This window comes from Pieris brassicae, chromosome 10 (genome assembly GCF_905147105.1).
Source record: "Pieris brassicae chromosome 10, ilPieBrab1.1, whole genome shotgun sequence".
In the NCBI taxonomy this organism is placed as follows: domain Eukaryota; kingdom Metazoa; phylum Arthropoda; class Insecta; order Lepidoptera; family Pieridae; genus Pieris; species Pieris brassicae.
The window spans coordinates 1,747,752-1,819,840 of NC_059674.1; the positions used below are offsets into that span (position 1 = coordinate 1,747,752).

General features: G+C 33.2%; 2 protein-coding genes and 1 long non-coding RNA gene across 7 annotated transcripts; 1 reads left to right on the forward strand and 2 right to left on the reverse strand.

Annotated features, from left to right (window-relative positions):
- The first annotated feature begins 15,760 nt into the window (after positions 1-15,760).
- LOC123715851 (RNA-binding protein FUS-like) lies at positions 15,761-31,506 on the forward strand. 5 transcript variants are annotated; one of them, XM_045671203.1, is made up of 6 exons: positions 15,761-15,926; positions 16,291-16,383; positions 16,672-16,723; positions 18,569-18,617; positions 18,904-19,216; positions 31,445-31,506. In XM_045671203.1, exons 1-6 carry the CDS (start codon positions 15,851-15,853, stop codon positions 31,504-31,506), a joined length of 645 nt encoding a protein of 214 aa, XP_045527159.1. In that variant the 5' UTR covers positions 15,761-15,850. The 5 variants fall into 5 exon arrangements, with proteins under 5 accessions (XP_045527159.1, XP_045527158.1, XP_045527156.1 ...); XM_045671202.1 differs by lacking the exon at positions 31,445-31,506 and adding an exon at positions 29,781-30,024; XM_045671200.1 differs by lacking the exon at positions 31,445-31,506 and having other exon boundaries at positions 15,762-15,926; positions 18,904-19,545.
- On the reverse strand, positions 19,757-21,556 carry LOC123715852 (growth-blocking peptide, long form-like). Its single transcript, XM_045671205.1, has one exon. It carries the CDS (start codon positions 20,387-20,389, stop codon positions 19,910-19,912), a length of 480 nt encoding a protein of 159 aa, XP_045527161.1. The 5' UTR covers positions 20,390-21,556; the 3' UTR covers positions 19,757-19,909.
- Positions 30,021-37,968, reverse strand: LOC123715853. Its single transcript, XR_006754489.1, has 5 exons — positions 37,858-37,968; positions 36,555-36,588; positions 34,586-34,687; positions 31,413-31,508; positions 30,021-30,311 (listed from the first exon to the last, which is right to left on the reverse strand). It is a non-coding gene; the product is annotated as an uncharacterized LOC123715853 (long non-coding RNA).
- Between the last annotated feature and the right edge of the window lie 34,121 nt (positions 37,969-72,089).

Below are 72,089 nucleotides of genomic sequence, written 5' to 3' on the forward strand. Positions count from 1 at the left end.
CCGTTCTTTTAAACCTTTTTATGCCTTTATTTAATTACTTGCAATACCCAGTGGTTACTCGAATATTTTTGTTCTAATAAAACTTTTATTTTACTTAGTTTTTTATTACATCCTTTCAGATTATTAGATACGCACATTCATATTCTAAACTATATACAGAATTAACTTTATAAAGAATTTTTAAATTCGTAACATAATTTTTGTACATTGTACAACATTACATTAGTAAACTTATAAATACTCAGGTACTAAAATTCTTCGTTAAAATAGGTAATAAAAGTATTTTCCAGGAATCTTTAGTTGTTAAAAATAACAAACAAAAATTCAAAATGCAAAACTTTTTTCTATAATATTATAAAATAGAATTGTATTTGCAGATTTTTATGTAGTATATTAGAACTTCCCTATACATAACAATTGACGTAATTCCATGTTTTGTAGTTCCGACTCAATATACAATTGTCATAAAAACATTATTTTTGTAGATATTGTTCTGTAATGCTGTACAACAATGTTTTGTTCTATGATCAAGATTCTATAGCGCACGCGATGATAGATTTTTATTTAATGGATAGTTTTTATATTATTGCATTTTTATTAGGAATCTTTTTTTGCAAATGTTGTTTTTGTGTGAAAAATTTAGAAACATACATACAAAAACACACATGGTTCCTTTTTACAAGATTGGATTATATTTTGTAAATTGAGTGTTAAAAAAGGCAGTTATATTGCAAGTTACGTCTCCAAAAATTTTATTTCAAATAACATTTACCGAATAGACGATATAGCTTCAAGGTATCAATACATGGATGATCTAATATTCATAATCATTAGACAGTACGTCTAGTAAGCAGAAGCAGAACTCGTAATTAGATGGCAAATGTTCCCAAGGCCCGCTTACGGACCGCATGCATTATGCAGGAATCGAAATTGAATGTGCAGTTAGTTGCGTGGATTAATCCTCTCTATGCATCAAGTATTCATTGTTTCTAGTACAAGTGAGTAGGTAACTGAGTGAACATTGTTGTTATAAATTTCGTTTAAAACTTGTCGGTTAAGAGTGAAGTATTGCCAGTTCTCACCCGGTCTACGCCCTTGATTGAACTGCTAGTAAAGAAAAATTTAGAACATTTTTGAAATGAAACTTCTTTATCGGCGTTTTAAAAAAAATTGCCGTCACATTTTTCCGTTACGCGTCACATTTTTCTGTTACGCGCCATCTTGTTCTTGTCGATAACAATAAAAATGATAGTTATAATTCTATAAAAATTAATGAAATTCTATAATAATCTTAGTAGTAATGAGGTAAAATGAAATAATTGCAATATTTGTATTCATGTCTATTGTTAATCAAAGCCTAATTGAACTTTATTAAACCAATGACTGTAAAGTTGCATATAGTAGATCATTTTTCGAAAAATAAGGTCATAAAGAAGTTTCACTTCTTACGTGTGTACACTAGTACAGACACACATTTTTTATATCGACGCAGCGCAGTTACCAATATTTTATTATGAATAAATTTTGAAATAGTTATTACATGGAATCCGCCAATTGCCGTGTCACATAAGATATACGGATAAAACATATGCTTTGATAAAAACATTCAACACACATAGATCAAATGGAAAAAAAACTACATAATTTTTATGCAGATTGCGAGGAACAATATCCTTAGTATAATAGATGTACTGTACTCAGTCGCAAATTGTTAGGCAGTTTGTGCGTACGCTTGTTGACGCGTTGTCAATGGTACTAAAATTAGTCTCTAAAATGAAATTGTTTTATGTAATTAAAAAAAATATTATTATTAATCAAAATTATCATTAAGTTTGAATTGGTCTTAGCGAGTCATAAATCAATTTATATAAACGACCTTCCAAAAACCATAGAAGGACCTGGTCCATGTGTTTTATTCGCTGATGATATTTCGATTATAGCCCCCTGTCATGATATCACTAACATACACTCTACACTCAATAATATTCTAACAAAAACTATAACCTGGATGAATGCACACAATCTTGAAATCAATTTTGAAAAAACCAAAACAATAGCATTCCACCCCCGTCAAAAAAAGCCACTTTCTCTAAATTTCTCTTTTAACAACCACACAATAGAACAAGTTAACGAATTTTCATTACTAGATATAACAATAGACACAAACATAAACTGGAAATCACACATACAAAAAATAAAATCAAAACTATAAAAATTTTTATATGCTTTCCGGGAAATTAAAAAGACTACGGACCTGAAAACCGCTCTAACTTCCTACTACGCCTATGCGCATGCATGGCCAAACTACGGTGTAATAATGTGGGGAAATAGCACCGACGCACCAGCACTATTCACAACTCAAAAAAAGTTAATTCGGATCATAGTTAACATAGAACAAACAGACAGCTGCAAACCACATTTCATAAAACTAAACATTATCACTCTACCCTCATTATACATATTGGAAATCTGTAAATTTGCCCATACACACAAAGAATTTTACACCACACGCGAAGACATACAGACAAGATATACACTTCGACACAAAAAACGCCTAAACCTACCATCATCCCGATTACAAATACATGCATCAAGCCCACTAGTCATGTCAATCAAAATTTATAATAAACTACCGGAGACACTAAGAAATAAAAAAAAGATACATATATTTACAAACAAACTAAAAAAACTTCTTATACGTAAATGTTATTATAGCGTTAATGAGTACCTAGAAGATAAAAATATAGCTTAATTTCATGATTATTAATCCCTAAATATACAAAATTCAATAAATAAAAAAATGTTATTCTATGTAATTGGTTAGTACACACTCCAGGCTAGTGCCTGGAGTGTGAAGTTTTATGTGCTATTTTTTATTGTGTTGCTATTAGCTATGTTATATAGGTTTCGTAATGCCTTCTTTTGCTGTGCCCTAACAGGGTCCATAATATTGTACCTAGTTTTAAGCCTCATAAATATCTTTTGTAACGTCATGGAATGCAAATAAATACATGAATTGATGAACGACCTTCCGAGTTCCTTTATTTCTTAAAAGAGTTCATAATGAGAAGGTTTTCAAAAATAAATGAAGGTCGCCAAAACCTTCACCATTTTCAGGTCTGGGCCTCAGATTTCTGTATGTGTTTCATGATCATTAGTCAATCTAAAGGGCCAGTAGGTGTAAGTGATCAATCTCTTCTGTCTTACACACGTGATATTTTGGGTCGAAGGCCTTCGGTTTCCTATGATGTTTTCCTTCAACGTTCGAGCGAATGTTAGTGACATTGCGAACTCACGACCTCATAAATGAGAGTCTCACGTGACTAGGCGAACACTGCTCGCCTCTACTCAAAATTCAAACTTTTAATGACACATTTCCTAATATTCTTCAGTAACAATAACGGAACGTTGTTCATTTATATCGTTAGCAAAATTGCTTTATAAGGAAAACGGCGAGAGTCAATAACATGCAAATATCCCTTATGTTAGTCTAAGCACTTTTAAAGCAACTTCTTGACGAAGAAAATTTAAGCTTTGACAACGTTTAAAATGAAATTTCCTGTATCCTTAAATATTCAAATTATTTCCAATAATACCGTTTGCTTTGGATGTAACAAACTAAAGCAGATTGTATGAACTAGTCGGAACTACTAATGGTTGAAAAACTCGTGTGTTTAACCTAATCTCTCTGTTTAGTTTCTTCTTCTGGTGCTGGTAAGTTTATCGGCGGATGTGATACCGGTCTACTCCCGTACGTTCCGCAACTTAGACTTCTTCCTTTTATACGCGTCTCTTGCCTTGAATTTTGCCCATCATTGGCTACAGCAGGTCGTATCGATGATGACGCAAAACGTGTCCAAGATATGCATATCATGTTCTGTATTATTTTTACAGCTTAAGTACACAGTTAACAGCTACCCTTAGCGTTACGTAGAGATGTGGGGTATCTGTCCATCTTCTATATAATAAATAAATTAATTTATATAATACCTTATATAAATTTATTTATTAACACATTCCATATTTTTATTTTATTCAGACAAGGCGAATCGAATGCAAAAGAAATATTTACTTAATTACTAAAATAAAAAATCACGAAACACATAAAAATTATGCTAGCCGAATTGAATTTCAATTCTGCAAATGCCTTACTACATATTTTGGCTTACTTTAGACATAGAGGTTCCAAAAACTATTATACACAGATTGCAACGCAGCGCACGCTTCTAACAACACAACCACATTCTGAAACACAGTTATACGCACACACACCCATTCACATACCCATACTCATGTATACGTCATATCTTATATGACTTATGTTTGATTAGATGCACCACTAATACTACTTCTTATTAATAAAATGGTTTTAAACATGCACCATGTACCACGGAATAATTGTAATCTAATTACCCATTCAGCACCTAAGCAGCCGGTGTGAGGACTAGCGTTAGATCAATTATGTCACAACCATATTTCTGTCATGAATTTAAAATTATGTAAATAATTATTAGTTTATAATAATAATACATAGCTTGAATCCCTTTAAAAAGTGTTTTCTTAACGTGTAAAAGCTATGTTAACAAAAGACAATACTAAATTATTATTGTTCAATACGTCTTAGTTCCTTTTGGAGTCGGTTTTGTTTTTAAGCAGCGAGCATTTATCGTGCTTTGTTTCATGTTATTCACATCAACACTAACTATGCAAAAAACTCAGTTTTGTATCGAGCAGCCTGGACATACAACGACCAATATTTAAGCCTCGTATAAACTATCGCGGAATATGGTTCAAATAAGTGTTGTTAGCCATAGTCATTTTATATGATGATTTGCTATTTTATAAGAGTACCGAGAGTTTCTTACGCCGCCTTTTTATCATCCTCTGTCTTCTTTGCCGATGAATAGGGATGTCGATTCGTTTTATTTTATTTTATTAAAGTATTCCTACAGCTACTCATTAAACAATATTCAAACACATATAAACAAACAATACACATTCAAACATAAAGCACAGTTTTACCTATTTATACAAAAATATAACAAAGTATAAATTCATACTAAATTCTAAATTATACGTTCTAAGTTCTATTAATTATAATAATTAATATGAATGAAGAATAACAAACCCATTATTAATAAAAGATACCAGAGTTTTTTAAATAGTTTTTAAGCCTTTTTAGTCACTTTGAATATATCTATTCGGTAGTAATTTGTGTTATAATCTAAAGGTATACGATACATGGCTGAGTTACGTAAATAGTTTTTATTAGACCGAGGAATTTGGAATAATTGGGTTTGCCTTGTATTGTATGATGAAGTGGTGTGAAATAGTAAAGTTAATGACGTGGAATAAGTGATACCTGAATCTTAGAATCTTTATAATAAACATATTTTAACTGTCGCGAACAAGCGTGTCATTTATCTCGAGGGAATGAGAATTGAGAATAATGGTAGAAAAGTAAGGCTTAGCTGATAGAATGGACGACTCGGATTATTGCGCATCCACGCTGGAGATTACATCTCGGGCTACATTTAAGTGTGAGTTATGATCGCCTTGCTCAATCTCGTCTATGAGAAAATAGTATTTCTGCACACTCTTGGACTAGTAATGTTGATATGAATTTAAAAATATCCCGTAGATGTTATCGGAGAATTTACTGTAAGTCGATTATGTTGATTAGAAATAGTTCGAAACCACGGCGACTATTTCTGAGTGTAACTTTTTAGTTTTAATAATAATTTGTTGGTTTGGTGTAATAATTTATTTTAATGCATTGATTTTAACATTTAAAGCAGTAGATATTTTAAAATAGTCCAATTATAGCATAAAAAAACAACATTTTCAACTTAATAATAATGTTATTATCAAAATCAAAAAATATTTAAATATTTAAAACTAAAATAATGTAAAGACTATATGGAACCAGCTGCCCACTGAATTATTTCTGAACCAATTCGTCTTGGGGCCTTTCAAGAAGATCCTAAAGAGTTGGCAACGCATTTGCGTGCCTTCTAACGGCTTGTATATGTATCACTTAACACCAAGTGAGGCTACTACCCATTTGATTCCTGTTCCATAAAAAAATGTTACGATCGACGGTGTCGACATCGACTCAAAATATTGCCTTCATAAGTAAATTAACGTGTAGAGAAATGTAAACGCACTAGACAATCAAAATTTATTCTAAATTTAAAAGTCCATAAATCCTTTTTCTACACTGGCCGATAAAAAACAAAATCAAAATGTACAGATTACAACTAAAATATGACATTTGATTTCCCCTGCAACTCGTTAGTAGAGTTTAATGCGCCGCCCGTAGCGTTGCTCATTTTATTATGCTAACGGGCTGTTGTAATATTTCGTGTAGCGACACCGGTGCATGGTGACATGCTGCATATTAAAACAAAGGCGACACGTTGATATATGTCAAATTGTTTTGATGCACTTTTAATTGTTAAAATATTCATGCAATTATTATATGGCCGAGTCTCTATGGTACAAAAGCGTTAAACAATGACAAAACAAGAAACGAAAAACCATAAATAATATGTAATTTATTTGCAAGAAAGTGGTACATTGAGATAGATTAATTATAAAAATCAGCCATATAAAAAAATGCCTATTTTCAAAAATGCCAAGTGTCATATTTCATTAAATAAGAAATTAATAAGAACTTCAACACAATGTGTTAGAAAGTTAAGCTATATAATGGTTGTCACACTTATGGTTCAAATACTCGCCCAGTCTACCAAGGAACCTTGCCTTTATAAGACGTTTCAAATCTCAATTTGGTTTCGCCTGGAATCGAATTCAAGCCTTTCCAAGGTCGATCAAAATCAAAAACGTTCGATTTTAACACGGTTTTTACTTTTTACGAATATTGAAAAATCATTCCCGAAAATACATATTCCTTGAATAAAATAAGAAACAAAATAACTTAAAAATACAGTACATAATATTATTTTCACCCTAAACGAGCGATCGTTGATAGAATCGTCAATAGGGATTGAGAAAAAACAATTCGAAGGGATCACGATGCAACATTTGAAAAACAATATCTTCGATGTCTCAGTCTATCGCCCCGGAGTCAATGGAGGGCTTTGCAAAAGTGTCACGTAATATGTAAATCGTTTAGGTCGCGTTGTGTCCCGACTGTCAAAAGAAACGTCAGATACATCTTGGAACGATTTTGACAATGTACTAAAACGATCGAACGATAATGAAGTTTTTGTTTTTCTTTACAATAAAGAAAGTAACTTAAAAGTATAAACAATAAAATCTTAAGCTTAGGGTTTCAAATTTAAAATTATTAAATCTATTAGTTCAAGTTTCTCAATAATGATACGTAAAGAAAACTTTGAGGTTAGACATAAAATCGTGATTTTTACTCAAACCTTTATTTAACTTTAAAGCAATTCAGAATGAATTGTGTGGAAGCCATCATACAAAGAAATCTCCTAACACAGCCCCGGATTTCCGTCGGGCGTTCGATGACACAATGCTGTTCCTATAGTGGTCCAATTTTCATCTATAAATTCGCGAGATATTGCAGTAACACCTGTGTTAATTCAGCCCTCACCTTCCTTGATAAAGAGTTCGACTTTTTTTAACCAGCTACAAACAACTCTTTAATGTGTGAATAAAATAATACGTGTGCATGTACTGGTGTACACACGTAAGAAGTGAAACTTCTTTATGACCTTATTTTTCGAAAAATGATCTAATATAATGCAACTTCACTTAAATTGTTTAAATAAAGTTCAATTAGGCTTTGATTAACAATAGACATGAATACAAATAATACAATTATTTCATTTTACCTTATTACTACTAAGATTACAGAATTTCATTAATTGTAATAGAATTGTTACTATCATTGTTATCGTTATTATATATTTTTGTTATTAATGGATCCGAATCTCTTGGAATCAACCGTGGTAGGGACAAGAAAAAGATGGTGATTAACGGAAAATGTGACGCGTAACCGAAAAATGTGACGGTATTTTTTTCCAACGCCGATAAAGAAGTTGTCTTCAATAAAATAAATCAGTAGCATTACAAGCTTTTTAGGTCTGGGCTTTATTTCTGTATCAGTTTCATGATTATTTATCAATCAAATAGACAGCCTTCTAACACACGATGTTGACAGAAAGTCCGTTGGTGCACAGGCGGGGATTGATCCAACGACCTCAGGGATGAGAGTCGCACGCTGAAGCCACAAGGCCAACACTGCTCAGTATACATAAAAACTACAAGAAATACATTTAGACAGGACGTCGTTTAACGCATGTTGTATTTAATTATTTAACCTTTGATATTAACATCATAACATTATGGGCGCTTTAACATAATTGTAGTAATTACTGCTTCGTTCGAGATGCCTTTGTAGATTACATTACAAATTTCAATATATATTTACGCAAATGTGTGATTAAACAAATAATTTGCCAAAAGTGAAAATCCCTGTAAATCACGAAAGTAGTCAAAGTCAAAGTCAAAAATCATTTATTAATATAGGTAACACAATGTACACTTATGAACGTCAATAAAAAAGAAGTATACTAGCGATTGGTTGAGAATTCTCAAATCAAGGGCGTAGAACGGAAGAGAAGAACTGGCAATAAACTCTCCGCCACTCTTTTCAATCGCCAAGTTATTTTTTACGTCCCCGGATAACACGGGTATATTTAAAAAAGTGTGGTCGTTATTACGGGCCGGCGCGCCTCAGTGCTCCAGCTCTTCACTGCGCACCGCAGGCCACTCCGAGACACTAACACAGAAAATCGTCCTTAAGTGATACCACCCTGCCCATGGACACTTACATTCCCAGAGGGCTTGCAAGCGCGTTGCCTGCTTAATGTTTTTTTTTATGGCATACTAATGTCATAGCCTACTTTGTAAATAAACGATTTATTACAAAACAAAAGACTTCATAATCTATCAAAAGTTATTTATCGTGATTCCGCACTCGCTGACCACGATCTCTATAAAGTACTGTAAACTTCGATATTATAAATAATAATATGAAAGTTATTTTGAATTATAAAGACCCAGCCTTTCACATTTTAGCTTAAATCCTAAAAACAATCCACCAGATTTCAAAAGCCTTATTTATGGGAATCCCTCAACGTTGCGTTTGACACCTGAGTTATCAAAATCGCTCCTTGTACCACGGTGCCGATTATGACCACCCCAGGGCGTGGACATAATCGAATTATAAAATTCTTGTAACATTTAAAATTCGAATTAATTCGATTATTCGACAATTTTATTACGTTTTCTATATAACTGGGCAGGAGGCTCATCTGGTATTAAGTGATACCGGCCCACCCATGGACACATTTCCCGAGGGCTCGCTAGTGCGTTTAAGCTTATTGTTATTACGTGGTCTAATACTAAACATTTTTTGTTATATATAGAACCACCATGTTTGTTATATTTTAACGAGCAGGGGACTCATCTGATGTTAAGTGATACCGCGAGTGCGTTGCCGGCCTTTGAGCGCCTTATTAAAGCTTATTCTGTGAGCATAAGAATAAGCTTTAATAAGTTCCTATTTCAAATAGTACAATGGTCTATTGTCCCTTGCATATTTGATTTTAAAGCTTTAAGGCTTGATTTAATTAACAAGAATTCCAAACAATTCACAAGTGAACAATATCTTGTGAAAACTTGAAGAGCGACTTTGTTAAATTCAGTTCAAACTAAACTCAATTCAAATTGGCCAAGAAAAAGTCGAAAGCTAAAGCGAGTGTATTACGGAGCTCTCGAATGCATTTTCAGTACTTTTGCTTAAAACTTGTAAATATTAAGCGAAAACTCTAGCCAATTAAGCAACGGACCTATTCGGAGTTTGGAGAGACTTGTTTGTTCCGAGAATAGAACAGCTTTCTGATTAAATGGGGAAATATCTCGTATGATGTCTTGAGTTATATTTTTGTCCTATTACCCAGATGATAAATCTATTTATTTATTTACGCTTATACAAGGAATACATAAAAAAAGGTTTTATAAGTTATAAGGCAACGAGCTGCCTTAACAAGTGATTTCTTCCAGGCAACCCTAGTATGGAACAATAAAAATGAAACACCTACAGAGCGTGAAAACAAGTGCATAAATAATAAACAAAAAAGAATATGAAATAAAAAGTAACACAGAAGTTACCTGATAAATAAAATAAAATCCTAAATAATAATACTGATATATATTATAATTATTTGCCACAGGATACAGTGTTATGAAAACGTAATAATAAGTAACTTTTTTGTCGTATGCATGTACCGGGAAATAATTGCTTGTTAAAATGCAAGAAGTGTTAATCAAAAAAAAAAACAATGGCGCTATAACCTTTTTTAGGTCTAGGCCTCAGATTTATGTATCTGTTTCATGATCACTTGTTAATCTAATAGGCAAGTAGGTGATCAGCCTGCTGTGCCTGACTCACGCCGTCGACTTTTTGGGTCTAACGCAAGTCGGTTTCCTCACGATGTTTTCCTTCACCGTTCGAGCTCATGTTAAATGCGTACATAGAAAGAAAATCCATTGGTGCACAGCCGGGGATCGAACCTACGACCTCAGGGATGAGCGCCGCACGCTGAAGTCACAAGACCAACACTGCTTAGACGTGTTAATACCTGTACATAATCTAAAATATAAATATATATAGCAGTGTTGGTTTGGTAGCTTCTGAGGTCGCGGGTTCAAACCGCGGATGTCTAACAATGGGCTATGTACGTAGTTAACACTTACTTGTATGGTAATATAAAACATCGTGAGGAAACCGACACGCCTTAGACCCAAAGTCGACTGCGAGTGTTACAAACAATCACGAAACATTCAGGAACACATGAACCTTTGTTTTTTTTAAATATACTAAAAATAAAATTAAATATGTTTATTATGGAATATAGGATATTATTCCACGTCATTAAATTTGTATCGCAGCCAACCCTACTCATCGGCAAAGAAGACGGATTATCTCATATACACTGAATTATTTTCAATACATAAGCTTGTTAGTAAATGTGATTGCACAAATCATAATATAAACCCGTGACTGCTTCTGTGTGCACGTCAGAGATCTGTGTAAGAAATGCCATTTTCTGTGTTCGTTTAATCGTTGCACAGAATGTGCGTACGCGGGTTTGAACACTCGACCTTAGGGTTGCGTACGCTTTAGCTAAGAATGCCCTGTCTATACTACGCAATAAAAGCACAATTTATCAAATAAAGTTGAATTCAGAAGGTCGCATCAAATGTATGAACGTGACCATCGATAACACTCCATAACACGGCTGTAAACAATAGCAGGATATAAAGTTAGGTTGTGGCTATGTTCCCGTGTCACGACTAACACAAATAGCTCAATTAACCGGCACCGCTGTACCGGGAACATCGCCGACAACAAATGGACGACTCCGCTTCGTGCATGTTGTATCGCATTTCTCTACGCTTCTGTTTTGTTTATGAGCTACATATTAATAGTGCTTTCAGTGCATTCAGACGTAATGGACAAAGAGAATTTATTCGCGAGAAAAATATTTCAAACTTAGAACATTAAGCTTTTACGATTTTGTTTTTTGTACTGTGTCTTTAATAAATTTGACATGAGTTAATAAGCGCATATAATTGATTCTGACATAAAGGAAAACGTGAGGAGACGTGATATGCCATGCCATGTCACCTCTAGGCCGGTACTGTCAAATGTCATCTGTCAAATTCAATCTTCAATTCAATCTCAACTATAACGTCTTGACCATCGCCGTTCAGTTGCCTGCATTTCGGTCTTCTATAGATCGGAGATATATCACTTCGGAGAATGCTCCACAACCTGATTCTCGTCCTGATTGAAAGCTCGTCTTCACGATGGAGTTTCATCCCTTCGTTGTTGACATCTCCTGACCTCCTCCTTATAAAAAACAGCAAAGGAATGGATTCTATTTTCCGTAGACAGTTTATTATGGGTTTATTTAAAACTAAATATAAAATTTAAACGAAAATCAATTTCGAGACAAAATCGAGCAACTATGGAGAGTCCTAGCTCGTTTATCAGAATGCTCAAACTGGACATCGGTGAGTTTTGTCCAGAACGTGGTCTTCGGAAAGGAGGGACAAATGGTATGATGGGATGCCTGAAGAGAAAGAGAAAAGCTTTCAATCAAGCTTATTATATAACTATCAATAATTTCGTATAATGTTTAAAGAATTTATTATTACAAAAAAATAATTTTATTAGATGAAAAACTTAATATGTATGTATGTATGTACGAAGAAGATACACGTAGCCATCAGCCGACTCAACCTCAGTCTACTAGGCTCATTCTGATATGTATATTTATGCCCTTTTGTATTGATTAAAAGCGCTATTTTTGATTTAATTGATTAAATAATTGCACACCCTCATATATATCTATACATATATTTCTTCATATAATAATAGTAACGGTTGTAATCTAGTATGTCTGTTATATAGTTAAAGAATATTTAACCTATTTATTCTAAAGAAACTGAATATACTCTTGGATAATCTTGGAAATTATTGAGGTAGACAATAATTTCTGCTTACTCAGTGAGGAGTAAATTCTGAGTGAAAAAGTAAAATTTGTTTCGTTGCTTCCCGTACAGCTCCCCCGGGCGCAACATAATTCGAGGGCTTAACAAACGGCCGAGCTAACGTGTGAGCTTCCAGAGAACATCATCAGGTTTCTTTATTATATGTATTTTTTATACAAATTTGTTTTTGGGACATCAACATATTTACGAGTATTAGGCAAATCAAATTCCAAATTCGAATTACACAAAAATTACAAAATGCACTTGTGTTACAGCGTTACTTAAAATTAATACAATAATAATAATGCGAATACAAGACTTGGGTACAGCGTGCCAACACTGTTCACATAGTTTAAAACCTATAAAATGGAGGCGTCCGTGATTCCACAGGGCTCCGTCTGCTTTTCTTCAGACTCTTGGTGCAGACATCTTGTACTTAAAGATATCCGTACGGTTGTTAGGTTCTTAGGTGTGACCTCTCATCTATTTAGTTACCTGGTCCAGTTTGCTAATTCACATATACCACACAGACACTTATGACATTTAATATATTTTACAGGTCATTGGCTGGAAAACTGTACATTAGCTATTAAACGTTTATTATCAACAAGCACTTTTCAAAATAATTACAGCAGATTAATATAGAATTCTTATTAAATCTTGGACGAAGATGTTGCAGTTATATACTGCCTGAAACTTGTTGTTAATTTAGTCCAAACTTCGATAGTTTTCCGCCTGATTTCGGATTGTTGCAAATTTAACGTGGAGTCAAAGCGAGCTGCCTCGATCGCAAAGGCACTAAATTAGATACCAGTTAGAAACTGTTCACTGACTGAGAATTATTTACTAATAAAAGTATTATTTGGAGTTGCAAAATATACTATAGGTTTTGTTGCCAATTCAATTCCCGGCTAAACAATTAAATTCATCCTGTCCTGTTTACACTCGCGCACACACACGCACACACAGACACAAACACACACCAAATTTATTTGTACGACTCCGTTTTCAATGTTTTCTTTTAGCACCTGCTTATTTTCTTCTATTGTATCTTATGACAATGACCTGATTGTACGTGTTCCGGTCCGGTGGTGGAGAGGCTGGTTATCTGTCACTCAGGTCTCCTGTTACAGAGGCCAGCCTCTCACATACACTTCCAAATGTTATCATCTTAGTTTAATCATAATAACCTTCTATGTATATGTGAGAGAAGAAATAAAGATTATTATTATTATTACTTATAAAGAATATTTATGACTAAACTAAAGAAGGTCATCTGATATGGGGCTGTTTTAGCTTTTATCTCACGAAGTGGCAGAGCATTCTCCAATACTTGGTCTACGGGAGCCAAACCTGGACGTTTACGGAAAGCGTGAAGTCAAGGCCGATTAGTGTCCAGCATTGTAGCAGATTACTAAGGATCAAAAAGATAAAAGTGACCAAATCAGACCGAAAACTAAGATCTCAGACGATCCAAACCTGGCCTTAAATAGAATTGAGCAGGCAAGAAAGAGATACTGCCAGATGTACAGACAAAGGATGTACCACCAAAGCTGGAGAGGAGCTCCAGGAAAACGGAAACGTGGGAAGACCACAAAAGCGATAGGCTGGCGAGATCATGTTTCTGGGGAGAAATAGATGAAGAAAGCCAAACCAAATGGAATGGAGGAGACATTTACCTAAAAGGGGTCCATACTGCAGAACACACGAATTAATGGAACTAAGTGTATAGTATCAAAACTAACACCAATCTGTTTTGTAATTTTTATTGTATGGCATTAAACTGGCTTCATTATTATTAAATGACGAACTTCGTCTAAGATATAAGCTAGAGTTCATTATATTAAGTAAACGACTTAAGCAATTATACGAGGAGGTGAGACTAAAGTCTGCAGCTAGGTTTCATCATTTGACGTCAAGGCAGAATACAAAATACCATCCACATTACCTCGACATCCGTCGTTCCACAACTGAGCGTTTCTTATGGAAAGTTTTGCCACGCATCACCACTATGTGGAACCGGCTGCCCACTCAAGTATTTCCGAACCAATTTGACTTCAAGAAAAGTGCGTACCATTTTTTAAAAGCCCTCATGGTAATGTGAGTGTCCATGGGCGGCGGTTTCACTTAAAATCTGGTTAGCCTTCGGCCCGTTTGCCTCCTGTTACTAAAAAAATCCCAAATTATTAATTTGTCATATAACTTTTTGTTTGTTTGATATGTTTGTAATCTGAAAAAAAGTACTTTACTTTGTCCAATGTTCAGTCACTGCATACTTTCAGATTCTATATAAACCAGTTCAAATCAGTATTTTATATTATATATAAACATACTTGTGAGTTCTATACTCCCCTAGATTAGTTTGATCCATTCTTATTCAACAATACCGCCTTTTTTTCAAAATGACACGACGATAAAGGTAGCAGCCGTGTCTAATTAAGAATTACCCTTTATCAAATTAAAAACAAAACTACCAATATCGAACTATCGTATTAAATAATATTTGTTTTTGATGTGAAACATCTATAGCCGCACGTCAAACCGATTTCCGGCGTGGTGACGCTATACGATGGTATATATATACAGTCTATATGCAGTAGTGTGTACGGAGTGGCGACGTGTGTGTGTATCTATAATATTTTTAATTTGTATTTAATGAAAATAAATGTTTATTCAATAAATAGTCATCGATATCTGGAAAAGAATCGTAATATTTTATTTTATTATTATGACATATTTAGTTCCTATCACAATATGTTCTTTTCTGCATATTACTTTTACAAAATAATGTCGATGTTTCACATCTGCCAGGCGTCCCGTGACGGCTCACGTTGTTTTTTAAATCTTAACAAATTGCTTTTCAATTCATTCAATTTCAATCAATATTAAAAAAAAACAAGTCGATGCGTTTTTATTATCTGACACTAGATGGCTCTAAGTGTCTTAAAAATGTTTAGTATTAGTATAGTTTAATGCAGATAAGCAACACAAGAGGGCGCTGTAGGTTCTCAAAGTTACGTTAAAATTTTCGTGGCAATATAAAATTTCAAACAAATAATAAAAATTAACACTAAACATTAAATATTAAAAATTCTTTATTAAAATAAACATTACAAATTACTATATATAATAAACGAAAAAAACTTTATTGTCAAGTCCTAGGTAATTTACTTACGTCTAGACATATATAAAAGACGATACAATTGTGGCCTCAGTCAACCGGTTTCAAAACGAGGAAAAAAGCTTACTTCTCCTTAGAACATTCGTAACAACGTACGTGTTTTACGAAAACAAAATGTCATTAAAAACTACATTAGTTTTATTATGTGCCAGTATTTTAATTAGTAGTGTTGTTGGAAAAAGGAAAATTGGTGAGTTATTATAATTGTTATTAAAAACTTTTTGTGCGTACCAAGGACAAAGACAAAATCGGAAACTTTAAGCGTTTTAGTCTATTCCAAATTTAAAAAAAACTTCGAATAAAATACGTTCAATTATGACTTATTACATTTTTAATCTCTCCTGAGGTTTGCAAGTCTGTACAGGCCTTTTTTCTAGAATTGTTTATTTTTAATTCAATATTGTACTATTAAAATAATTAATACTAAAAGTTTGTAAAATAAATAAATAAACTAAAACGACTGAAAGTCCTAATGCAATACTTTAAAGAAATCAAAACATTAACATAAATTTATCAACTTTATTAATTTATAATATAATTGTTTTTTTTTTTAGAATCTGCGAAACAGCCAACCGATCAAGGTAATGATGAGGTAGAAAACACAGCAAGAGAACGTAAACCCAGGCAATATTTGTCTAATTATTATGGCGAGTAGTCTTCAACATCTTATTGAACGTACTATAAGCATCAATTAATCGATTTGTCTCGCTTGACGAAATATTTGATAATATTAAGTATTTGTTCTTTATCAGCAAAATATAAAATTAGAATTCCTGTGCTGACTTCAGAGCCTTCCACGATACTGGGTCTGACACACTTATGTTTTATTCACATTTTATTATTCTTTGCTGGGTGCCTCTGGTATGGCGGTAACTAGACGATCATTAGCCAATTACAGAATTTTCTGTCGCTACATTCAATATAATTAATTTTAGGTGCTTATGGAACTCAAAATGGCTACGCCTCCCAAGGAACAAATCAGAATGTGTAAGTGTTTTTTGTTTAAAATTAATAAATATGATGATGATGTCAATTTAGGTCGTAAAAGGTCGTTAGTGAACAAATAATTCACTTTTTATGTAGGCAGTTGACACTTTCTAGTGTCTTAGTGTAAGACTAAGAGTTGGAGCTACGCCTAACTTCTGGATGCAGCTTAATTCTGAAATAATTAATTAGCTTAGTGTGTCAATTGAGTTCACACTGACTTATGTCAATTCTTAATAGAAGAATCTTAAGAATACCTACTTGACTATTACTATTTCTCTCACATGGGCACAGGAACCCAGCCTGGAAGAGATCGCTTGAAAGCGATAAGTCCACCTGTTGCATGGTGCCTGTTGCCTTTTCATTTAATAATGTCAAATGTATTATATTTCCGTATGCATCGAAGTGTTAATAAATATGGTAGTTGATTAGAGATCTACATATACATATACAATGCCAAATTACTTAATAAAGTCATACATTTGTATCAGTTAGATTTTTATGTGATTCGTAAATAAATAGAAATGTTCTAAAATATCTAGACGTTATGAGTGTATGTCAACATGAATGAACAGATGATATGGCAATACATACCAGACGTATTGGTTGTTTAATGTATTTTAATAATCCTATTTTAAATAACTGTCTCGTACAGATTTCCTGAGGCCCTTTATACTAATTGAGTTAACATTAATATAAATTTTAATTGAGAAAAATTTAATTGATCTAGTATTTGTTCCTACGTAATATACAATTACAGAAATATTAATTATACAAATTATACTGTAATGTCAGTAAACAATGACTACATTATAGATCAAAAGCCCTCATTCGCTAGTTAGATCTGCTTCGTTATACTTGTACAATGTGTAAATTTTTATATGTAAATATTTACATATTTTTTATATGTTTTATATATAAAATACACGCAAAACCACGTGTCTACTTTCGTATAAGGTAAGCGTTAGATATAGGGGATAAATACCGATCAAAAATCACATTAAATTAAACAAACTATCTTAACATTCAATGGGAAATTTTTAGTATGTTTAATGTTTTTCATTAGATACAAAGGCAGACTAAAATTTTAATAAAAACACGTCCGTGAATTTTAATGTGCAAAATGAAAGAGCAAGGCATGAGGAAAATGTATCCGTCACCTTTGTGCGTCATTATTGCAAATAATCTTAGCAGCAGATTTCAGTATTTTTAATTATTTATATAATTATATTCTCAGTATAGATTGTATTTTTATCATATCTAATGCATTTTCTACAGTATATGTTACAAGGTAAAATACATGACAATTATGGTTAACATAAATTTTAGTTGATACTAGTCATTTGTTACTTAACAATGGTAATTTTGTACCCGATGTTAATGCTTTCTTTAAAAAATTTTTTTGCGATTTTCAATCTTAAAGTCGTGAGTTTAAACTCCACAATGCACGGGAAACAAATGTACAAAGACCATGGCCTGGACGTAAAAATTATAATACACTTACATATTCATTCAATAAGTTTTTAACACAATATTACTAACAATGCGACCAACGTTAATCATAAAATTATACACATTAAACATGACTATCAGTCATTGTTGGGGGCTAGCCCATTTAGTAATTGTTAGGTATTTACTTTTGACTCTTAGTTTTTAACATGCATATTAAAATCCTCACACCAAAAGTCGCATTTCTTAGTCATAATATTTATATTATAAAATCGCCGAAATTATTCCTCGAAACAGAACACCACAGAAGCACATTTTTTACAAGTTAGAGATTGCGTAGGTAATCAGTATTTTACGTGGACTAAATATGCATTAATTAAAAAACACTTGTCGTTTCAGAGATGGCTACAAGCAAGGCGTACAGAATGGTTATGACGGCTATGGACAGGTTTGTTTTTTTTCCTTAAGTTTTTTTATCCTATCATATTCCAGTTCCAAACTTACGATTGTTTTTGAAATATTTACTTGCAAAGCTAAATTTAAAGGTTTTTTTAAATGACTATAATATTACTTATTATTAATAAAGCTGACAATTTTTTTCGGCTATAGTTTTAAGTTTATTAAAACTGCTACAAAGAGTTACGTTCTATGTTCCTTATATTGTACGTTTCCATACATTTATAATGTATATTATACAGTGATACTAACGTATTCATGATTATTTGTTTTTACAGCAAAACCGGAACCCCGGATACATATCAGGTCAAGTCAGGCCTGGCGAAACAGTCTCCATTGGCAATGGACATGGCCATACCAACGTTGTCGCTATAAACTCCGCTGGTGACACAGACTACTACGTTGGTTACACTGATGGAGGAGTGAACACCAATACGGGATACGATCAAGGATACCCCACTAAAAAAGGTCAAAGCGGAATCATTGTTAACAAAAGACCTGATGGTCAAGACGATGTCTTACTGTGGAATGCCAACGGCAACAAGCAGAGTTCAATAGGAGTTAATAAAGATGGAGCTCAGTTATATTCAGGTAATACTTATGATACCTCTTACCAAACCTACAACCAGCAATCCAATACACCAAATTATCAACAAGGGTATGGTAAGCCGGCAGGTAGAAATGCTTACCAATCATCATCATCATCCATCTATAGCCAACAAGACCAAGTCTATTTAAATTCACAGCGATACAAATAATTGGTTTGATTATAGATGTGTACCCAAATTGTGTATCTTCTTGTAAATATTTTAAAAAAATTGTTTACCCTATTAAATGTAACTAATGGAGACTGTGATGAGATTTTGCTTGATCTTAGCGTAAATATTTTTTTAATTTTGCATTAAAAGCTTTATTATAAATCTGCATTTTAATTTCCTACAAACTATATTATATTGTTAAACTAACAATCAGTTAAATATCAATATTTATCTTCATGATTTTCACCTTATTATATGTATATTATAAGCGTTTTTATTTAACACAATTTGAGAAATTGGCACTAAAATCTTTTATATATTTTATAATTGTGCTCTATTAATGCATGTTATCAGCTTTTTTTTATATTTACTGAATAAAACTAATTTTATCCTTTTATACATTTAATTAATAGTGGATAAAACAATTACGTTTACATAAGTTTCCTTTTCCAAATATACAATTAAATCATACATATTTAAACGTTGATGAAATAGCATTTTGTTAACTTCGATTAATACCTACTTATTAAAAAGTAGGCTTGCATCGTCCGTCTGAAGTTTTCTTAAAACCAGTTGCACAACCACCCGCAAAGTTCTCACGTCCATCTTTATCATCGTCCGTTGTATTACTAGCTTTAGTTGTACTAGGTACTTTATAACTCTCCGTAGGCTTGGCTTCAATTTTTTCTGTTGGGAACACGATGTCACTACTGAGTGACTCAACATTAATAGCCTCTGTTGATTTTTCTGTAGTCACGAATTCAATTTTATTTGAATCATGAGTTGTTACAACTTCACTGCTTTTTTCTGTTGTTGTAAGTTTCCCGTATGTATCTGGAATAGTGTTCTTCGAATGCTGATCATCTTTGTGATGAAGGACATTTCTTATATCTTCCCTTATGTTATTTGCTTTCTCATGGATTGTTCCAACAACATCCTTGAGCAGGCCTCCATGTGTAGAACACAGAAAAGCACCAACGCAAAGAATTAAAAAATAAATTTTCATTTTAAATTTAAATATTGCTCGTACAGTATAGCAATCTCGACTGGGTCTTATTGCTCTACTTTGACTAAGATATGTACGTAACCTTTTAACCTTATTCTTCGAACGAAAGCGATAATGCAATATGATTTCTTAGAATATAAATATCCCGATAATTTTTCTATTCAGCATCTTCAAAATTTCATCATCCAGTGTCTTTTTACGTTGTTCGTTTAGAATAAAAAGAAAATTCACTGTAAATATAGTTTATTCCATATTAATTCTTATTAATATTAATTTAAGTAATAATGCGTACTAAAAACAAATAATTCAAGCCATTTCAACATTAAACATTACTTTTCATATGAACATTTCTAGTAGTTATAATCACGATCGTTCATACCATATTGACGCATACACCTTCCATCCCTAGTGAGCTTTAAGCCCTTCAAGCCCTTTAACAGGTGGTTAACTGGGCACGTCCATCTTTTGTTGTATTTTCTGAAATTGTTGACATAGCTGCTACTTCTGGTTTAGGCGTCTCAATGCCAGTGTTCTTTTCTATTGTTACAATTGGGTCTGGATAGTCTTCTACGTTTGAAATTGCCTTATTTCTATAATTTTCTCCATAGTGATGAAAGATGTTTTTTTATGTTCTGACTTATTTCATATTTCTTTTATTGTAGGGATTTTATTATTTCGTTCAAGAATCCTTAATCAGTAATCTCTACAACAATTGTCTGAAGAAAGTTTAGAATCGGAAAGCAAGTTATGTAAACGTCATATTTTAAAATTGATATATCTTAAAATGTGTGACAGAGGTTACGTAAATATGTTATCTTTATTCTACAATGTTCCATAATTTTTGTTTTTTTCTAAGATTAAACGCTTCATTTTTTACATTATTAATTAACAACCAGTACAATCAGTTCGCAAAGCATACCACATCCGAAACTCCTCATAATATTTTACATTTGAAAACCCTATAAGCAATATACATCGCTTGACACGATCTTAAAGCCGTTATCTCTGGCCAACAGATTTATTATTTACAATACATTACTCTTTAAACAAAACACTTGTCATTTTATATACACTAAGTTAAACTAGCTATATTTTTGATTTTAGTCTTAACTTATTACTTTAACTCACTGAATACATTTTGACAATACGGATTTGGAACATACTTTCACAATTGCTGTCTACATTTTCCCAAATCATCTCTTCTATACCCATCTGCGCAAGCCAAGTTCGGCACCCTTATAATCTGCGATGCGTCTAAATTATTCTCCGTAGTAGAGGTGGCCTGACGTACCCTCTCATGGAAGTTAAACGGCGCACCAGCCTCGGCGGTACAAAGTATAACAAGAACGAACACAAACTTTACGTCCATTTTAACGAGACGTACTAAAGAAACTGCGTCACTGATAACCTACCATGGTCTTCTACATACACCATTTTTATCCATCATACTTCCATCTTCACAGGGCACGATGTTTGGAGGCACATCAATCATCTTCGTTTGAGGTGTGATTCCTTCTTTTTTCGTCGTAATTTCCACTTCACTTACACGGTGCGTTAACTTTAGAAAATCTTTTATGGGGTTAGCGAATATTTCAATTAGGTCCTCGGCCGAGAACGGAGCTGCGTGTACGTATAAGGAATACAGAATTATATTGAGCACAAGTAGTTGTAGCGGACGCGTCATATTACGAGAATAGATTCGCTGTTAACGCTAATCAGTTTCTGGCCAGTCATGTGGACCTTGTTATCTAATCAGTTATTGATTAATATTTAACCTCGTTTTCCTAGTACTTTGAGTTTTATTTTGCTTTTAAAAACTAAATGTTCATCGCTAATAATTTAACCAATCCATTTAAACCGAATTATTTAACAAAATGATTTTTTTACTTTTTTTTTATAATAAAGATCCTTATTTTTTTACCTACTACGCGACTAATTGACGATCCGTTTTTCTCTGTAACAAAATTAAGCACAATCGGTTTAGTTGTTAGGACTCACATCTGATTTGTAGACAGTCGACGAACCATGCTTACTTACACCCAAAAGGACGGGACTGTGTTTTTAATAACACAATTGGGACAATATATTTTATTTTTATTTTATGACTAAAATACAGGTACTATATATATAAAAAATACATATTAGTTCCCTGTCTTATTAGGCTGAAAACTTCTTAGCCTAACGTATAAAATTTTCTATTTATTTGATTATTCGATTTGCCTTCGAGAGCGATACAACGATATAGCGCTCATACAAATTTTCGATAACTAGTTTTTTGTACGATTTCTCTTGAGCCTCAAAAATGGCTTCACTATCGGTGATTACCTCTTCATAAGCGCAATTTCTATCCAGCGAGCATTCTCCTTAAACATGAAAAAGTCGCTAGGGGCCAAATATTCACGAAAAGTAGCATCAAATAGTCTCATAACACATTTGAATACTTTTTACATAACAGGTTCTTAAATTTAATTCAATGACTCAATGTAAAAAATAAATAAATCTGTGGCTATTTAGAATAGGTACTTTTTATTCATCGCTGTAAAAACCTCGTTAGCAAAGCTCGCAATACAGGCTCGGCTGACTGATTTCATCAGTTCGCGAAAAATATAGTTAATTTTCCGCTCATAACTGACCAGTGCCAGACATTTCATATAAAACCAAGAGTTTGAAGTGATTAAGCATAATTATAGAACCTCCTTGCATAGTTTTTACTTAAGCATTTACGAAATTAAGGGAATAAAATTACGAGGAAAATATTAAATAGGAACTTTGTTTCGTCGGGAATCAAAGTCGCAATAGGTGTTAATAATAACGGAAAAAGGGTTTGCGGAGAGTTTATTGCCAGTTATTCTCTTCCGTTCTACGCCCTTGATTTGAGAACTGGCAGTAAATGTAAAATTAGAAGCATTTAATGTATATTTCTTTTTTTGACGTTCATAAATGTACATTGTGTTACCTATAATCAAAAAAACATTTGCGATTATTGTATGAGGTAGAAAACATATGACGAAATTACTTCATAGTACACATTACTGACAAATTGATCTGCCCGTTACTTGGCAGGAAACTTTATGCTAGGCTTTTCAACATTTCAAAAACTATAAAATAGGCGAATGATAGTCTTGAATAACCAATTTACCGAAAGCTTCAATGGATTGTTACATTATGTACGACGACTTAAAAAATTCAAAATAATCCAAATGTCGTCCACTTAAAACATTTACAGTGGTATAAACGTCTTATAGTGTTATGCCAATAACACATGAATAATACTATGAATAAGTAAAAAGTCTAGTAATAAACCCGGAACAGCTTAAACCTAGTATAAGGTTGGCATAACTGTTCTTACTAGCGTTTTCCCAGCCGTCATCCTAGTGTATAGTAGTATAAGTCTGACATAACACAATTGTACTATATCAGTCTTAGAGTAATGACGTTTTTCTAAATTATATAGGGGATATAAGATCAATAGAAGGAATTGAACATATAAATTAAATGCACAGTGTAAGAAATGTTAAAACATATGAAATGAGAAAAAATCCGTTTTATATGTATGACGATGAAAAGTTCCGTCGAAAATATAGATTTTCTAAGGCTGGTGTTATATTTTTAGAACAATTATTTAATAACACTTTAAGTCAAGAGTTGGGGATGGTTTATCTTCTGTTCTTTAGATATTGAAGCTTTGACATTATACAAGATTATAGCTTTGACATATTGAAGTGGCAACCATGTATGTATTTTACACCTGAATATTATATCTTTCCATATATACCTTAACATTCTTTTAATATTTAGGATTTTTATATCTTTTATAACTAGTTATGTAAACTCAACAACCACGGAACAAAATCACCGCAAATTGAAACGTCAAACTGACAGAAACACGGTTATCATTGACAAGTTTCTGTTTTTTTTTACTTTATCTATGAATTGCGATGTTGCCGTCTTGTGCTTATGACATAACTGGATAATGGTTATACCAAAGTAGTTACAAGTTTATAAGTAAGGAATTATGATTTCATTATCTACTTAGCTTAATCTAAGCACAACTATTCCTAATATAAGGTTCCAATAAGTATTTATTTGTATCACTGTTATAGAAAACAACATAGTTATATAATAATGCATTATTTGCCAAAAATATTTAATTCTTAAATTGCCCCAAAATTCATTTTTTATGATGGATATCACAATATCACAGCTATTAAGCCATTCACACATCACAGCTTATTGCCATCAAAAACAAGAAAAACACCCTTCGTTGCTAATCTTATTTTCGAAGACACTCATCTCAAAGCCACAGCTTGCATACTAGACATATTGACGCGACAATGTTTCGCGGTAATTTAGAGTGAAAGGCTAAATTAGGCTCCAAAATGCTTGGTGTGCTCAGCAAGGCAAGATGGTTCACTCCGGGCCACCGCTTGCAACTGTATAAAGCGTTAATTCGGCCAAACATGGAGTACTATTCTCACCTCTGGCTCCCTAGTACCATCTCCTTCCACTTGACCGTATTCAACGAAGACGAATCGAATCATCGACGAACAATTCCTCTCCGACCAGCTTGATCCCTTGGGGTTGTGTTAAGATGTGGAGTCACTCTGCATATACCGCCGTATTTACCATGGAGAGTGTTCAGCGGAGTTGTTTCGATTCATTCCAGCAGCTGAGTTTCATTATCGGATGTCGAGGCAGAATACGAAATTCCACCCGTACCTTGCTGCATACTGAAGTATTTCCGAACCAATTCGACTTAGGAGACGATCGTATCAATCAAAAGGCTGTCAACGCACTAGACAAGGCATTGATAGGATCTTTGGGCGGCGCTATCACTTAACATCAGGTGAGCGTTCTGCCCGTTTGCCTCCGGTTCTATAAAAAACATTTTACTTGTTAAAAATACGTCTTTCAACGCAGTTCTTCTACCGTAAAAGTTATGAGATCCATGGAATACCAAGTCAGTTATTCAGTCTCTAATTAAGGGACATTCTGTCGTAAATTATTACGTAAACAACTAACCTAAGTACATAAGAAATCTAGTATGTTTTAAATAAATACATTATATATATAACTTGTAAGATACATTGTGTTTTAAACACTAATTGTAATCTAAATCTAAAGCTCTCTGCTAGTGCCTTAGAGTTTTGATGATCGGTCAGCATGTTGCTAGTAATGTTGTTAGTATTTACTAACAACAAAATGGTAGTAGTTATATGTTATTGGATATGGACTCCTCTTTCGTAAAGGCCTCAAACTCTTTCTCGATGTTTCCATCTTTGCCAATACCTCCCAGTCCTGCTAATTCTATCAAGTCATCAGCACGGCTAAAAAATTAACAAAATAATAGTCAAACATTGATTTACGATCTGCACGGCTGTAAATAAATCGCGGAAAAAATTTAATGAATAACATAAATTAATAGCAAAATATTGATTTTCGTCGTTTTATTGTAAAGCCATTCCGATGATAGTAAAATCCCAAACATCCTTTGATAATGTTGCCGCTTAATGAAATATGTTGGAAACGCAATGTGAGCATCAAAGTTATTTCATAATTAAAACAACCCCTTTGGATCATAATATCAGAAACCAAATTTCTACCAAAGACCGAATTGGAACAGTGACAAGTTTATATATTAATAACAGTAAATTATTTATTTGCCAAGACACATAGCCATATATAAATAGGCATGCAAATGTCATATTAATTTTTACAATGTTATAATAAGAACATTATCATTATTAGTTACAGACCGACAGACGTTGTCCTGTCTTAACTATGAATATTGATTTTGAATTAGCATAATTAACTAAAAAAGGTGTATGATATACAACATTCTTTGTTTGATTTCCTGGCGCATATATATATTTTTTTGTTGGTGTTCCGATACGGGAACAGGCGACATATAACTGGCCATGTGAAAAACATGGATTTTCAAGATTAATGCCACAAACAATTAGCGACTGTAATTATTTTATATGTATTTTTCTTACATCCTCTTTGACGATATTTGACAAAATGCGTTGTCAATGTTATGTCAAACGCCATGAGGTTACATGAAAAAAGTTTTAATTGTAAAAGCACTATGCATTGAAAAAAAAATTGCTATCGTAACAAATGTTATAATTACTTAATATGGTAGCTAAGTATTCTTAAATTTTCTTATTTTCTTAACGTTTTCATTAGAACCTTTTCCTGACAATAACTAACACAACAAAAAAAGAATAAGCGAAAGCGGTCCAGCCGTTCACGCGTGATGCCGTGACCAAGGGAAATGGGGATTAATTTTGTATATACATATATGTATATATACATAGATTTATAGGCTATTTGAAACAATTTGTACGAATTCTCGCGTATAATAAAACTAACTAAACAATGAGGAATGGAATGTCAGCACTTTTTGTTTAATAAATCCACGGCTATTGTCCAAGGTGGTGTGTTTAAACCCTTATTTTAAATAATGAATTTGACTGCAAATAGTTGATCGTGAAGAAGTGAACGGTGAAGAATGAATTATGCTTCTAATTTTTTTGGCATTATTTTACGCGACAGTTGTTTATACAGTCAAAATCTGTTAAAACGACATCGAAAGGACTACTCATATTTGGTCGTAACAGCCGATGACGTTGTTATTAAGACAATATAATTCAGCTTTGATTTTGTTCAATATAACCGGTATGTATGTTTTAAACGATATCGTCGTAAATGGTTTTGACTGTAGTAGTTTTGGTAAGTTGAATAATTAAAATTAAGCTGTAAGGTAAACAAAAATTAGTCGTATAAATTTATAAAATGATAATCCATAATGAGCAGTGCTATAGTGCTAGTGAAATAGCTAATAGGGCAGTTACGAGTGGGCTATCCTAAAACTTTTTTTTTAGATGAAAATGCGCTTACGCAGGATTGCGCAATGGATGTCAAGCTTGACGGGGACTGTGGGGCTGGGTCTACACTCAAATCCCTCAGCTATTCAGTGGGGTAGCGAGACCCATCCACCTCAACCCATAAACACCGCAACCCTCCATACGCTCTTAAGATGGGCCCTCGGGGTTCGCCAGACATTCTACCCAAGGGATCTTAAACCTAACCTAACTTAACCTAAAACTACCAAAATATTTATCGAAATCATTTTTGCCAGTCATTTATTACCTGGTCAATTGTGTTTTATTACTGTCACACAAATTAACCAACCACCTAAAAAATTACTGGCCATTATTTTTTTTCAACTGATTATAAGAACTTCTCTCAATTTTTATACATACTCTGTGTAAAGAAAACAATTTTTTACCCGATTTACGCTATGTATTATAAACTTATAATTATTTTACATAATTTTAAATTTCTCCCTACGTTTCGCGTGATTATCGTGCGTGGTCACGGTGAAGTTTATGGTGAGGGAAGTAAAATTATGTAAAATAATTATTAAAAGCTATGTTAACAAAAGACAATACTACATACTCTGTGTGTTATATTATCGGCTAAAGAAGCTGGTCGTTTTGAACCCTTCATACAAACAAGATGGCTAAGGATATTTCGCATGAACATTTGAGTACAATTCAAATTCAACGCACATTCGGTCAGAACGTTTCACCTGCCATAGTTTATTACCTATTCAACGGACTCGTACAAATAAAATTGTATAATGCATAAGCGAATGGCGTGTTTGATTTACGATGGACCGGGCAGCCTCCAGAGGCTGAATAACTAAAGCGTTTCCGAAATTTAGTGTTAAATTGTCTTCCTTGTTGGGTTAGTACGTGAATAATTTTATATTTTTTTATATAACAGTACGGGCAGTAGGCTCATCTGATGTTAAGTGACACCACCCATAGACACTCACCTAGCCAGAGGTATCGCAAGTGCGTGACCGGCCGATAAACGAAACGATACGAGACGTGTCGCGAAACTATTTAAGACTCAGCTTGTTAGTGGGAATTGCTGTCGCCAACATTGATCATATAGACAATAATATAATTGACCACAAGTTTAACAAAGCTAGTATCTCCGGAAATTGTAACTATGTATAAGAATCCAGTGACTATCCAGTTACATTTTTAGTTTCCCAATCAAAGAGATGTAAAATTGATGTTTTTACGAAATTATAGATATAGAATCACTCTAATTCCTTAATGGCACTTAAAACGACTAATTGACACGCATTAAAAACACTGTATTGACAAAATGTTACTGGATCAGACTTCTGTGCCTGCTAACGGCCGAAGGTAAACCGTGATCTGATCTTTGCACTTCAGTGCACTTCATTATTATTATTCTTTTATACGATGCAAATTTTGACCTTTAAAGATCGAAGACAGGAAAACCGGTAACGTGGCATTCCTAAGAAGATTTCGTTGAAGTAATCATAAAGATTCATAAACTAATTACGAATGAGGAAAAACCATTGGCGGTCCTCAACCCTGAAAAATATATGAATATACTCGTACAAATATTGCTATATTTCGATCACCAATAAATGACATATCAGCATTCTGTCAATCAAAGCAATGTTTATTTACATTTAATATAATAATAATAAACGCCTATTTAATTTCCAATATATCCAGCAGTTATTTCGTATTATTACGTTCAGTATCGCCAAAATCCCTTCACAGGTAAAGGATTCCTCAAGCTTTTTCCAAATGTTCATCGCTTCCTTTCTCTATTTATTTCCTGCTACCGCTTTTCATCTATCACCTTTTTTTTTGGGGCGCCCTCTTCTTCTTCCCTTTAGTCCTTCCCATATCATCTTTACATTTATCATCAATTCTTACTCCGCTTTGTAAATCATGATTTATTCAGAGACCGCGTGCAAACTATGCCTTAATTCCGGGGTAACTGAATGTTATTTTTTTCAATAGAATGACGCAAACTTTTTTTTTAATTTAAGAAAACGTATTTCATGTCAAAATATAAAACAACACACAAACAGCATTGGATACGTTTCCGACATCGTGAGCGCTTATATCTCTCATACATTTGGTTATTTACAGGAATTCCATAACATTGTTTTTATATCGAACTTTCCACATGCTACATTTTTTGTATATTTAACTATTACAATTATAGTTAACTATTACATCCTTATTCTTATAATCAAACTGACACACTCTTTAAACTAAAGTACTCTTTTGTTCCTTTCTGTTAAATTGTGTTTCGCCGTGATAGAAAAGGACATACTTTACACGGGTACATTAGTTAAAACAGAGCGAACCTATTTATTGAAATCCTATTTTTATGTAAATCTGTATTAATAATTGCCGTGTACGAAGCGAGAATTTCCTCCGTTCCACCTATTTAAAACCGAGCCAAATATTACTTCCTAGTGCATATCTCAAACTCTTTAGCTTTCTGTGGCCACCATGTTGAATGTATTTTTATGTTCTAGATTCGGGTGCAGGGTCCTCTTTCAATCCTAGAATTTTACTTAGTACATTGGTGGCTGGGATCGCAAATATTCTATCAAGAAGACTATAAGTGGAATCTCATTTGAATTGATTGCTAATAAATCAACTCTGTATGTTACTAAGGAAATACTAGACTATGCTAACAAATACTATATTGTCAACATTTATAACAAAGCTGTGTAAAAAGTTGATCGAAATGCTACTATAATAAAACATACAAACATATATTATCTTTTATTATCTTAGTAATTGGACATTAAACCTACTTCTCCTATACTAACTTTTCAAATATAAAATAATTGAAATAAATTTATTTAAAATACATAATATAATTTGGTTGAAGCTTAACACTTAAACCAGTATTTCCTTCTTCATGCCTGCTTAGGGTCTATATAGGGGGACAGGGGACTCTTAATAAATTCCTAATTCTTATATTGTCATCAGCTGTTCATCATCGAAGCGGACCATCTTCATTAACAGGTACTGCACTTAAAAAGCTTGGCCTTCTTGCGCTGGAAATGCAATTTTACAATTATTTTTCTAACTCCATTTAAAATATAATAAAAATATTATCAGCACAATATAAGTTCATAGTTCAAACACAGAAGAACGTTTTATCGACATGATATACGCAAATAGTCTGGAATTCACACAGGATTATTCTCAGAAAATATTGGATTCCAGTATCTTAACAAAGTAGCGAGCAAATTCTAGTATACAGTAGACTCACTTCCAGTTAAGTGAGCCAGAGGATGCCTAAAGGAAAATCTGCTAATGGCATATAATGTAATCCTTTTGTTTTAAACATTAAAATAAATTTCTATTGTGAAACCTTTGAAATGTGCTAAATTATACATAACTTTATGGACTAACTAGTAATATTATCGTATGTGATGAGTATGGTAATTTTTACTCCGATATGCTAAATGTGTTGGCCTAGTGGCTTCAACGTGCGACTCTCATGCCTGAGGTCGTAGGTTCGAACCCCGGCTGTGCACCAATGGATTTTCTTACTATGAGCGCATTTAACATTAGCTCGAACGGTGAAGGATAACATCGTGAGGAAATCGGCTTGCCTTAGACCCAAAAAGTCGACGGCGTGCGTCAGGCACAGAAGGCTGATCACCTACTTGCCTATTCAATTCACAAACGATCATGAAACAGATACAGAAATCTGAGGCCCAGACCTAAAAAGGTTGTAGCGCCATTGATTATTATCATTATGCTAAATGTGTAACAGGAGCGAAGCCACTCCCTTATACAGTATATTTAAATGACGTCCCTGAGAGTTGAACCTGTGACCGTATGAAGAAAACGCACGCGGGTAGGCATACAAAAGTTCTACCCTCTTTTTTATATCATTACGCGTTCAAAACTGATTTGTATTGTAATTACGATTGATGAACCAAGATACTTTATGTTAAGTAATAGAATTAATAATAAATACAAGTCACTGAATTTTGGACTGTAACGCGCCATTTGAGTTGCATGGTATCTGGGCCAGCTCTCTCTACTCGTAAAGGATTTAAAAAAATATCTCTAATAACAGATCTGTATGTTAAACCTTCTTATAACAAAATAAGTGAAATAAAAGATAATATAACAACACATACACCATGATGCGATTCCCTTGTGTCTTCTTCAGATGATGAGGATGAAGAGGAAGAGGATGACGACGAGGAAGATGAAGAGCTTTTACTGTTTTGATTCTGAAATATAGACAATTAAAACATTAAACGCTGTCTCATTTAATCAATAGGTATGTTTATAGAAAATTATTAAGATGATAAAAACCAATGATGTTATATTGGAAAGACCACTTAAAGCTAAAATTTCTTATTAAATTGATTTTTAAAACCTATTTTAACAACTTTTTAGATAATATTTTACTATCAACTTCCTATCCTTATTACTAGCATTTCTCAAATAAATTCCCGCTATTTAATTACAATATTCATACAACGCAATCTATAAGGAAATTCTAAGAATAATTCCACGAAAACAAATCCCTCTAAGAGTACGTCATAGTCGAAGAAAAATAATAACTTACGGATATAAGCAAACCGCAGATTATGTGCATCATTAAACTAGAACAGTCATAAAAATTATTATATTATAATACATTCCAATGAACGGGTCGATGGCCGTTAATACACAATTTTATATTTGTAAGCCCTGAGTACCTCGTTTCCATACATTCTTAATGTGAAAGGCACACAATTGTCAGTCGTAAGGATATGTAGAATATTACTTTGGGAACAATAAGAGAGAGATATCTGGTCAATATATACTTGAAGCCTTGTTGTATGTACAGACACATATAAACTAATTAATTCTAAAACAAATGGTACTTTCACCAGTATAGCCAAGACCCAGAAGATAATCTTATGTGGAAATTGTATTCGTTTTTACAACAAACTCAGCAATAAATTCAAAGCACTCGTTAAACGTAAATTAATCAATAAAGCGTTTTATAAATTTGACGAATATTTAAATGATCCTAATTCTTGGGATTGATTTGCTCCAGTTCAAATATATATGGCTGCTCTACCTTACAAACAATTTGTATGATTAAAAACTTTTCCCAGTTCTTCCTGCCCGCTCTACGCCCTTGACTTGCAAACATGTAGTAAATGTAAATTTAGAATCAATTTAACATATTTTCTGTTGACGTTCATAAGTGTACTTGTGAACCTATATGAATAAAGTTATTTGGAGTTTGAATTTGAGAGGCTAGACTGATGTAGACTGTTGTTAGTGGTTTGTTCACAAAACACACAAAACGCTCACTACGAAATTATCAAACTGAGGACGTAACTAATACTAATTATAATTCGGAAAAAATATAGTTAGCAAAATAATAATACGTCTAGCATAAGCCGAGCGAAACAAAAGCAACTGGTCAAAATGTGATGAACTGCCGAGTTAAAATATATCCTCATCAAAATTTATGAAAATAAAAATATGTATTTCAAACACTACACTGTAACACGATTTATTTAAATAATAATTGTCCTCAATAACAGGTTTACTGCATCATCATTATGTACTACGATGCGTCCAGTTTAACAGTCATAAATGATCGTAAATTAAGAATTTGTTCGACGTGTTTGAAAAACTATGTTGTGTTTACTTATGTGGACACGTTAGCCCCGTCTTACCTGCCTCGTTACAAGCACAATAATAAACGGCTTTAATATAAGAGCCACCAACTATGATTTTTTTCCTTTGAAGAAGATACTTTTGGGGCTGTTGGCTGTGGGGTTCAAGTGCACAGGGGATAATTACAGACGATAATTAAGATGGCGCCTGGTAGACAGTACCGGTGTCTTCGAGCTGGTGCTTTCCTCGCCCAACGGAGTATCGCAATACAGCGAGGAAATGCTGCCAGCGTTAAACGTACACAGCCATAGGAATCAAACTTTTTAAATTCGTTTTAATTTTCTATTTTTATTACTATCTAAAAAATATTGTAAATACTATATATTTGTTTGTTGGAAATAAATATTTATTATTTGTTTCCATCATACATGTATTTTTTGACGTTCATAAGTGTACATTGTGTTACCTATATGAACAAATGATTCTTGACTTTGACTTTGATTCCTTTTAAACAAGTTGATAATATGCACAAAATATACAAATTTCAGATAAACCAATATTTAAATTAAGACTAAAATACGATCCCTTGAATGATCCGATTTCTCTACGTAAATGAAAGTCCACCTAAGTTCTACCAATTCATTCTGCTCACCTCCACTTTAATGACCCACAACATGATAAATTGTAATTTCCGTATATAAGTTCTCATGTAAGCGAATATTGTCTGTTATGAGAATAAATGTCAAAATATTATTTTTAATGGTCGAGCGAGGTCGTCTAATGTGCCAGCCGCTTATTGTCCTGCCGAATCCCGTCACTAAAGTACGGATGAAAAATTATAAATAATGCATATTATAGATTGAGAACGAAGGGCCACTAGATATTTTTATGAAGTTCAGAAACACTCCAATTTGTTTTGAGAATGTTCACGATAGCGTGTTACTTCAAGCGAGGATGAATTGCGGCTCTAATGAGCAATAATGTCGAAACTGCCTGCCCAACTTCTACTTGAAACTTTATATTTCGAAAACCATGTTTTTATAATTAACACACCTTTTTGAGTTAATCGGCATTATAATGGTAGTATGTTGCAATTACATTTACACATTTTGTTGGCTGTTGATGCGCGACCATATCTCACCAAGTATATTTGATCGATTTGAAATCATTAAATATTCTCGCCAGAGATTTTACATGGCGAAAGATAAGTTTTGTAATAAAAACAAAAATCATAATAATTATGTACATAATTAAAGATCGATAGATAAACACTAAAAAGTCAGTTATATTTAACAAATAAAGTGTCAATACTTTACGTTTTGACAGTAAACAAGATATGCCTATAACAGATCTAGTAAATACTACAATGACATATGGAAATCATTTTTTTCTTAGTTCGATCAATTTATAGTATTAAATTAATTATGATGTATACTTACTGATATTAATTGAGTCCAGTTAGCTAGGAATTTATACGCAGTTTTTAAGAATCGAAAATAATTGTCACAAATATCCAACGTACTGCGAAATAATCGTATTATTAGGTCCTTTAAATTGAAAATTTGGAGTTTACAAAAAAAATATTTATGATTTTAGACATAAAATTAAAAGCAAAGAGCGTTATAGCATTTACAAGTATAGTCCACTTAACGTTTTAACCAGATAGAGTAACCAATAATATTACCTTGTTACAATCGTTTCCTTCTTCAGATGATGACGAAGACGACGATGATGATGAGGAGTCATCCTCTTGGCATTTTATTGTACCGCCTCGTATTATTAATATCTGAAAATATTGATACACATGAAAGGTTGAGTACTATTTTAAAAATTAAAAAACCTTTATATGTAATGCGTATACGCAGCACCGCGTCCTGTCTGTTATAACGCAATATGTGGCTACGTATAACAAACCAATATATGTGATTTAAGCTAATATATCATTTAGAAAATATATTAAATAATATAAATGATTTCGTTTTAAATGTTTAGTTTATTGAAATATTGAAATTGTTTTCCATGTTTTGATGGCATTTGAGGTCTGGGATCTGGGAAATGAATTTGCGCACTCCCTAAGAGACATAAGGGGCTTGACCTACGCAGAACTTATATTATTCAGAGCATTATATCCGGGCAATAAATTATTAAAATGGCATGAAATTATGTTTTGTTATAATAATTATTATTATATTTAAAAAAGCCAAGAAGATAAAAATATACGTAAGGAAACAATTTTGTCGGATTTTGATGGATCACCCAAACCAAAACCTATATACAAGGTGCACAGCCGGTAAGCGAACCTACGACCTCAGGAATAAGAGTTGCATGAAACTAATGAGACAACACTATTGTTAAAAATATTTCAATAACAAACAGGCAAAATGCATTAACAGGATTAAACAACTCAACTTTCGACTATATTGTAATAAACAAAATAAAATCAATTGGTACACTGCTACAGGAACCAAAGATTTCAATTTGTTTTAATATTCTGTTAATTATTAATATGTAGATTATGAAAATTGTAAATACTGTATATTTGGTTGTTATAATTACTAATAAACATTAACAAAATAACTAGAACACATATTAAACTTTAACCTATTTAGATAATAGCTGTTTATTATAAAATAGCTGTTTATCTAAAAACCTTGAATCTATATATAACGTAATACACCACATCTATATGCATTTTTGTACACGATATAATAGAATATTTTAGACAGAAACATCAATTTTCAATTCAATTTTTTATTCTAATTGATTGCTTATTAATCAAGTAAATTTATGTATTTACACTTCGTTACATACGTTACATTTATAGAAAAACTAATATATAATACATAAAAATTATGAGGGACAACGGGCGGGCGGGCTTATCGCTAACAAGCAATCTTTTTCAGGCAACCCTAGTATGGAAAATTGATGGAGGAGATCCTTAACGAATGGCCTAAGATGTGAGTGAGATGGAATTTTCAAAAAGCTTATATTAGAGGAGCGTAACATATAGTTAGTTTACCACGTATTGTGATAAGTTGCGTAAAGAGCTTTCTATGGAAATTATCCTATATGACCTTGTCGTCTTTTAAGAAACAAAGGCACGACAAAGAACTGGAGCACTGCATCGTCACTCCCTAATGAGCATAAATAACTCTTCATAGGTAAGCTGCCACTTAAACTAAAAAAAAATGTGGTGGATTTGTGTTCGCTCACTTATTATTCTATGGAACTGATGTCTAACACCACGAAGACAACCCATCACGTATTTTTAAATTAGGTTTAGTAGTTTCGGAGATAATTTCTTTATTTGGACAGCAAAATATACAACATACACGTAAAACAATTATACTTAAGACATATCCAAAGATGGAATACATATTTACAAGGTTAAGGTTACTTATAAATATCTCATGCGGCTGATGTGTGATGGTGTGAAAGTGAGTGTATGTACGTGAGGGTGCGTATGTGGGGTGTGATCTTGATGGTGATTTAGCCCAATGGATGTTCTTAATGATCTTTTTAACCATATTCCGCGATAGCTTAGACGAGCAATACACACAATACAAACTTCCATCTTTGTAATACTAGTATATTTATTATCGAACTCTGGAACTTATGATCTGCAATTAACCATGCAAATGATGTTTATTTACCTCGTTACTGCTGTCATGACGGGAATGATGACTTCTGAAAAATATTGCACAAATAAATGTTATGTATTAATTTAAAAAATGCACAGATTTTTCGATTATTAAAATAAAATATGTTAGTGGCGCTACAACATTTCAAATTTCCATCGAATAGGCGAGTAGGTGATCAGCCTCCTGTGCCTGACACACACCTTCTTTTTGGGTCAGCCAAACCCGCTCACGATGTTTTCCTTCCTTTTCCTGTTAAGCCGGGTATCGAACTAATAAACCCTTTGGGCCATAATCACACGTGAAAACGTGCCGTGGATAACATATGACACACGTTTATCCAATGCCAGTTTTCTTATAAAACTATCAGTTATAATTACGAGTCGTATTCGAAAACGTGAATTGAATTTCAGGAGTTCTCAAGTCCAACTTGCCAAGTCCCCATGAATGGGAATATGTTTAGGAAATGTTGAGGCAGCGTGTGTGTAGCGATCACCGAGCGATCGCTCTGCTATTGGCATTCTCCGTTCGGTAAAAAAGAGCTGAGCGTGAACACCTACTATTATTACACGTATTAGGGCAAAGTTTCCGGCTTCAGCAAAAGTATTAGCAGTAGCGAGTGTAAATGAATATATAATCAACAAACAAATGCGTCTTCTATAGAAGCAATTACAAGCCAATTTCCCCAATGTTTTCCTTAGCCGTGTTCTTAATTATACGAAGTCCTATAACCGAAATGAGGCATATGTCTTTATATATTTGTGTCAGTTTCATTAAAAAATAAACCTTTGCCAAATTGGCAGAGTTTTATTAGAGTTTCACACGAGAGTCACAGCTAGTTGCATTATTTTCTCCCCGTTTTTCTAGAATGTCAATCCTTTTTTATATAGAACTGGATAGACGTTTGGTTCATGCCATGTGATGTTAAATAAATGTGGCCTTTTGGAAGGCACGCCTGTCCAGGAGATGCCGATTTAGCTGCCGCTTTGAAGTAAGTAAGAACTCATGAATAAAATGTTAAAACTCTCGTCTCGAATTCTGGTCTTTAGCGGTTGCATTGTATGCAAACCATCTCCAATACCACATCTCCATCGAATCAATCTTTTGTTTACCCTCGAAAACCATCGTTCGGATAATATTCATCCTAGTTGTATTTGAGACTTTTTTTATCTTGCCTGATGCCAATAATTTTATCAATAGCTAAATTACACAAAATATATTCTAAATTACATTGTGAAATAATTTCTACATTTTCATTTTCACATTCTTTGCGTGCACACACTCGATATTATTTCATCAGATATTATTAATAACTTACCTATAACACTCGGCTATGGAAGCAACGAAAATCACTCCAAATAAAATTAACAAAAATCGATTCATTTTACACAATTGTTTCTCCAGATAAATCAACATGTACTGACGAAATATTTGCTGTTGGCAAGAGGTCGTGTAGATAAAATGTTGCAATTAACACACTTAAGTAATTATCATTATATTTATAATGAGACTAGACATTGCCTAGGAGTCTAGTTGATTTTCAGACTTCTATAGATTGCACTCCGGAGAATGCTTAATGGAAAAACACAGTTTTTCCATCATTAAACGGTATCACCTTGAGAAGCACGCTAGAGTGTCAACCATTATTGGTCAACATCCCCAGGTGCCGCACAGGTTCGTCGTTGCAAAGGAGCAGAAACCTTGCCATCTTCCCTAGACAGTATAATGTCTCCTGGACATGCGTGCCCTCCTATAGACCACATCTTACTCAACATCAGATGGGCATTGCAATCAAAGGTTAGTCCAGTTCTGTAAAAAAAATATTTAGGGTTTAACTGACTTTTCTAAACAATGTTATAATCCTTGAGCGTGCTGAAATCTTTAGGAAACTGGTATGCAATAGTCGTACAAGGTTTACACATAAAAAAAAACATTACATGATTATGTATTAAAATATTAAGTTACAACTCTTGAGGTACCAAGAATAGTAATATTATTTTAAGAAAAGACTTTGTATGAATACATAGCTTCAATTTAAAAAGTGTTTTCTTAGTGTGTAAAAGCTATGTTATCAAGAGACAATATTATGAACATCATTTTAATTTATTTAATTACTGTTTTTATTATTTAATGTTTTCATCTTCAAATTTTCCTTATATACCAAGTCAGTTTAAAACCGTAAATTATCTGACGGAGGAGAAAGAAATGGAGAAAGGCAAAATATTTGTTTGATTACAGCATCACTCGTGTAGTGACAGTTTCACTAATTATTATAGAAACAAGACAAAAACTAATAAAAAAACTAATTGCAAACATTTAAGTTGACGCCTGGTAGACCAGACCAGTGACCCCAGAGCTGATGCCTTCCACGCTCACCGCAGCTTTCAATGCAGCGATATGCTGCCAGCGTTAAAGGTACACTGCCACAATAGCAATCTTTTTAAATTTGTTAATTTTTTCATTTCATTCATTTTTAATTATACATAAATATATTTTTTGATTATTAGTATACTATGTAGGTTGTATATTGTATATATGCGTGTTGGAAATAAATGATTACTGATTACAAACAAACATGGATATAGACACTCACAATAGGGGGCTATCATGTGGAGAATTAGTAACAGAATGTTTTTGTTTCTTAACTGCAGCCTATGAAGGATCTTATAATAATAATAATTTATTGCAAGAATATGGTACAAAAAGGTGGTACAATAGTAATTTCGCATATACTGCCACACATAATGGCGCGCAAATTTGTCTTTAAAGGAGTTTTACATTTTATATTATTAGTCATATTAAAATTGGTCAATTCTTATATTATTTGTATCGTGCTCAATTAAAGTGTATAATAATTCTATTTTAAAATGTAACTAAAATAAACTGCAATTTAAAGGCTATTTTAAAGCATAATAAAACCTGTGCTATGAGAACGCGTTTCTTTCTTCGCGTTTTCATAAAATAGATATTTGCATTACATGTGCAATCGGCAGAGCTATGATGACTTCCACTTCTGAAATTCTGATAACCCCGGCACTCGTCAACGCTCGCTCGAAAATGCCGTGAGGAAAACTCTCAAACCCAAAAATTGTGGCATGTGTCAGATACTAGATCACCCACTTGTCTGTGAAATAAAATTGATCGAAAAAACATATGCAAACTAAGACCAAGAACAATTAAGGGTAGAGTAGTTACTGGATGATGATTGTTTCTACTTTCCATTCTCTCTTTTACTCTCAGCACCACCAATTTCTAGAAGAAAAAGTTCATTCGTCGCCTCTTGCCATCTGCACTGCAGTTTAGGTTTCATTAAGTACTCGTTACGCCTAGCTGCCAACGCTCAGGGCTAAGTTACTCCATCTGTCCAGACGTATAAACCATCTGTTTGTCTCAGGGCTCATCCACGGGTAGGTGGAAGTGGAGTTGGTGAGGAGAAGCTATTTGACAAAGATGTTAAGATATCCTGAACTCCGCGTCACTCACCCTTCGGCCCCAAGGGTAAATGGAAGATATACAACACCAACACGACTATCAGAAATCAAGAACGCGATTAAAAAAGTAAACCAATAATATTATTCCAATTTCCGCAAAAATAAAATTTATATATAATTTCGTAAAGATAATTCCCAAAGGATAATATTCAAAAATGTTCTTAATACTCGGACCCTATTTATTTGTAAAGGATGCTGAGTCAAGATTTGCGAGATATCTTCGCATTCTGGGGATTACTTTGCAAGTCTTTTATAGGAGAAAACCAGTATCATCACTACTTAAGGATATTAAAATCCCTTCTATTCGTATATAGAAAGCTTGTTTTCGGTGTTAAAGGAATCTATTATGGTAATATGGTATAGTAATGGTGTGATGTTTCAATACTTAATATTGACAGCATGGATTAGACACAGACGGCTTAGAAGGAAATATAGATACATTATATATTTTTTCTAGGGCGTGTATCAGCCACAAAACTATAAAAATAGACTTGCCTATCAGAAAAAGTAATTACGGAACAGATACATAAATCGGAAACCAAGGCCACTGTTTGATCATAATTTAATTTAACAAGTATAATATTGTTTTTGGTAACGAATCTATGCATTTAGTTAGAATTCTGATAAAATTAAATATTTAAAACGTTCAATCAAGGAATCGTGATCACCCAGAGACATTAATAAATTAGCTAATTATAAATTAGTAGATCTTAGGATGAATAGTACTACCGTAAAAAGTATAAACGTCGACACGATTCTAAAATGACGTATTTTTAAAACTATCCTAAAAACAACGCTAACGCTATTTAAAAAATATTACTAATAAGTTCTTATATATATTAAAATAACTCTAGTCTGTGCTTGCGTTGGCCTACTCTGTGCTTTGGCGCCTTTTTGACGCGCTTCGTTCCGAGGCATACGTTTTATCACACTGACCTTTTAATAGTTATCAAGCTAAATAAAAATTTATAAAATTATCATAACACTAATGATGATTCAAAACATGAGGAAATGTATAACGATTTTTTGAGCGTAAGTTTAATATTTTATTAAGTAAAAATCTTAATCAAAAATGTATTCAATTAAATGGGAAAACGACTTTACGATATTGTATAAATAATAATGTTTTTTCCTCAAACATGTGTTACTAGAAAATTAACATCAAAATGACTCACTTATAAAGGATAACGTGAACTTAATGATATGAAAATAATGAAGTAGTTGAGTGTTGGCCTTGTGGCTTCAGCGTGCAACTCTTATCCCTGATGTCGTAGGTTCGATCCCCTAGGCTGTACTGGACTTTCCATCTATGTGTGTAGATTATTTTTTTGTGACATTCATGTTTACCAAAATTGTCATGCATTATAAAAGATAGTTCGTAACATATACTGTTGATAGAGCATGCAATATGCGGTGAACTTTAATAAATAAATATTGTGTATCATAATTTTCAAACGTCCGGTTTCTTTTATGGAAGCTGTAACATCTAAAAAATATCGGCCAAGAACACAAGTTTACCTGATAAATCAAACGGCTAACCTAACATAATTGAAAACTCTGAAGTTACAAAATCGTAAATTCGATTTTCAAATATCGATATGTACTTGATTATGACGATATAATTGTTTTCGTCTACGTAATGTAGGTATACATAGAAAGTACTTTGAAATCATTTAACGATCGCCCGAATTGTGAAGGAAAACATCGTGTGGAAGCCGGATTGATTTAAATCAAAAATTGGCGTGTATCAGGACAGGAGGCTGATCATTGGCAAATGATCGTAAAATAGATACTGAAATCTGAGACCCAGATCTAAAAAGATAGCGCCACTAATATATTTTTATTTCTCATAAATAGAAACACTAATTTAAACCTATAGATTTAGCAGCTAGCAAAACTTTTCCATGAAATGAAGTTTGAAAATAGCATTATAAATTCAGCAGTACACAATCAAAGCGCTGGAAAACCTTAACGTAAAACTCGTTGTAACTTTTCCTATTTTTCTGCGTTAATTTCACCTGAACCCATTACAACAATAATTCTTAGTGCGATTCTATTACCTTCTTCAAATTGCATTTTAAATTTCTTTCCAAGTTTTAAGGAGTTTTTAAATTTAGTTTGCGTTCAATGATTATTTGAGTGTCTGTCTTAAATAAGAAATTGGCATCTCTTTAAGCATCCATTGGATGTATCTGAAACGCGATGCGCCTCAACGCCAAGTTTATGCTGCCATGATGGACCGCCGAAGTCACCCGCTGTGACCTACAGGGAAGACCACAAAAGTGATAGATGAACAATATAAGTAAGGTTTCTGGGGAGAAATGGATGGAGGAAGCAAAGAACAGATCTAAATAGAAAATTCAGGAAGAGGCTTTTACCCAAAAAGGGTCTCTAAACAATAATTAAGGTAAATTAAGAGTGTAATAATAAAACTATCGCCCATTTAATACGTAATGTATATAAGTGGTTTTATTTTTATTACTATTGTATATGAGTATATTGACATTTTAAATATTTTTTCTTTTAGCGCCGTAGATTTTGTATCTGATCTGAAGTTTTAGGTTAGGTTCTTACGATATTTACTTTAATATGTAAGTGTCAACATAGAAATAAGAATCCATTCGTGTGTTTAAACTTCTACAGTTGTGGCCAGTGGGTCAATTAGATGATTTTTATTAAAAATATATTAGAAATTAAATACGAATACAGAGAGTATCTATACGTTTTGCATTTGTATGTTACATAACCATAAAAGTTAAATTGCAAGTAAGCAAAATTTAAACGTAAATCATACGTTTTGGCTTAGTTCATAAGTCAATATTAACCAAGAATAATAGTGAATATGTGAACACCATGCATCTACATAATAATTCGGTTATCTGCTGCGTTATTTTTTTATAACATCAACCACCAACACACCTATTATTATATATATTTTATTTTAGAATAGTAGATTTTTTGGTCTAGGTACATGGTCTTCGCATAAGATATCAAAGCAATGTATACAAAATATTGAAAATAAATTTAAAACTATGGAGTTTCTTGCATTTCTCCTCCATATGAAACTACCTTTTGGAAGGGGCAACTAGTAAATTTTTAACTATTAATTTTGACTTTGAAAACTAACTTATAAATAGACCTAATTAAAATAAGTCATTGATTTTTTAAGCCTCAGAGGCGGTAAAACTGAAAAATATACAAGTTTTGTAAATTAATCTTATATACACGAAAGCTTAGACAATGCAGTTATGTTTATATACCTCTTAGTTAAATAGTATACAAATATTTTCCACAGAGTAATTAGTTGTTACTTGTTATATTATTAAACATGAAATGCGACTCAACAGTATTTTGAAAATAATTTCATTAAAACATCGAGTTATTTACGTCCGTGTCGCATTGGAAAATTTGTAGTAAACTCCAGCAATGAAATGTTAAGGATGAAGAGGTTAATTGGTCCCCGAAGCGTATCGGGTCTCTTGTGGTACAGAGGAATGCATTTAAATTGGATTTTAAGAGTAGAAATTACCAGAGCGCTTCGCCTCCAAGCCTTGTTAGAGTCAATCTCAAAGTTTACGTAAACGAATAAAGCTTTGCCGTGAAACTGAATTTATTGGTATCAATTGAGGAGTCGTATTATATCGGAAACCCGAAATTGACTCGGCAAACAGAAGTTCAATTTTAAATGTTAAAACTGTAGGTTCATGTGTTTGTTTTTTTATTCATTTGGTTCATTAAAGAGCAGATTGCCTAGTTGCTTCCCATTGTAGTATCACAGGCTATGCACCAATGGACTTTCTATGTGCACACATTTGCTCGAACTATGAAGGAAAAGATCGTGAGGAAACCGGCTTGCCTTAGATCCAAAAGTCGACGGCGTATGGCACACACTTGTCTATTAGATTGACCAATGATCATGAAAAACAGAAATCTAAGGCCTAGACCTAAATAGGCTGTGGCGCTACTGATTTACTTTAAACGTACCACAAAGAACCGTTCTGTGGACGCCGATACACAATCTTATACTAGAATAAGTCCTGAGTACATACCTCGTTACAATATCTTCTTACCAGGAAGAAAGGCACACAATATTATCAGCCGTAAGGATTTGGGGAAATTCTATTAGTTTGGGAAGAGAGAGGTTAGACTGATGCTAAAACCTTGCCTCACGATAGTTTTCAAAAACGCACTAAACACTCACTATAAAATTCTAAATTGTGGACGTACCTATTATCAATCATAATTAACAAAAAGTATATATCAAAATAAAAATGTGTCTAACTTAACCCGAGTAAATCTCAACAATGACTCAACTAATAAATGTGACGGTCGGCCGAGAAAAAATATTTGAAATCACCCTCATCAAAAATTATTAAATTGAAATTATGTATTTCGAACACATATCAAAGCCAAATTGAACGTTCACGAACTTTCAAGATCGAAAGGAGATAATAAACGTGTTCCAAACTTAAAATAATTAAAAAGCTGAAAAAAGAATGGCCTGTATAATAAATTGTCTCTCACCTAAACGCCGCGAACCACAAACCATAGACATTTTAGAACATTTTTCTAGCTTTTATCTGTATGAAAGCTAAACCATAAAATTAAAATTTAAAGTATTTAAGGGCTAGATATATTCAAGGGGGAACTAAAGAACTACGGTGCGTAACCGAATCGTTTTCTTTACGAGCCATTCCGACGAGCCAATATTTCTCCACGACAGTACGCGCTGCCATAAAATAAAACGAAAAATTCCGTGCTTTCAGCTGAAGCCATGAAAATCATAAGACATTTTTATTATCGTCGTGGACAGTACTAAATACAATAAATGTTATTAGATATAACGTTGCATTATTAATATTGGGACGTAATATTTGTTATTTTTAAGATTTTACGAAATAAAGAATTATTTTACTTTCAATATACTTAAGTTATTTTATAGTAGTAGGTAGGTAGGTAGAGTTAATATAGGTTTCATATTATATATGATGAATAAAAAAATTAATAGATACGTTTCAGATTTCTATTTTTGACGCTGTGACACCTCCACTGAACTCTCCCAAATGGCTGATCAGTCAGGCTAATCGGACACCTTTATCCAACATAGGACCTGAACAACTTAGCACCAACATTTTCCAATTGAAGTATAACTCTTATTAATAAATACTTAATCTTATTTTAACTGTAGCCTTCTTTCTCCTTTAATCAGAGCGTAAACACCATAGACAATAAGAAGATCTGGATTATTTTGATGGGTGTTGGAGAATTTGACTTCCAAATGGAATATAATGCCACAATCTTTTCTTGGTCAGATATTAGTAAGTATTGCCAGAAAATAAAAATTAACTATTATAAGGGGACTAATTTGAGGCCATGCAGGTTTGCCTAATAATTTATTGAAATGTCTTAATAAACCTGAGTACACAAGTAAACCTTAGTATCTAGGAAATACAGTTCTAGGCTTAAATAAATGTGACACACACTTAGGAAAACCTTTATTAGGTTTAATAGTACCCTATTATTTTAATATATTTTAAGATAACTAGCAATTAAAACAGTTCGATAATTAAAACTTTGCCATTGTAATTTATAATGCAAAAAATAAATACATTTTAGTTGGATTTGTATAAGTTGTTGGTAGATAGTAAAATGATTTATTGTAAGAAATGAAATGACGCACTAAGAAATGACAGAAAACAATATCTGTCTGACATTTCAAAATGGCGACGGTAGTACCAATTTCAGATAGTAAGTATTGCCAGAAAATAAAAATTTACTATTATAAGGGAACTACTTTGAGGCCATGCAGGTTTAACTAATAATTTATTGAAATGTCTTAATAAACCTGAGTATACTAGTATCTAAGAAATACAGTTCTAGGCTTAAATAAATGTGACACACACTTAGGAAAACCTTTATTAGGTTTAATAGTACCCTATTATTATAATATATTTTAAGATAACTAGCAATTAAAACAGTTCGATAATTAAAACTTTGCCATTGTAATTTATAATGCAAAAAATAAATACATTTTAGTTGGATTTGTATAAGTTGTTGGTAGATAGTAAAATTATTTATTGTAAGAAATGAAATGACGCACTAAGAAATGACAGAAAACAATATCTGTCTGACATTTCAAAATGGCGACGATAGTACCAATTTCAGCCGTCGGCCAAGAAAAGTATGTAGCACTGTGCCTGTTTTTGACAGCTGTCAAAAAGTGTTATCTGTCGTGTTGACGTTTAGTTGGTAACGCTCTAGCAACAACCAACTCCAGGCTACATCCTTTAACCACCAGTTATATTTTTACCCCATGAACTAGGACTCCAATCGTAAAACACTCCAGCGATTGTGTTGAGCCGCCCCCAATTGTTCTACATGAAAAATTGCCTATTCGAATTGTTCCCGAACAAATGCGTGCCGTGCGGGTCATTACGCTTTGTTTTAAGTAAGTACGACAAAAAATTGCCGCATTAAAAAGCTGAAATTTTCGCTTCCGTCCTCTTAAAATCCGGATAAATGTTACTGAGACCTCAATTTCTTTATTGTCTAATTTTACGTCGGAACCAACCTGAAACAATACTATATTACAAAAGCATTTCAGATGTTTTAAAAAGTTTTTGAAAGGGTATTTTCATGTATATTTTTTTAATAAACCTCGCTTTCGAGCAATATTTTTTTAATAGAATATCCTTGAGTCTACTAGCAGGAGGCTCACTTGATGTTTAGTGCTTATTGTCCATGGACGGACTCTCTTCTTTAAGCTCGGATCGGTAAGCTCCTTTGTTCCCAGAACCTCAGTCAACCGGATTCGGAAATTCCGTAATGGGCAGCTGCATATAATGCTCAAGGAAATTATGATTAGTACCATAAATATCGTCATAGCGCCATCTACTGGCGCAAAGTTGACATTTTTCATACCTTATTATGACAAAAATTACATTTCATTCTTAATAATACATAGTTTGAAAGATACAGTAATAAGCTTTTTCTTTATCCAGTAATGTCTAATTTGTTTAAAACTCATGAATGATAAAATCGGCCTCTTTAAAAATAAGAATAAAAAGATCTTATTATTTGCATTTAATAATTCATTAAGTAATTGCGATGCTTCTTGTGTGGACACGTTGCCGTATCATTTCCCTCGGACAAGAAAAATAGCTGGTGCGGCCGCAGAGCAGGCGGAAAATATTAAAGAGATCAAATATAAGAGTATGATCAAAGATTTAAGTTGACGCCTGGTAGATAGTACCGGTTACCTCAGAGGTGCTTTCCTCGCTCAACGAATAACTATCTCAATACAGAGAGAAAATTTTGTCATCGTAAACACTGCCACAGGGACTTTATACTTACAACTTTTTAAATTTGCTTTAATTTTCTTTTAATTAATTAATTATTATTTTTATTATTATTATGTAGGTTAAGAAGACATAAACTACGTTAACAAGCGGATCGGCAAATTAAAACTCGACTAAGATAATATTGATAACTAATTAATAATTTCCTTATAAATAAACTTGGCAATGGATATCTCTCTGCAGAAAAATAATTTGCTAATAATGTGGCTGTTTTTTTAAAGGTTCTATGTATGTATGTGCAACGGATGCTTCCATATTATAAAATGTAGACCGCAGTCTGTATTATACACTATACGGTTACAGTAAAGACTGGTACAATAGTAAGCCACTATTCATCCACATCTTATTGACATATATTTAACAAAAATAGATATAAATAAAATTTCTACTATTCAATCCTATCCGGGAGCTGGCCTCCTTTAACTTTTTTCCCTATTTTTATATAAATAGTAATAATAATAGTGACATATTACAATTATTGCTTTGACATCGCAACGCACAAAACACACGAAATCTAGATGGCAAAGGTTGGCAAAATGGGCCAGCAACTTGTAAATATATATATATCATAAAATGCCAGAGATAATAAAAACACGAAATAATTCAAACCATATCATTGGAATCAAAATAATTTAAATAACGGTTCATTCTAATCTACTTCGATGAAATTTTCGCATATCGGACCACTTAGCACTCAGAGCTTTAAAACTCATGTATGGAAGTTACCGGAGATGGATGCCCATTAATTAATTAAGCTTGGCCCTTCATTACACCCAAAGGATCCATTACTTAATCAACATTAGATTTGTGTTGATTTGGAATTAGTTTTTAACTAGATATTTAAAATAATAATTCTGGAAATCAATCCAAGTAAAGACTTGTAACAATTTAGTTTTTAAAATTATTAAGTTGTTGTTTCATTAATATCAACTTTGTTTTTATATATACTTAATTGATTTATGTTTTCTGTTACGTATATTTTGCTTATCAATGTAATCTGTTTTCGCTCTGTATATTGTCTAAGTATTGTCTTTTATAATATTTATATTTGATTTATTTAAGAACACAAACAAATTTGCAAACGAAACATAAGAAATTAGGAAAAATTAAATTTCATTTAAAATTTTTCGAACAAATAATTTTTGATCATATTTTTCTACCTCGTAATTAGTTACTTATATATATTAACTGTGACTCAGTTAACTCTCGGATTAGCAGGTACAATTTGTTTATACATATTATTAGTATTCTTTTTATTTTAGTTTTCTTTAGATTTTTTTTTGATAGTTAGTATTATACATATTATTTTATGTTCTTCTTTGTTATTGTTATGTACTTCTGCACTTTACCCTCTGTGGGTGTTTCTAGATTGTTCCATTTATGCCCGCCCATTGCCTAATTACTTATGTAACCTGCTTTTATATATGTATGTTTTTGTATAAGGTAACGAAGTGTGAATAAATATAATAGTACTTTTGACAGTTCGCTAACCTATGTAATTAGTTAAATTAATATGGATATGTGTAAGATTACTTACAAATAAATAATTGTCTTTGGTTAACATAGGTTTTATACATTGAAAGAAAACATTTTTTTAACCGGATTAAAGCTATTTGTATTATTAAAAACTTATAATTATTTTACATAATTTTAAATTTTCCGACGTTTCGCGTGCTTTACAGCCTGCGTGGTCACCGTGAAAAAATTGTTTTCTTTCAAATAAATAATTATTTCATTATTGCTCGTATACGATACATGAACGAAAATCTTAAAATATAAATATTCAAAATCTTATTTTAAATGAAATTCCTCTAACATTAATAAAAATTCTACTACTACTCGTATTGGTAACCCACGTATGCCTCGTAAATAACTGGGAATTGCAAACGCAGGCAAAAATAAAACATAAATCATTCGTTTAGGCTTAGTTGTTAAGTTATTATAAACCACTAAGCCGCAGAGGCGGTAAAACCTTGAAAAATATACAAGTTTTGTAAATGAAACTTGACAAACACGAAAGTTTAGGCAACGCGATCTTTTAAGGAAAATTACACAACATAGACCGTCTTGCGGTAAACTAGTCGTTGCCTGCCACATAATTTATGTAACTTTACTATACTTTATTGTATATTGCTGCAATATTGAAGCTTTGGTGAAAAATCGGCCTAGTACTGAGATACCAAAAAACAAATATCATTTTTTTTAAATTAAAAGAACTGCTGTTCTTTGAATTTTTGTGTTAGCTAAGCATACGGGTCTCAAACGGTCGCGTGTTCGAATCATGACTGGGTAAAAAAAAATTTTGTTCCAATGCTACATAGAGATAGACTCATCTCTTACTCATATATAAATAAACAATGAATTATCTGAAAGCAATGCCTATATTGGATGGCCGCATACAAAAAGTTATAAATAGTATTGTCTTTTGTTAACATAGCTTTTACACATTAAGAAAACAATTTTTAAACGGATTGAAGCTATTTATAGTATTATTATTAATTAATTTACATAATTTAAATTAAATTATGTAAATAATTCTGAAAGAGGATGTAAAAGAAACTGAATCCTGACTGACCTGACTCCGATGTTTTAAATCGTGAAACAAATGCTTCGATCGAAGTTATTATATCGATTAAATAATTAATTCAGATTTCTAACAAAAAATTGCAAGTGCATGTGTATCATTTTTTTGTTAGTTCAGAGCTATCACGGCTAATATTAAAAGTTCAATTAAATATAGAGTTTTGGTAAATTTGAAATATTTTTTTAGTTAATTATACCAATTCGAAATCATAATTCATTTTGTTGTAAAACCTAAAAAAATTAAAAATAAGGTTTCATCTCTGACATTTCCTAACATGACATTCATATGTTACACATGTTTTGGCAGGGCCAGGATTTGAACGCATAACTAGGTTTGTTAGACTTTTATCATACTACGCAACGTCAACATCACGTCTACAACAAATTGGCCTTTGTGGTATTGAGGCCGATAATGGGGTAGGTTGTAAAGTTGCTTGTGAAATTAGATTTTGTCGTTTTATGAGATTGGCGACAGTTAATATAATCGCTATTTCATTGCTGCTATTTATTTAGGGGTCGCTATAAATGGGGATGAGAAATGCGAATTACTTGTGGATTTACAGATCTGATGTGTTTTATTGTTATAACACGGATATTATTTAAAGGTTTAGATATTAAATAGTATATTTCTATAGGTGCTACTACTACGTAAAGGACCAATTATATAGATAAGTTGTTAAGTATTTCTTAATTTTTGAAGTAAAACAACAAACATTTGGTTTCTTGCACTCATAATTTTTCATTTTTAGCTTTTCTCTTACTAGGGTTGCCTGCGTGCGGTTGTTATTAGCGATAGAGCCGCCCGTTGTATTGTAACTTTTATGTATTGTGTTTCTTTTATTTTTATTGCAACGAAGAATTAATAAATATATAAAAATCTAATCAAAGTCAAAATGCTCTAACCCAAGCGAAACCAAAAAGCAACTAAATACAATAAAGATCAACTGAGTTGTAATATTATAAATCACAAAATAAAAAAAAATACATATATATTTCGAACAGAAGTAAAGTAAATAAAATAAATTTAAAATAACAGTTTCACAGATAAATAATAAACTCATGAAAATAATTATAACAATGAAGAAGGTTTAAGGTTTTACATATAAATAAGATTCAAAATAATATATAAAACCTTTCTTGAACATATTTTATTTAGAAAAACGAAGGCATTGTGTTAACGATCCCCAAGGAAGATACAAATACTGTAAGAAATATTTATGGAGGTTTTTGGAATGGAATCCCTGAAGGTGGAGCGTCGCCTGTAACGGGAAAAAACACAAATCCCTCGGCTCGCATAATTCTTAATACTGAGATTACCCAACGTCTTACAAAAAATATAACAACCAATTAGGATTTCATATATTGCCAAAAAAATTTAAATTATCGTTTTGGTCGATAAATTTTGTCACGGAGTTTTTATATATGTAGAAAAAAAAGTTGTCTATAGGTTTTTGTATCGAAAGTTTTTTTAAAAGCAAGAAAGATTGTTTTTTTTATTTGTAGAGTTGTTTGGAGTAATCGGACGTCAAGGCAAAATATTATCTTTATCACCTCAACGTCCGTCGTTCCGCAACTGAGCGTTTTTAAAGCATTTTGCCGCCTAGTACTACTATGTGGAACCAGCTGTCCACTATAGTATTTCCGAACCAATTCTTAAAAGGCTGGCAACGCACCTACGAGACCTCTGGCAGTGAGAGTGTCCATGGAGCCATCACTTAACTTCAGGTGAGCCTCCTGCCCGATTGATTGATTCATATAAATAGATATATGGTATAGTATCTGAATAAAACTATTTATAACTTAAGAAAACACTTTTTAAACGGATTGAAGTTGCACTTGCAATTTTTTGTTAGAAATCATAAATTAATTATTTAATCGATATAATAACTTCGATCGAAGCATTTGTTTCACGATTTAAAACATCGGAGTCAGGTCAGTCAGGATTCAGTTTCTTTTACATCCTCTTTGACGATATTTGCAGCATGCATTATGTCAAACTATAAGGTCACATCAAAAAAGTTTGAATTGTAAAGGCGCTATGCACTGAATAATACATTTTGTTATCGTAACAAAAGTATTCTTAAAAGATTCAAATGTTCCGCAAAATTTTCTTAATTTCGAAACCTTCTCCTGATAATAACAATCACGACAATAGAAGAATTAGCGAAATCGGTCTAGCCGTTCACGCGTGATGCCGTGACATTTTCATAGCTATTTTTATATGGCTGTATATGTGCTATGGCTATAATCAAACACTCTGAATGTACAATTTTCTTTGCAAATAAAAGATTTAATTATAAACACTGTTGAAAGAAATATAGTATAATTCGCTTACGAGTGATTTCTTCAAGTCGAGGACTATGTGCATAACTACATAAGATACTACATTACATATACTTACACATAAAGAATAAAAAAATAAAAATAATGAATCACAATAATTTCAGTTAGTAGTTACGGAGATTTAAAGAAAGATAGATAGGAGCAAAGCAGATATATACAGGAACCCATCCTAACATTTTTGTACCATATTCTGCCAAATAAATTATTATAATTGTTAACTGAATTCCACAGCCTCAAGGTATCTGCACCTTGAAGCCAAGAAAGAACGAGGTATTTGATGAGATTTCAAGGAACTTTATAGGAAGGATATACTTAGTAAAAACATAATAATAAAATAAATATGGTTGTTATGTGATGTGATATTTACTATTAGAATGAATCTCCTAGATATATTTACCACTCCATTTGACAAATGGGTCAATGAAGAAAAGACAGTTTGTTGACTAGTAAGATGCTGAAAGGGGCAAACGAACAGGCTCGTCTGATGTTAACTGATAAAAAAATAAATCAATGGCGCTACAACCTTTTTAGGTCTGGGCCTCAGATTTCTTTACTGTTTCATGATCATTTGTTAATCGAATAGGCAAGTAGGTGATCAGCCTTCTGTGCCTGATGCACGCCGTCGACTTTTTGGGTCTATGGCTAGCCGGTTTCCTCACGATGTTTTCCTTCACGTTTCGAGCTGATGTTGAATGCGCACATAGAAAGAAAATCCATTGGTGCACACCCGGGGATCGAACCTACGACCTCAGGGATGAGAATCGCACGCTGAAGCCACTAGGCCAACACTGCTCCTATGTGATGTTAACCGATAAAGTTTTAAGGATTAGTAGACTACTTTCTTGAACCGAAGTCACATTGGTTCGGAAATAATTGAGTGGACAGCTGGTTCCACATAGTGGTGGTGCGCAGCAAAAACTGCCTTAGAAAACGCTCAGTTGTGGGACAACGCGATGGTGTCAAAGTGCGTTTATGATTTCGTTATCTGCCTTGCCTTCCTATGATGGAACTTAGCCATATTCCCTATAATTTTTTCAGAATAAATTAAAATACTTTAGTCTAACTTTAAAATATTAATGTGCCAGTAGAAAGTCTAGCTATCTTATTCGCGTTATATCTATATCAAGGACAGTTTAGGATTTTGACGTTTTTCATCTCTCGACATACGTCATATTGAAGAAGAATGAGGAAGAGAAACAGGAAACTGATGCGATAAGAAAATGTACTCCAATAACTGTATTATTGTGTTGTTAAACTCCTAAGAGGATACATTTAAACGTGTTTATCTAAATTCAGAATGCGTTTAATAATTATTGCAATTTTCGCGCTTTTAATAGTAGTTGAATCGAAAACATTTGTGTAAGTATATTTGTTAATAATATATCATCAGACCTCAGAACGTTTGAAATATTCTTTCATAGATAGAATATCGCTGTTTGGTTTAGTAGTTTTGTGTCATAATAAATATCTGTATGTCTGTTTTGATATACCACGCCATTACCACGGATTTTAGTACGCTTTTTACATATTTATTTTTTGTATATCATAATCAGTATCATAATATTGCAGTGGGAACACAAACTGTACGCAATTTGTCTATCCAGCGACGTCGAACAGATTTAAAACTTTTATAAATTATCGTGTCGCAATGTTCGTTCCTATACATACGGCTCATGAATTTTTTTATGCATATCCAGTAAGTCTGAGAATTGGCTATCTATCTTTCAACCTTTAGCGATAATAATTACTTGGTTTTTTGGATATTTTTTTTATTATTATATTGTTTTATTATGTGGCATTAAAAATAAATTGAAAAAAAAAACAAAACGCCTTTTTTCATCCACATTTTATTGACAAACATTTGACAACAATAATTAAAAAATTTACAGCTCTAAGATGCGTCCCCAGTCAGGGAAAAGGCCCTCTTCAACTTTTCCGCCCAATTTTATTTTGTGCCTCTGTCATTCAATGTTTCATATAACTCTAAATTTTCACTCTTCTACAACCAATTTTTTTCTACACTAGATATTCTCTTGAAATTATTTACATGGCAAAACAACGTTTGCCGGGTCAGCCAGTATTACATAAAAATATAATTACGACTCCATACGTAGCCAATGCAAGAATATGTTCTTTCTCATGAATGACACAAGGAAATCTTATTACTACTGGGACACTATAAATCTTACTACTGGGATCGTGGGAGCTTTCAGTGTAATATCAACCCACCAGAGGGATTATATTAACAGCTCTTGTCTAAGAATTTTGTTAAACCTCAAATTATTTATTTCAGAAGGAGAAAAATCCATCCAATAACAAAGTTTGAAGAGGTATGTACAACTTTTTAATATTTGCACTAGAGTCCTCAATATGACTTAGGGACATTAAAAAATTGTGTACCAATACTACGGCAACCCGAGCCCTTTGGCATTGGCGGCGGTATCACTTACTATCAACTGGACCTCCTGCCACGCCCTTGTTCTATAAAAATAAATTAAATAATTAATAGAGATAGCGGTTAGCTTAGTATAATTTAAGTAAGTTCGCCATATATTCAATTGAAACCAACAATGTTTTTAGTGTTACACCTAATCTTTTGTTTATGTAAAACAAATCGTTGTTAACTCGTCGGTTCTACTATGAGATAATTTTATAAATGAAATCATACGGAATCATACATAGCCTGTGAACTTAGTAGAAAGTTGTTAATTTACGCCAGGAGAGAGACTATTACAAATGTATACTAAGTTTGGTAAGTTTTCCCTGGATCTAGTGAACTGATTTTCAAAATTATTTTACTAATAGGCAGATATTTTAATAGATGTTTATATATTTACCCGAAAAACAAAAATGCTTTTCCATAGATTGCATAATCAAAGAAAATAGTCGAAGGAAAATGTTTCTTAAAACGATGCCTGAACAGAAATGCTGTGGGGCTTAATAACAAATTGAAAAAAAACATAACGCCTTTTTTCATCCACAAACATTTAACAACAATAAATATTAATAAAAATTTTACTGCTCTAAGATGCGTCCCCAGTCAGGGAAAAGGCCGTCGTCAACATTTCCACCCAATTTTATTTTGTGCCTCCGTCATTCAATGTATTCCAGGTCTTTCTTGTTCCTTTTTCCTTTCGGACCACTCCATTCGGTTACTGTTTAAGACCATCTGTCATCAGCATAACTTATTTTTTTATGTAATAAAGGCAAACGGGCAGGAGGCTCACCTGATGTTAAGTGATACCGCCGCCCATGGACACTCTCAAAGCCAGAAGGCTCGTAATCTCTTTTCTTGAAGGACACTAAGTCGAATTGGTTTAGAAATACGTCAGTGGGCAGCTTGTTCCACATGGTGCGCGGCAAAAACTGCCGCAAAAACTTTTCCAGCCTTAACAAGGGCAGCCTGTGATATAACGCATAAGCGATAACACTAGACTATTTTGACTTTAAGGTCGATAATTGTTCAACCCTTTTTTTTAATATGTAAGAAGGGCAAAGGAGCCCATGGACACCTTTAGTGGGTGCGTTGACGATCTTTTAGAGAGCCCACGAAAAGCCAAAAAGTTAAGTGATTAAGCGACCCCGTCATTGTAAAATTATAATAATATAAATAACACGCTATTAGTAACGAATTTTTTGTACCTAATATGTAGTTTGTGTTTATTATTTCTCAACAGACTGTGCGACCCCCTTTTAAAATAAACTTGACAACCCCCACCCCCCGCCCGAGTGTCACAACCCCCGCTTGAGAAACGTAGTAATTTAAACGTAGTAGTTTAATAGTTTCAATTTATATTAAATATATTTTTAACTTGTTTAGTCCCACCGGCACAAGCGAGATTTTTCATTTGAGGAATATTTCAACAAACTCCAAACTCAGGTAAGTCGTGTTTCTTGCTTAAAATTTAAGGGACTAAATTAATTATATGTACTCGTAATCGATGTCTGCGGAGGAAGCGGTGATATAATAACAATAAAGGAAGAAAGAGTAGAAAACTGGAATAAATAAATAGTACATCTGATATAAATATATGTTGTATTATAAAAATATGAAAAATTTTACACTCGTATAAGGAGGAGGTATAATTTATGTCACTATAAATCTGGGTGCTGTAAACCGATGATGATGAAGCATTAAGCTTTATCTATGTAACCATACTTCTCTTACTTGGAACTGTTTTTGGGACTAATTATACCTTCCTGTCAATTTTTCTTTACTTTACAATCTCAGATATTCCTCATTCATTTTAATCTCATTATAATAAAGAAACCACGAAGATTTACCGTTGTTAATGGCGATGCGAAATATACCTTTATGCACAAATAAAATCATAAATATCTGTCTAACGGTTTTGAGGGAATGCGAGATACGTCTCGATGTTTTAATATTTTTTTTTTTGTTTTCAGCAAGCCACCGCAGTGTCTTACGTCAGAAAAATCATGGGAACCGGACCTTTGGCGAATAATTTAATTATCGTCGGTATAGGGGAACATAATAACAATAATATATACTTTTGAATAAATAATGTAACAACATAACAACAGTATTTATAATTTTCTTAACCTACATCAAAACAAATTTAAAAAGATAGGTCCCTCTGGCATACCTTTAACGCTGGCAGAATTTTCTCGCTGTATTGCGATACTTATTCGTTGAGGCCAACTTTAATCTTTAATTAGCGCCAGTGCACTTGAACCCCACGGCCTCAGTGTCTACTCCAAAGGGAACAAAATTGGAGGACACTGTTACATTTGAGCCATTTTTTTTTCACCTGCTTGCTGCTGCTTTTTTGCTTGCCCGAGAGAGGTGAGACGGCAAACGTGTTCACACAAGTAGCATCCCATACCATTAACAAATACTAGTCATGTATAATTAATTTTTATTTAAATACTAAATTTACTCTACAACAAAGCAGTGTTTAAAGCCCCTTTTCATAATAACACCATTCACTTCATGAAACCAGCTTCCATTCCAGGTGTTTTTAATAACAGCGGCTGGCCGCGGTCCTGATGTTTATGTTAAATGACTTCTGATAGCGTAAACGAAACTAAACTAAAGCTGCAAACGGACAGATCCGTCGCCGTGAAATTAGACACTTCCCTGCTGCTTCAACACTCTCCAACTCCGGGAATATCCTCATGAAATTTATGGGCAAATCTGAGCCCGCTGTCTGGCGATACCCGCATCATCTTCTGCCATAATTCTGTTGTAGAATGTCTTCACTGCCAGGTGCGATCTGTGGTCGAGCAACATTTCTGATAGCCCAACTCGATATGCTCATGGCAGTCTCGAGTTTCAGGGGGCTCCAAGCTCTTGCGAAAGTCGAATAATTAAACTTGGTCGATTTTTTCGTCACTATTTTAAAGTCGCTTACAATATTTTTATCATCGGCAAAATACGAAATACCATCCGTATCACCTCTAAGACGTTGTTCCACAACTGAGCTGTTTTTTAAGGCAGTTTTTGCTGCGCACCATCACAATATGGTACCAGCTGCACACTGAAGTATCGAACCAATTCAAGGACCCTGCAAGAAAAGAGCGACATTTGCCAGCCTTCTGGCAATATGAGTGTCCATGGTTGGCGGTATCACTTAACTTCAAATGAGCCTCCTGCCCGTTTGCCTCCTACTACATATAATTTTTTTTTTGTATATAAACTCAAACATAACGTGATGATGTATAACTAACGTTATAGTGAGTATATCTAATTATTATATTAGCGTATTTCATACTGGCCACTTTAATCATGATGTTCTCCTCTTTGGTAAGGAATTCCAAATTCAAATTTGTACAGCTATTCACTCATGTATTTGTGCTTCGATGACCGTCATTCATTTGTTTTTTTCTTCTTTTTTTCTGTTTGCGTCACTCATTTTACAAAATGGAAAACTTAAAGTATCGCATTATTTACGAGTATGAGTTCCGCCGTGGCACTAGTGCTGCGGAAACGACTCGAAGACTAAATTATTAAAAAAATCGATTCGATTCGATAAAAATATTCGACTTTTTGTTCCTCCCATACAAAACGCGAATTTCATATGTAAGGACCTAATATAATCATTGCACAGATTTAAAGTTAATGTCAGCTGAGACTTATCTGGGGGCAGAGCAGGCAAGTACATAGTTCCACATACACCTTATATATATTTATTTTGCGCTAATATAAATGATATGCAACAAAAAAAAAAACAATTACACTAAACATATACAAAGATCAAATACATAATACTGTATTATTAAAAAGTAAAAGCTTCAAATATTTACGAAAGGGAAAAAAATATTAAATACGTTATACCTAATTCAACTGCTGCTGTGTGATGGTGCATGCTCATGATGCAGGTGATTTGGCCGTATATGTCTTAATACTCCTTTAAAACATACTACGATAGCTTACACAAGTCAAGGCTGATACATAACTGAGTTTTACATTCATGATTCCTTATTTTACGCACATTGAATGAAACTTGTTGACTGCTGACAATCACAATATTAAACTACGACATACAACGATCAAATGTTTTTCAAAGCCTTGAATGTTTTCTTTCAATTCAAGAAGTACATTTCAGTAATATAAACTGTGCTTCCCTAACAATAACGTCATGACTGTGTTTTCCGTAATATGTAAATAAAAATAATATGAACAAGATTACAAGTCTCACACGATCACAAACCAGTCAAAGATCGACGCTCATTCCGCGAAGGTTGTAGTTAAAAATGCAGACTTTATTAATGATAACAATCTCAGTTTTAGTTATTGTTTCGTTAGCTGATACGAGGCCCACTGAGTAAGTATATTTAAATAATAATATAAATTTAATTTTTAAATAAATATCTACACGCATGAACTATTTATTTAACAAAAACATTCAAATTATAAAAAAAAATCATATGATGAGAAATGTATTGCTATAGATTTATTTAAGAATAAAAAATCTGTGTAACGTATAAGAATAAACAATTTTTTTTTATCTAGGCCTCCAATTTCTGTATTTGTTTCATAATCTAATAGGCTTCTGTGCCTGACGCACGCCATGGAATGTTTGGGTCTAAGGCAAGCCGGTTTCCTCAAAATGTTTACATCACTGTTAGAGCGAATGTTAAAATGACCACATAGTAAGATAGGTCATTGGTGCACAGCCGGGGATCGAACCTACAACCTCAGGAATGAGAGTTGCACGCTGAAGCCTCTAGGCCAAAACTGCTCATGTAGATTTTGTTTACGTATAAATAAATTGTTAGCCTTTGTGTATGTTTTTTACACTTAATATTGTTTTCCAGGAAAACTCTAGAAGAAAACCAAATAGAGACTGCAACTCAGGTAAGTACATTCGTTACATTAAATATTTGTTATTCTAACATTATATACATAGGTAACTAAAGATTATCAAGTTTCAAATTATCTTTCAACTAATTATTTTAACAACGACTTTAAATAACAGTTAAGGTTTAAAAAACCCGCGAAAACTTTTGCAGTTTTTTTATTGAAGTCAGAAGGAAATGTCAAATGTCATAGATTGACTATAAACTAAACCAACGTAATGGATCATAGATAACACAAGCAAGCTGTGATAACCTTATAACATTGGTTTAACAGATTATCAATAGATATTCCCAAAAAAAATTGTCAGTTACCAAATCTAGTTTCTATGGCTATTTTAAAGAATAAGATTTTCTTTTCTACGCCTTGTTTCAAATTGCGATGCTATTAGCAGGGTTTAAAAATTAAACTTAAAGTAAGTACTTTTTTACCGGATTGAAGCTATGTATTATTATAAACTTATAATTATTTATATAATATAAATTTTTTCCGACGTTTCGCGTACTTAACAGCGTGCGTGGTCAAGGTGACTGAAGACAAAAGGTGTTGAATGTCAAAAAGTATCACAGCTGTAGAGAAAGTTGTATTATCTGTATTTATTTCTCCGGAGTTGATATCGACTAAAAGGTTACGGGTTTTTTGCAGAAATGAGTTGAGATGAGTTTATAATAATACATAGCTTCAATCCGGTAAATAAGGGTTTTCTTTCAATGTGTAAAAGCTATGTTAACAAAAGACAATACTAGGGTATAAAAAATATATGTTTATCTAATCTTGACATGTATCTTTTGTTTCAGGGGCACAGAGAAAAACGTAATCCGCAGTCATATTCTTACTCATATCAAGAGTCGCATAGTAGCAGTTATAGTCATGTATGTTAACCTCCTTTATTAAACTCCTCTTAGAGGAAAGTGTTTAAGCAAGTGATTCCCAAGTATAGGCTGTAACTTATAAGCGATACCGACGTTTTTGTATGCGAATTCCGACTTGTTATAGTATCCACAACACTGATGATATTGGCAAATGCTTTTATTGTAGTCGGAATCACTATTGCTGTTGGAACTCGCCAAGGCCTTTGCTTTTTTTCAATTGTTTTCTTTCAATTGTTTCAGTCCTCTTCATCCAGTTATAAATACAGCTACAGTGGTTCCGGGCCTGTCAAAGTTATCATCGTTGGCAACGGGAATGGAAACAAAAATTATATACACACAGGCTAATACGAAATAAATTAAAATAAATAAATATATTTATTTTATGAATTTTAACTCTCTCTAAGACTCTTTATAAAAGCAAAAACAACTTTTCTAGCACGACAGTTTGCCCGCCAAGTCAATTTAAAACCAGATTTGTAATATTATAAATGGTACTACAACGTTTTTAGTTCTGGTCCTCAGCTTTGTGTATATGTTTCATGATAATTTGTCAATCTAATAGGTATGTAGGTGATCAGCCTCTTGTGGCTAACACATGCACGACGTTTTGCGTCTAAGTCCCGGTTTCCTCACGGTGTTATCCTTGACCGTTCGAGCGAATGTTAAATTCGGACATAGAAAATCCATTGGTGCATAGGTGGGGATCGAACTTAAGACCTCAGGGATGGGAGTCGCACGCTGAAGTCATTAGACTGCTCAGTAACTCCCCAACACTTTCATTATTTAATTTACTCAATGGGAAAACCCCATGTAAACGTTGCGTATGAGAAATGTCAGGCGGGAGAACCCGAGCGATTTACGCAAGAATGATAATGCCGCGCCGCGTAATAGACTTATGAGAAAACACTTTATAATGATACCAATTACATGGTATAATATGAGTTAGGCATTTTCGTATCCAGTCTAGTTCAAAGGAATATACATACGAGGAGGATACAAGACAGCGCTACGCGAATCTGATTAAATTGTCTTTGCATAGTTTCAACTGAATTATTATTTATTTATTAACACTTTGTTGTGGAGCAGTGTTGGCCAAGTAGCTTCAGCGTGCGACTCTCATCCCTGAGGTGGTAGGTTCGATCCCCACATGTGCACCAATGGATTTTCTTTATATGTGCGCATTTAACATTAGCTCGAACGGTGAAGGAAAACATCGTGAGGAAACCGGCTTACGTTAGACCCAAAAATACGGTGTGTGTCAGGCACAGAAGGCTGATTTCTTGTCTATTCGATATACAAATGATCATGAAACAGATATCTGAGGCCCAAACCTAAAAAGATGGTAGTGCCATTGTTTTTTTTATTAACACTTTGTTGCATAAAGAAATATAATACAGTTGACATGATTAAATGAAAAGGAGTGCAACTGGAGTCCTTATCGCTTTCAAGCGATCATTTCCAGGTAACCAATATGAAAAAGAAATTTGATAAGGCTCAAGAAGTGCAAATATACATAAGACATAAGGTTATTTATACAAAACGTATGGAACAAAATAAAACAATTAAAATATATGTAAACAGTGATAAGGAGCATATTAAAAAAGGACACATAAATCACGACAATTTTAGATTAATTAGTACTAAAGTTAGGAGGATATTTTGTGGACAGGTTATGTTTGTATTACTGTACAGTTCTTTATTTAAATAAATTAAATAATATTGAGCCAGTAGCTTATGTATTCATTCTAGAAAAATCTCGTTTTATGACGCCTACAACTTATTATTTCAATGACGTATAATCATATTTTAAACCTGGAAATTTAGTCATCCTAAATCCTAACTGGACGTGGTGTTGCTGGTCCAACCAACCTGGCCAAAGTTAACATTGGCCTCTAAAAGTACATACCCAACACCAATTATGCCGATCGCGCGCTACCGTTTGATAATCGGATATTTGGCTGGATATTCCACGGTGTCTTTCCAGCGACATCAATTTTGGAAGATACGCTTATTATTCCGATTTTCTCCCAATCCTTGAGATGACCATCGGAGACTTCCGGAAGCTTCACCTATTATGTTGGGTTTGTAGATAATTTTACTTTTAAAGTTTTTGTACACAGTCTATATAATGGATTTTATTTTCTAAAGGCGATTGAAGGCTGGTGACCTGTTACCACAGGTTATATAATAGGCACTAGCCTCTCACTAAGATAGCTATTACCTATACCCTTGTAAAGATTCAAACAATAAAATATAGTATTTTAATGATTTATTTACTTTAGATTAATCAGGCCCAATCTGCTGCAAAAAGACATCAAGCTCACCCGTTAATGCAGTATCTGTAAAAAATCATGTACGACACAGATTTATAAACAGAAATACAGACACAGAAAATATTTAGCTTTAAGCGTTTTGAAAGTAAAGAAGAAAGAATCCTTGTTATTATTTTCTTGAGAGATCCTATCCCCTTGTTTTTCCTGTAAAATCATACGATTTATAATAATTTTAATTTGCATCAGTATTGTGTTCATTAGAACCACGACATGGTGGATTGCTGTACTTGAATTTAAACCCCTTAAAATTAATTAATCTAATTGCAATGATGTAATAATTTGTCTCTTTCTATCTTTACTATGATGGAAAGAGATAGGTCAGTACTTTGGCTTAAACGGTGCTTAAACTGATTTATTTTTATGATTAGGGGGTTACAGTATGAATCAAATTGTGTCGATTATGAGTGCGCGTGAAGCGTAGAATCTATGAATATAATTCTAACAAAGGTATAAATAAAACGAGAAGGTTTTTAACAGCTTATAAAATCTATATTTCTTTAAATACCTTCTGAATTAGTGCTTTTTTTACACATATGTGTGTATTCCGATTTTGCTTTTAATTATTGTGTAATTCTGTTTATTAACTGGCTGTAGGAATGACCAAGATAAAATAAATAAATAGTGCGTTATCCTTATGAATCCTTAACTTTATTATCAATTATATACAGAAACGTATCAATTCAAAAATAATTAGTAGTCTCAACTACCGACTTTAAAACAATTTGGCCTGTTCCCTAAGTTGTACGAGTCTACACCTGATTATAATCAACGCCTCATCTCAATTTCAGTTTGAAGACAAAGACGTAAACTCGTTTTTAAAAAACTCAACACACAACAATAACCTCCTTTTTTTAAGTCAGTCAAATGTTGACATCGCCTAAAAATAATAAACTAGAAAAAACCTTAATAATGAACGAAGCAACTGGTTTATCGTTGAATAACGTCAGTCAAAGTTTATCTGTCCCACGGAGTGGTCAAGATAATCTTATTTTATTTTTATAAATAATAGTATAAACATATAAAAAAATGAATTCCCCAGTGGTTATTACATTCGCCGTTTTATTAATTGCTTCTATTGTGCAATCACGACCATATAAGTAAGTTTTTTTAACTATATTGTAATAGAGTAAAACCCCTTTAACGCGTTAGGAAATCCTGTTGTAGGAGTACTTTCGTAAAACCAATTAAACAATTCAAAATCATACATACAATACATATTTCTAATGTATTTAATAAAGTTATTTAGTTTAATCTTAAATCACAATTAAAGGTACAAATGTATACAACTTGAAACATAAGTCACACTACAGATATAACTTGAGATACCTTCGCGTTATAGCGGGGAAATGACGCGTTAAACTAAATTTATAGGGGAACTACGTCTAGATTACTTGTGTGTTACCTACTATAAACATGAGCTTACCGGACCGTAAAGGACTCTTACCTGAGCTGGCCTAGTGATTGGACACCTAGGTCTAGATACCGCCCGACAGAGTGTAGAAAGACCTGCTGCTGAAAGACATCAATTGGAGAGACAGGACAGGGAGAACTTTCTCGTTTCGGAGGGAAAAACACTTTTTGCGTCGCTGAGCCAGCGGAGTGATCGGTTCTCAAGGGTAACGGGATATCTTCGTCACTTATTAATCGCCAAGCTCTTCTTATTATGACTGTAAGAAGCTACAACTGATTGTAACTCCATATGTCATACTTTAAAAAAAACAATCATAAGTGTTACCGGATTATTTTAAGCACTAAGAAACTGCCACAAATTGTGTGTATGGTCAAATTTAACTGTCCTTAAAGAGTGAAAAGCGATCAGCAATAGTTGCTAGCTCCATTATCAAATGTCGAGGGAACACTATTAGAAACGTCATTCATTTCTGTGTGAATGTCACCTTTACAAAAAATATTACGATACTGCCGTATGAAGTCCTCTATAAACAGTTAAATTATCGTAGAAAATAACTTTGTTTCTCTTCTGAAACTAATAACATTTTATTCTTATGCGCAATCATTTAACGATATAAATTTAACGTTTATCTAACCTGAATATGTGATATTAATCATGTGTTATTTTATTTTTAGGCTCAGAGACGAGTTAAATTCAAATGGATTAGAATCTCAGGTGAGTTTTAGCATATACAGTATATACGATTTATATGTTCAGGAAGAAGTGTACCTACCAAACAACTACAATTTTTCTTATGAAACAAAGTTGATTCCAACATTTGTTGTTATACCGGGAATCAAATCCAGTTCATGTACTTTACATTAAGATTGATTCATCGCACAATTAGCCGTATAAAAATAGGCATGCAAATATCTTATTAATTATTGAAGGGAAATGACAAAGGGATACTATTATATAATAGATAGACTAAGTTTATTTAAAGGTTCTTAAACATTCACCCTTAAGCCTTTGTAATAGGCCGCAGTCTTTTATATTTTATCTATCTTTATAGGTCCGTGATCATCTTCACATAGATTTGGTTCTCAGACATAGAAAGCGGTTTCCTCACGATATGCTCCTTAATCGTATATAATTTGCGCACATAGAAAATACAATTGAAACATCCGCAAACACGATCCCTCACCGATTGATACTCGTGCGCAGTTTAAAAACTTTTCCTCCCCTATTTATAAAAAGTAAATCAGTTTGATTGCACCCTTATAACTGAAGTACTTTTCTGTAAATTGTATTCAAACAAACGGTATAAATTATGCAATTAGACTAATTTAGTTTTTATGAATAAAATCCGTATCACCTGTCCATCGTTCGACTGAGCGTTTCTTAATGCAGTTTTGCCGCGCACCTCCACTATGTGGAACCACTTGCCCCCTAAAGTATTTCCGAACCAATTCGACTTAGAGTCCTTAAAGAAAAGAGAGTACCAATTCTTAAAAGGCTGACATTTTGCGAACCTTTTGGCAATGGGCGACTGAATTACTTAACATGAGGTGTAATTTGCCCCTGTTATATAAAAAATGAAAAAGTAAATAATATTTGCTTAGAAGTCAAAACATTTAATATTATGAACAACACATTCCAAGGCGATAATTTTATATGAATCATTACATGTCCAATAGCAAATTTGAACTTTAGTAGATTTACATTAAGTAAATTATTGCAAAATTGACATAAACGTTGGCGACTTCCTTAAAGATTCTACGCCATTTTCCTGTAACCTTTCCGTCGACCTAATTAGCGTATAAATCACAATGACATAGAATTTTATAATAATCTATGTTACGTAAACTGATTAAACTATGTGCCAGATACAAACGCGTAAATTGATCTTTTTGTTGTTTATCTGATGTAGGACTTTATACCGTTACACAGTTTTTAAACCAGTACTTAGAAAAACAATTACAACAGAGCACGAAAAATATGGAAGATATAAAGTAATTTTATAAATTATTATTAAGACATCGTTTTGGTGCGTATATGGCTCGTAATAAGGTAAATATCATATAATGATATTAAAGTACTACCCCCCCTTATTCATAAAAACAATAACTATATTTAAAATCGCACTGTTAACTGAACTCTATTTTAATTACAGTTTAGTCAATGAAAATGTGTAACTGTTTCCTTATAATTAATTATGGCTTTCACTTTTAATTATGTAAAACTAGATACTTCAATATTTATATCTAGAATGATACAGGATCCTAGTGTGGTGCCAATCAATTTTTATTTGTTAAATAATTTGTCTTTTACTTACAAATTAAAAGCCGTATATAATAAATGTGTGCGTGGACTAGTGAACATCTTTATGACCTTAATATTCGAAAAATGATCTGACGTAAAGTTAAAACTGAGATAAAGTTTAACAAGAGACTTTTATTATCATAGACATGAATACAAATAATACAATAATTTGAATTTACCTTATTACTACTAAGATTATTACAGAATTTCATTAATTGTAATATAATTATTCCTATCATTGTTATCGTTATTATATATTTTTGTTATTAATGGCTTCGAATCTCTTCGAATCAACCATGGTAGGGACAAGAAAAAGATAGTGCTTAACGGAAAAATGGGACGCGTAACCGAAAAATGTGACGGTATTTTTTTGTAACGCCGATAAAGAAACACTTCAAAAAACTGGATCTGTATAATTTGTTACACTCCTCTATTTCCGTCAAACATTGCGATAAAAGGTGTGTTATGTGTATGTATTGTGGTTACTTTAGTTTAAAAAGAATAAGGGGGGGGGGGATATATTTTACAGTAAAGTTACAAGAAGCTTGTTGAGTAACCATTTTGCTAATTAGTTTTATCTCTTGAGGTATGGTCTTAGACAGAGGAGGTGAATAATAATAAACAAAAGAATATATATATGCACACACATCCTGCACATGCATTCTAGTACGTAAACACGTTTTATTGAAATTAACTGGTTTTAAACAGGTCAACAAACTTGATACATGTAATATTCTGAGGTTTTTCCTCATCTTGGTATCCAAACGATCGACTTATTGCGAATATTTGAAACATGAGAATTATTTACATAAATCAGTGGCACTACAACCTTTTTAGGTCTGGGCCTCAGATTTCTGTATCTGTTTCATGATCAATTTGTCAATCTAATAGGCATGTAGAGGATCCTGTGCCTAACACACGCTCGACTCTTTGGGTCCTCGCACCTACGACCTCAGGTATGAGGGTCGCACGTTGAGTCAACTAGGCCAACACTGCTCTTGAGAAATATTTATTATAATCTAATAAAAGTGATTTTATTCTAGTCTAGTATAGTACACGAGTATGCATCAACTATCAATTACACAATTAATAATAAAAGCCTTTTATTTTAGTAGTATGATGACATTTAGATACATTTATATTTCTATCATCTCATAAATACTAGATAACTGTGTGCTCTTTTTAAACAAAGGCAGAGGTCGTTTCACCACTTCCATAAAAACAAAATTATCACTAACATTTCCAAACTCACATTACATACTAAATATCTTAAACATTATATAAACAATAGATACAGAAAATATTATTGAGCAAAAATAGCTTAATCATACATTTCTGTCATGTAGAAATTGTATTGTTAAGTACAGTTTACATGTCAAAAGGGAGAGACTAGCTGCCAAAGCAGCTTTTTTCTTGCTTTCTTTCAAATCCCGCCTTTTCTGTCTGCACTGTACCATCCGGCCATGTACCTGCCGTTACTCTCTTACATTTATTATTGGTTCTACTTTTCTCTTCCCCTTACCATGGTGATTTAAGTTACTACTCAAGATCGGAGATTTAAACTAATTCAAATGAAATTTGACGAATATTTAAACGATCCTAATCCTTGGGTATCGATTTGCTCCAGTTTAAACAGTTTGTATGACTCGAAACTGAGCGATTTAAAATAGTGGCTGAGAGTTTCTTGCCAGTTCTTCTTTTCCGCTCTATGCCCTTGACTTGCGAACTGGTGGTTGATGTAATAAAGATATTTTGAGTTTAAGTTTGACTTCAGTTAAGGTTTTATGTTTGATTAAGTGTTTTTATTATTTTTCAGGCACTACGATCGAAAAGAAACTCGTTTACATTTGAAGAATCTCATAGTAGTCAATCGGTAAGTGTTAATGCTCCAGTGAATAGGAGATCGCTCTGACGTATTTCTTCTTCAGTCGCACTCTTCATTTCTGAAGCCTGATGGTAAGAATCGCAAGGGATTTTAGTAGATCAGTCCATCGAGTATAGAATCGGCTTGGAGGTTTAGTGCCCTTCACTCTGCCAGTCATGATGAGTTCTAAACTTTCTGGAGCTTTGCGGGTGGACATGTAGTCCAAAAAAACTCATGATATGTCGGTAACTAAGTGTCGAAATACGATTTTCTTTTCAGTAACCGTCTTAGTTTTACGTCTTAATTACTAACATTAATTGATATACAGTGTAAGCTCTATATAACGACACTGAAGGGAATGTGCATTTTATTGCGTTATAGAAGGTTGTCGTTAAATAGAAAGAAGAAAAATCCTGTTGAAGTGTTAGATTACGTACATAAAAAAGGTCTTATTTGAATGCTACCGCGTATAGTATGTTATTTTTTGCTGTATCAGTAATTATGTTGTATTTTTTAACTTACTTTTTTATTCATATGTTGCGATATTGAGGCATCTTGGTGATAAAGGAAGCATTTTTCCAAGAATTTGGCTGCCACCAGATCTTTAATGCTCGGCGGAGGCTCAGGCTCATCCATCTCATCTTCTTTATAAACTTGTTCTCGATCATCAGTGTTTCACACTGAATTCAAAATTTCTCTGACTGTGAGTGAAGCCGTTGTGAGCAGGTTGTCTGTTTCGATGTAACCCCACGAGTCTCTACTCCAATGGGAATAAAATCAAAGTTGGAGAAGAGAATTACTAACAAGCTTTATTTATACATACCCGCTCCTATATATGTTGTGTTTAATATAAGTTCCTCTTTTTCAGTCATCCTCTTCGAGCCATTACCGAAAGTTTAGCAGCTCCGGATCCGTACCAAATACCTTAGTTTTCGTTGGATTTGGCAAAAACAACGAAAATCACATTCACGTCTGAGACAGGAAACGATTACAAACAGATTTTTTTTTAAACGTCAAAATTTGTTTTAAGTATAATTAAAATTGTATTGTAAAATAAAGTTATATTCAATCTTTTAATTACATTTAAATCAATATTTGCCTATATCGGGGTTAGTTTACATATGTCAAAGTCGCAGCTTAATTAGGCTCTTTACTAAACAAAAGCGCCGATAATCAGACGTAGCGTTCGTTACAACTTTTATAAACAGGCTGGGTAATGCTTTGGTCATTCGATTATGCCCGAAAAAAAAGGCTAAAATCTGCCATAAGAAATGATTTTTTTTAATACGTTTATAATATTATATATCAGTGTTCTTACACTAAGTCTTAGTGTCACTAAGCTTTTCCACATATTTCTCATAAAACATTGGAAATTAACATGATTTTTTTTGCTTAACGAATTTATATTGACAGTTTGACGTAAGTAGCAGACAGCGGGACTAAATAGAAACAGGACAGAGAGAGAGACTAAGCTGTTCATTGAACGGCTTATTAAGCTAGTTGACTACGACACATACGCGATCTTAAATATATGTCAAAAAAATCACTTAGATATGTTATGGAACTAAAGACATTTTAAATTATATCAATCAATAATGAACTTATAACTATAGCTTCAGCAACTTTACTCACGCGAGATAAGTACTTCAAGACTTTCCCAGTATACATTATATTCTTTATTACTCTGACAGTGCCAGAAATGGTTGCAAATATTTTGACTATCTTCCTCTTTTTTTTAGTACCTCTCCATTACAGGACGTTGGCCGTCAGTCTCTTGAAGCGTGTCTTGTCCTGTGCCAGATGTAGCGGCTCTTCCAAAGTAGCAAAACCCGTCCACTCTCTAACGTTATGAAACCATGTTTTTTTTCTTCTACCAACACGCTGTTTACCCTGGATGCTACCCATTATAATTAATTGATGGAGGTGGTAGAATGGCGTAACACGTGGCCGCAGCTTACGCAACTTTCCGTTGTTTATTGTTCTGCATACATTGATTATGCTGATCATTAAGTCTCGGTCAAATCCGTTATTTGGTGAAAGAGAAACACCTTGACATCAACAATCAGTGGCGTTACAACATTAGGTCTGGGCCACAGATGTCTGAATCTGTTTTATAATCATTTGTCAATCTAATATGCAAGTAGATAGCCTCATGTGCCTGACACACGCCGTTGACATTTTGGGTTTAATGGAACCCGGTTTCCTTAAGATGTTTTCCGTCAGCTTTCGAGCGAACGTTAAATGCGCACACAGAAAGAAACATTGGTGCAAATCCGGGGATCGAAACAGAACAACACTGACAACACTATTCATCCGTGCAGACTCGTTCATAATGTTCAAGCAAGATTTTCGGATTATATAAGTAAAATATATAACAATGATATTGTACACTTACATCGAAACTATTAAATTTATCTTTGAATCATTATATATTACTGTATGAAATTATAACCGCCAATAATGTATGAGAAAAATAATTCAGAAACTACATACCTTTGGGCCTTGACTAAACTCATAGGTCTCTTTCAATCATTATGTGTTTACCCTGTGATGGAAAAGGACAGTGCTTCTGTTAATAGACTGGTTATAAATAATCAAAATTAAAGTTATTTGCATTAAACAGTTTTTGTTCATAAAAATCCCACGAAATTGTATTATTAATACTTGTAAATGTATGTATGTAAATGTATATGTGTATATAGCACGCCTTACAGATCGCAGGTGGACGAAAGTAGCAACTACATGGAGAGGCCCACCACACAAACGGTACAGAGGCAGCACACCTTACGCTCGATGGGATGATGACATCAAAAAAATCGCGGGGATGGATACAAATAGCTAGTGATAGAGAAAGATGGCAACCCTTGGTTCCTGATACATACTAACTGTAACAAACATTTACTAACACATAGGATAACCAGACATTAGTGGATCTAGAAATAATTTAATACAGAAGTATCTGTTCCGTGATCATTTCTATTAGGCAAGTGATCAGCCTTGTGTGCCCGACACACCGTCGACTTTTTCAGCAGAAAGTCCGTTTGTGCACATCTGGGGATCGAACTTACGAATCCCGAGTTGAGAGACGCACGCTGAAGCCTCTTGGCCAACACTGCTTGTGTATATTGAAGTTAATACTTCTACAGGTTCTTTGTTCATAGCCTCAGACTACATTCGCTTTTTATATACATGTAGGTTATCCAAGCCTCGTGTTACTCATCATTCATAATGTATGCCGTCACATCATCAATAATTTTCGAGTATACAAACAAATTTTCAATACATATTATAATCAGTATAACGATAACCCTTTAAGGTCTCTCTGCATTTCGATTAAAAGTGGCGCGTGCAAGCCGGTGACGTGGACTTCAATAAGATCATACGTACTTGGCTTACTCTCTCTTATGCTGCAACCCAAAACGTGTCCTCCACGACAGACATCCATGCCTGTCCTGTTCCACTTCTTTTCCCTTCTTCAGTAAAATAAGAATTCAATAGAGGACAGACAGAGTCAGAAAAGAATTAGTTAAGGACCCTTGTTAACGACTGATGCTTCAAGCCAGTGGTGGATTTACCAGCTGGCTGTGTAGGCTGGAACCTAGAGCGGCAGATTTTTGGGCCGGCAAATTTGACAGCAGAGTTTTTTTATGCTACTTAATATAAATCAAAAAGA

Bases quoted from the DNA above. Each gene is read 5' to 3' on its own strand.
- LOC123715851 (XM_045671200.1), top strand. From the start codon at position 15,851: ATGTCATTAAAAACTACATTAGTTTTATTATGTGCCAGTATTTTAATT. The intron at 15,927-16,290 runs GTGAGTTATTAT...TTTTTTTTTTAG, and splicing joins TGTTGGAAAAAGGAAAATTG to AATCTGCGAAACAGCCAACC. The intron at 16,384-16,671 runs GCGAGTAGTCTT...AATTAATTTTAG, and splicing joins ATATTTGTCTAATTATTATG to GTGCTTATGGAACTCAAAAT.
- LOC123715852 (XM_045671205.1), bottom strand. From the start codon at position 20,389: ATGAAAATTTATTTTTTAATTCTTTGCGTTGGTGCTTTTCTGTGTTCT.